The 66,965-nt window shown below is 28.3% G+C and overlaps 1 protein-coding gene and 1 long non-coding RNA gene across 3 annotated transcripts in view; both read left to right on the top strand.

The window, feature by feature from the left end:
* The window catches only part of LOC111618575 (zinc finger protein 83-like), a gene marked incomplete at its 5' end in the record, with an annotated part of 46,072 nt that extends 29,515 nt beyond the window's left edge, over positions 1-16,557 (top strand). The window contains one exon of the mRNA XM_023360131.1: positions 16,128-16,557. Coding sequence (XP_023215899.1) covers positions 16,128-16,438 — 311 coding nt within the window. The remainder of the gene's footprint in view (positions 1-16,127) is intronic.
* A 32,014-nt stretch (positions 16,558-48,571) lies between these two features.
* On the top strand, positions 48,572-63,347 carry LOC111618574. Of its 2 annotated transcripts, XR_002755592.1 has the most exons (5): positions 48,572-48,914; positions 49,058-49,092; positions 53,879-53,985; positions 60,546-60,749; positions 62,734-63,347. It is a non-coding gene; the product is annotated as an uncharacterized LOC111618574 (long non-coding RNA). The 2 variants fall into 2 exon arrangements; XR_002755591.1 differs by lacking the exon at positions 62,734-63,347 and having other exon boundaries at positions 48,576-48,914; positions 60,546-60,892.
* Positions 63,348-66,965: the final 3,618 nt, after the last annotated feature.

The raw sequence follows: 66,965 nt of genomic DNA, 5'->3' as shown, positions 1-66,965 counted from the left end.
TATGCCCTGTGCTGAAATAAACATACACGACATTCGCTACGCTGTTAACAGAACACACAACTGGAAGACACCTGGTGTAGACAACATTCACAATTTCTGGTATAAAAAGTTTACATCACTGCACCAGGAACTAGCTAAACATCTAACACACATCATCATCATCAATCCACAAGACATGCCAAAATTTCTTACTCGGGGCATTACCTACATGAAACCTAAAAACAACAAAACATTATAACATATTATATTATGAAATATAAGTGAGAGAGTATTATTATTATCATTATCAACTCGTCTTGATTATATATATAATGTATTCGATAACTTTTACTTTTCCGGCTGTTATATATAAGGGTTGTTATAGAGGGAAGGAGTAGCGATTGGTGAAAAAATGATCCTTCCCAAATTTTTACATGTTTGGACTCAGGACAACTTGAAATTTCAAGATATGCAAAAGATTCGAGGTTTTTTTCTATATGTGTGGATGTTAGACCATGTGTGTGGGGCATGATTTCATTCACCCTGTTTGAAGCCTAATAATTTCTGTGGTCAGAGTGGTTAGAATCAGAGTCAGATGGTTTAACACAGGAGTTAGTTATTAAGCGTCAGAGTGGTTAGAATCAGAGTCAGATGGTTTAACACAGGAGTTAATTATTAAGCGTCAAAGTGGTTGAACTAAATTGTTTTCCCATATACGTTCTAACATCTTAGGCGAGAACATCTTAATGGGTTTTACTGTACTATTATAAAATGAAAAAAAAGTTTACTTTGAGGGTAGAGACAAATTTTATTTTTTTTTAAATTTTGTATGCTAATAACAAGTAAAATATTCATTAAGATATATGACACATGACCACTTTTATGTCTTAACTCTGTTGACCTTTAACTTTAAGAACCAAAATTTAATAGTATTAATGCCCCTTTATACGCAAGCAACAGTGTCACATTTTGTTTCTTAAACTTTACCCATTCTGAGATATTGTTTAATAACTCAGAACAGAAAATAAAAAAGTTAAACAAATTAGACACCAACACATACACGCACACAAATTTTTCCTCTGAATTTTTATTGACTTTTTGAGGGGTTCGAGAGGTCTCCAAACATGTAGATTTGCAAAAAAAGCCTGGAGGGTCAAATTTGATATGATTCCAATACTTTTCCATTTTATATAGATAAGAAGTTGGGAAGTAAAAAGGAGTTGGAGTCGGCAGATTTTTTGACGACTCTGACTCCAGCTAAAATACCAAAACTCCACAGCCCTGATTAAATGTTAAAAGAGTAAGTCACAAACAAAAGGTTGCAAGATTACATAAAAAGTAACTCATGCAATATTTTGCCTAATCTAACTACTCTAGTTACAACTACAAAATGTACTTGTTTCCATTGATCTCTGTGGGTGAAAAGTTTTGTGCTTTAAGAGAACAAAAATATTACTGTATAATGTACAATGATGGAATGATTATCAGTGACTGTGTAAGTTTTGTGGATTTGCTGGATGGTGATGTCAATGACTGCTGATGGGTTCCTTGTGACTTCTTTATTTTCTATGATTTTCACACTTGAATGTTTATCACACCTGTCAAAATGTTACAATCTTGTTAGGTGTCTCTCTTGTATTATATCTTTTTTGTGTCTCAGGTATCTCTCTTCTTACTTTTCATGTTTTTGGACTTTTTATAAATGAATTTCATCTGGGGTTTAATCCATATTTGGGAATGAGTTTGATTCTTCCAACTATGATTTGGAAATGCTGAATAGTGTGTCATCTTGGTTGGGATGAGTTTAATGGAATATATCAATGAATGTTCCTGGTTTAGTTTCTTTGGATTTTAGTTATACAAGTTTCATTTTATATAAAAAATAAATAAAATTCAAATTTTAAATCTATGATTTAGTGAATATTTTTGACTTCATATTTATTTGTTGAACATTCAACTATGAAACAGTCAAATTATCTTTTTCAAAGTCCTAGTTTTTATTTTTAAACCATGCAAATATAAGAACTGAAAGACTTCCTTTACTGAAATTTTTAATTTGCATGCACTGTAATTGAGAAAATTTGAAAAAGAAAGTTTTGCATTAAAAGAAGGAATTTTTCTGTGGGTTTTGATTACCAGTTTATTTTAAACATAATTTTTTGTTAAACATGTTAAGTTAATGAGATTTGATTGTAATAAAATTTTGTTGTTTTTTTATGTTATTTAGATTTATCAACCACTTTGCAATAGTAGTAGCATTATAGTTGCTGTTGTCCCTGCTCAAATTTAGACATCATGATCTACATTGATTAGCTTCATTATAACAGCTAATTATTCTATTACTGCAGTAATTCACAGTAATTCATTTAATTTTTTTATATATTGTAAAATTGAGGAATTAATAATATAGACGTGACAAATTTTCAATTTAATTTTTAAAGATCTAAAGACGACTGCTCAAAGCAGTTGAAAATGCTTATAATGTTTTAATTAGTTTAGTAATTATTGTGGATAAAAAAAGATTTAGTTTTACCCTTTATTTATTTTAACCAGTTTATTTGTTATTGTTGGGTTGCAATTTGAAAAAAATGTAGACCTATAAATTTCCACTGTCCTCTGTTTGTCTATCCTTCCTTAATCTCAAGAATGGCATTAGACAGATGAAAGCTGATTAAACAGATTTTGAAAGCTTACGGGCAGGATGCTCCAATTAACTATATATGTACTTCTGATGCAAATCAAAAGTGACATTATTTCAGTTCAAAAATTTACTTCTGAAAGGAGTTAGATATATGACTGGTATGTCTTTGTTGTTAACAGGAAAAGTAAGAATACAGGGGCAAGACACTGTAGTACTAATTTGAGGTAGAGCATATGGTTTAAATTAAATAGATTAAAAATTTCAGCCTGGCATTATGACGACGTCACATTAAATAATTGTTTGTTTATAATTAATTTTTAGCCAGTATTTCAGTTAAAAATCCAGTAAAACTTCCAATGCACCTCTGGCTATCTTTGCAATAAGATTATCTCTGTAAAAGATAAAATTTTTCATGAAGAGAAATAAACTTAAGCACATTCTTTGAAATTAAACCTCTATAACATGTCCAGTTAACTAAAAGAACCCTCTGACTGTAATCACTTTCAATTTATGAGATTGAGGTTTTAACAAGAAGTTCTCTATTGTGTTGTAAGGTACCAATAGTTAAAGATACAACTAAACAATTGTTGGATTTAAAATGGGCTACTTTACCGTCACTATTAATAATTAAACATTGAGTAATTGATACTAGAAGTAGGTGTTTGGCACCATCTCTTATGAAGTTTAATACTTATAATTAAATTAATATTTATCAAATAATTTAGAATATTCTGAAAGAAGAGAATAGGCCCAGAGCAAGACTCAAATCCACAACTGCTGTTTACTGTGCAGATGCATTGACAGTTACACTACCTGAACCTTTGCTTGATCTTTCATTTCTAGGAAACTTTATTAATTGGAACTCATATAGTTCAAAATCCCATTAGTTCATAACTGTCTTTTTGTCCCAACCAGGGATATAGAGATTTACATTTTTGGAGTTTGGTTAGTTTGAAATATGAAGTGAAAATTCTGTTTGAACTTTGATATGCATATGTTAACTTGTTTGTTTAGATCTAAGTGCCTCCATGCTGTAAGAAAGCAATAGAAAACTCTAACTTGGTCAATATGGCTTTGCTTTTACAGTAATAGATTTTTTAGTGTCACCTTACACATGGACTACCCTTTTTTTCTTGTACCTCATAAAATACAGCTGGTTTTTGGGATTTCAAGATTGGGCTAAACATAGCATATTGAGATATTGGTAGGCTGTAGGCTACTAATTTGGGTGACTTACTACTTTTTGGGTCACTTTAAAAATAATTTTGAGTTCTGCTGCTTTACTTTTTATAAGACCTATCTGGCACAGAATGCTATTTTCTGTTTCCGTAATAAATTACATCAATTACATGGCATTTGGCATATTGTACAGAAATATGTAAATCTCAGATAATTCAAAACTCAATAATTTGAAGTCATAATTATTTTATCCCTTGAATTTTGAACTAACTAGGATTTCCTGTAGTGGTAAAGTAGCCCTATTTAAATCTGACAATAATTTGATTTCATCGTTAAAATATTGGGCTTTGAGATGTTTATATAGGTTAAAGACACAGTCAGATAGATAACCAATTAACAAGTATTCTTATTTATTTTTAAATATGATTTTTCAATCTTCTACAAATGATTGAAATCTCTTGGAACAGAAGGTGGTTGCCTTAGGGAGATTTTACTGTGTTATAATACAGTGGAAACTCAGTTATTCAAACTTGATAGGACCAGAAATCTTTCAGATAATTCATAAACTCCTCTGTTTTTGTTTTGGGTACATCAAGCACTGTGCATTTAAAGTTTCATGAACTATATGTAATACAATTACTATAAGTGAAAATAAATTAATATACTCAAAATTTAACAATGTAAATGTTACATTTATATATGATTTAGTTTCACAACACTATAATTGACAGGTGATGTAGTAATTTCCACTTATGTAGAGAGTTTGGTCTCTCTGTGGTATGTACTGTACAACACTAAACAGTATAGTTTTTTGAAAATTATCTGAATTATCTCAATTATCTGAAAAGAATTTTTTTTTAAATTTTCAGATAATTGAGTTTCTATTGTATATTTTTAAGTAAAAAGAATTGAAAATTCAAAGAAAATTTGAAAAATATTTTTAAAAGAAAAATAGCATTTAAATCTTTTTTAAATTCTATTATATTAAATATATTATATTAAATTTCTATTATATTAAATATAAATTAAAGATTTTAAATCTTTAATAAAAAACATACATATATAAGACATTAAAAGTTTTAGGAATTTAGTTTTTAATACTGTAAATGTCTTTTGAGACTAAACTCATCTCATTATCAAATTATAATAAGACACTCAAGTACAAGCATAACACTTTTCCGGCAAAGGAATTGTTATATGACACTTTTTCAACTCAATTTATACAGTAAGTCTGCCTGAGGTCAATGTAGAACTTTTTATCATTTTAAAAAATGGAATGCAACCTTTGTTCTGTAATGCTTTTGGAAATTTAAATCATGGTACATCCAGGTTTTATTTATTTATTTTTTTTATGTCAGCTTGACAATCAAAATTAAAACTGGTTATGTCAAATTACATAGTAAAGTACAACATAAATTATAGTATAATTAGTAAATGTCTGTGTTCCAACCAGTTCGTTGTCATAGAATATCTACCATGCCACGTGATAGTTGATACACATTTCATCTCTAGTGACTTTATACATTTCTAGGATTTTTATTAATCTTATATGTTTTTATTGAAGACTTTTTAAATTAATTTAGTTTCTCCTAGATTTGCTGTTACCCCTAGGGCTATGTGGCATAACAGATTAAAACCATTACTGGTTTGTTGTGAGCAATTTGTAGTTGTGCTCTTTGAGTCTTGTGCTTAGTGATTGATTCATGTATCTATGTAAACTAGTGTATACTTGAATCTATTATTGGAAATGAGAATGCTATCAACTCCCAATGCTCTTTTAACATCAACTTCATCTTTGTCGTTAGGTAATAATTTGTGCACCATTGGGTTATGACAGTAGCTAATGTTTACATTTAAGAATCTGATTATCGTATTATAAATCAACTTAAGCCAACAGTCATAATCTGCTATCAAACTATCTGAATTGAGCTGTTTATTCACTGTTGTATGCTTAGGTGGACCTCCTTAGATTTTACAGTATGTTTGTGTTAAGTGCTGTATCACTTTTTGGAGTAACCATGTGTTGTCACAATGTTTTGTATATGCTCTATTCTTTTCCAGGTATCATTTATGTTGCAACATTGCATTGAGGCTGTTATAATTACTGATGGGCCACCACTTTAAATAGAAAGTAGTCATTGTAACATGCTGGAATAAATAAAGGTTTATAATTGCATTTATAGTATATCCCCATGGTGATATTTCCATCATTGAGTTCTCTGTTAAAGTCTAAAAAATAAACTTGTAAGTCTAAACTTATACTTTTTATCTAACACATTAAGACATTTACATGTCAAAGATTTTAATGTATATTGAAATTGTTAATCTGATATTTTATTATATATATCACAGATCGTGCTGCATAGTGCCAAAATTGCCACTTGGCGATATTTTTATTAAATTGGCAATACTTGGCAATAAAAATATAATATGGGTGATAGCAAGTGGCGATAAAATCCTAGTCTGCTTGTTTCGATATTTGGCTTGAAATTTAATCACAAAATCACACTTCAGGAAAAACAGTAAAATGTCAAGCTTCTGTACAATGGGAGTCCCATGCACCACACCACAATTTTATCACATCACACAGCAAGTTTGGGAAGAAAAGTAGGATGTGACATCGAGATCCAAAAGCAGTTTTGTGCAATGTTGCTCAGTATTTCCAGATTGGTATTTTTAATCAACCAACAGAAGTTTTGGGGAATTTTTTGGGATGACTTTTTTTACTTTGATCTTTTTTCAGTAGACTAAAACAAAAATTTTGACATGACAAAACCTTGAAATACTGTTTAAACATTGTGATCAAATGTGCTATTTGGAATTATCCATTAAAAAATTATTCAAAAATGATTCCTATTGCTAACAAGGGACGGTCAAATGTTTAGGTCTCTGATTCAAATGAAACTTAGTGAGCATGTAGCCCTAAACACAACCAGCTCATTAATAGGACCCACTTCTCAAGTGTTTTCAAAAATTGGATCTCTGAAAGTTTAGTGTTAGTTCATAAATCTTTGAAAGTTTAAATTCCCAGAATGGTGATAGCCAAGTGAATAAGGCACTGGGTAATGGAGCTAGATGATATAGGTTCAGAATTTTAAACATTATAAAACAAGAGAAAAAATTGTGATGTCATTCCTTGTTTAGTGAAAACTAGTCTCTGTAGATTTAACTCTTTTTGTTGTTAAATAAAACTTTTATTTCTTCACGTTTATTTTCACATATTTTACATGATAAGTCTTCACAAGCAAAAAAAGACAATTGATATGAAAATAGGGTAGCAAGTTGCGGTGCTTTATCTTTTCAATTGTTAATATTTTCTCATGTGCTCATATTTGTTACACTTTAAATTTTACAATACACTATATCTAAAATAAATATGAAGAAAATTTTATTTAATAACGTAAGAGTTAAATTTACAGAGGCTTGTTTTCCGTAAACAAGAAATGACGCCACAATTTTTAATCTCTTCTTTTATAAGCTTTAAACATGAGAAATAATAATAATAATATGGTAAAACAATAAAATAATGTTATACAGAAAAACTAAGCTAAAATTTTGAAAGATTGGACCTACATCAACTAACTCTAGTGCTTAGTGTTTTATTCACTCTGCTATTGCCACTCTTGGATATGAAACTTTTTGACTTATAAGCTAAACACTAAATTTTCAGAAGCCGATTTTTTGGAAATGCTTGAAAAGTGGTTCTTATTATTTTGACAAGATGCTGTTTGTGTTTAAGGCTATGTATATGCTCAGGACCGTGCAGTAGATCATCTCAGTATGATGCAAGTCTTCGAAATGCCATCTTTGCCACCCCTTAAATGCTACTTAAACTGCCCCCTTACGGTGCTGCCTGATGCAGCCGCATCTCTGCATCATAGCACGGCACGGTCCTGTATATGCTCACAACATTTTGTTAGAATCAGAGACCCAATGTCTGGCCCTCTCCTTGTAAGTAGTGACAGTTTAACATGTTATTTTTGCTTTCCAGATGGAAAACTGATAAGGTTACAAGCATCTGCATTAAGTAGTTAAAACTGGTGGCAATAAATAATTTGAAGTGGTGAAAAAAGTTTAAAACTGGCAAAATGGTGGTGATATTTTTAAATATTTTTAGAGCAATCCCCTGATATATATATATATATCAGGTCAAACTCAATATATATTGAGTTTGATCTATATTTATTATATTATATTATATTATATTATATTAAAGTGTGGGACGCTGGAGGTATAACAAGGTCATACCTCTTTTTCTCTGCAACAGTTTGGTGAAAACTGTCCACTTGTCAGTGGATGGCTTGTNTTTCAGAATTCAGTGTACAGTACTGATTATTGCTAGTATTTATCAATAAGGAATTTTATAATTAAAAATATTAAAAGAGTATATTCAGATTGTCTTTCAGGAAATGTTACATATACATACCACTTTATCTTACATATTAGTTGTACAGTCATTTTTGATGTAATTTTGTGCTTTTATTTTTTTTAATATATTAGATTGCCATTTAATTCTTCCTATCTTTTTTTTTTTTTTATTCTAAACTTAAGCATACTGGTACAATCATGATGCAAGGAGAAATCATACAACTTATCCATTAAGATAAAACATAAAAATACACATAATGTATAAATAAAAATAAAATACAAAGGTAAATTTTAAACTTAAATTTAAAAGTGGGAGAACTATCCAAAGAAAAAATTGTAAGTAAAAAAACTAGACTATATTTTATCTAGAAAGCAAAAAAGAAAGAATCAGATTAGTGTCTTATCCACAAATTGGATAGACTCCCAAATAACCAAAGCTAACTTCTGGTTAAATAACCTGCAACCACATACCCAGGATGCAATTAACATAAAATCACCAGCCACTTTATACTATGAACCTAAAATAAAAGTAAATCACATTACCACAAAGCAAACATCATAATATAAACAAATTAACCTTTTTAATAAAAATAAATACCTTGAAAAAAGAATCAGAATCACAGATTACTTTCACAAAACTATTAAATGAAAAGGAAGTAACACCAAAATCTCACATAATTTTGAGGAAAAAAAAAACAAATTGCTATCACGTGATATGCATCCAATAATGAATCAACTGTACCACCATGCAAATGTCCCTTCTGTAATTACATAAAAAACTCAATGAGTTACATCTAACTTGTATTAATACTGCCATAACATTACAAGAGAGATTATTGTTATAAACAAAGCAGCCAAAAAAAAGATTTATTCAAATTTTTATACCACCAGCAATAGATGCTTGATCATATGCCATTAATATACTAATTACATTACACCTTACTTTCCCAGCACTAGTTTAATCAAAATACACATTAAAGAAAAGAACTGAGTTCTAATGGTAGAACTATAATCACTATTTGTAAATTTAAAAATAACAGTTATAGTTCTATCATTTTTATGCAGTCATTCTGCAAAAATATAGTAATAATTTTTTGTATTGGTTTTAAAAAAGTTGATATTAAGCCAAACGATTGCCTAATTAGATCGAGCTGTATTACCACTACTATAAATAATTAAATTCTAAGTAATTTGAACTAGAGATAGGCATTAGGTGCCATCTCTTATTAAATTTAATAATTATAATTAAATTAATATTTACTAAATAATTTAGAATATTCTGGAAGAAAAGAATCAGCCCAGAGTGGGACTTGAAATCTGCAACTTCCACTTACTTTGAGGATATGTTGCCAATTACACTACCCAGACCTCTGTCTGATCCTTTGCTTCCAGACATATTTAATTTTGGATATAACCATCAGACTGAGGATAACTCCTATGTCCGCAGCCTATAATTACGACTAGGACACTCAGCTAGTTATTGCTTTATCCTGGCATAGTGTGTTTGTTTGTGTGTGTATATATATATATAAGATATATATATATATATATATAGAACATTGAGCTTTAAGATGTTTAAAGATAGATATATATATATATCTTTAAACATCTTAAAGCTCAATGTTTTTTTAATAATAAGCCAAATAATTGCTGTAATGAATTGGGTACTTTACTGCTACTATATTAATAATTAAATTTTAAGTAATTTGGTACTGTAGGTAAGCATTAGGCACCATCTCTTATTAAATTTAATAGTATTATCACATTATCAGATTTAGAAAATTATACATTATCAGATATAGATTACATTATCAAATTCAGAAAATTTAGTAGAATAAACTGACAAAGTAAAGGGCAGTACAGTATAGTTTTTTTATTTTAGACAAACCTGAATCTGAAAATAATTTTATTATTTCTCTTTAATTGTGAACTATTTAATGGAATCTACTCAGTTGAATTTTAATACTTAATTTTTTAATAAAGACAGAATTATTTATTTCATTTGGTTTATTTATTTATGAAATTTCTCATAATAATAAAGAACCATGTATTTATCCTATCAAATACATTTGCCTATGTTTATAATTATATTACAGAATAATTTTTACTTTACTATCATGAAATGCACAATATGTAATGAAATAAAAAAGAATTATTCTGTAAAATGGTCACCAGAATACAAGTAATTACTATATTTATTATAATAAACAGCATGCTGTTCATAACATTTTCATTTCACATCTACACTGTTTATTAGAAGGCATATTCATATTGGATTTATTCAAATAATAGTCACAACTATTATTAAAACAATCAAATTTTTGTTCTAACTATTATTCAGGGGCAGCTATTATTTTATGGTATCAAAATTACATCTTGTGCAGTACTGATTATTGCTAGTATTTATCAATAAGGAATTTTATAATTAAAAATATTAAAAGAGTATATTCAGATTGTCTTTCAGGAAATGTTACATATACATACCACTTTATCTTACATATTAGTTGTACAGTCATTTTTGATGTAATTTTGTGCTTTTATTTTTTTTAATATATTAGATTGCCATTTAATTCTTCCTATCTTTTTTTTTTTTTTATTCTAAACTTAAGCATACTGGTACAATCATGATGCAAGGAGAAATCATACAACTTATCCATTAAGATAAAACATAAAAATACACATAATGTATAAATAAAAATAAAATACAAAGGTAAATTTTAAACTTAAATTTAAAAGTGGGAGAACTATCCAAAGAAAAAATTGTAAGTAAAAAAACTAGACTATATTTTATCTAGAAAGCAAAAAAGAAAGAATCAGATTAGTGTCTTATCCACAAATTGGATAGACTCCCAAATAACCAAAGCTAACTTCTGGTTAAATAACCTGCAACCACATACCCAGGATGCAATTAACATAAAATCACCAGCCACTTTATACTATGAACCTAAAATAAAAGTAAATCACATTACCACAAAGCAAACATCATAATATAAACAAATTAACCTTTTTAATAAAAATAAATACCTTGAAAAAAGAATCAGAATCACAGATTACTTTCACAAAACTATTAAATGAAAAGGAAGTAACACCAAAATCTCACATAATTTTGAGGAAAAAAAAAACAAATTGCTATCACGTGATATGCATCCAATAATGAATCAACTGTACCACCATGCAAATGTCCCTTCTGTAATTACATAAAAAACTCAATGAGTTACATCTAACTTGTATTAATACTGCCATAACATTACAAGAGAGATTATTGTTATAAACAAAGCAGCCAAAAAAAAGATTTATTCAAATTTTTATACCACCAGCAATAGATGCTTGATCATATGCCATTAATATACTAATTACATTACACCTTACTTTCCCAGCACTAGTTTAATCAAAATACACATTAAAGAAAAGAACTGAGTTCTAATGGTAGAACTATAATCACTATTTGTAAATTTAAAAATAACAGTTATAGTTCTATCATTTTTATGCAGTCATTCTGCAAAAATATAGTAATAATTTTTTGTATTGGTTTTAAAAAAGTTGATATTAAGCCAAACGATTGCCTAATGAATCAAGCTACTTTACTGCTAGTATTAACAATTAAATTTTAAGTAATTTGCTACTAGAGGTAGGCATTAGGTGCCATCTCTTATTAAATTTAATAATTATAATTAAATTAATATTTACTAAATAATTTAGAATATTCTGGAAGAAAAGAATCAGCCCAGAGTGGGACTTGAAATCTGCAACTTCCACTTACTTTGAGGATATGTTGCCAATTACACTACCCAGACCTCTGTCTGATCCTTTGCTTCCAGACATATTTAATTTTGGATATAACCATCAGACTGAGGATAACTCCTATGTCCGCAGCCTATAATTACGACTAGGACACTCAGCTAGTTATTGCTTTATCCTGGCATAGTGTGTTTGTTTGTGTGTGTATATATATATATATATATCTTTATAGAACATTGAGCTTTAAGATGTTTAAAGATAGATATATATATATATCTTTAAACATCTTAAAGCTCAATGTTTTTTTAATAATAAGCCAAATAATTGCTGTAATGAATTGGGTACTTTACTGCTACTATATTAATAATTAAATTTTAAGTAATTTGGTACTGTAGGTAAGCATTAGGCACCATCTCTTATTAAATTTAATAGTATTATCACATTATCAGATTTAGAAAATTATACATTATCAGATATAGATTACATTATCAAATTCAGAAAATTTAGTAGAATAAACTGACAAAGTAAAGGGCAGTACAGTATAGTTTTTTTATTTTAGACAAACCTGAATCTGAAAATAATTTTATTATTTCTCTTTAATTGTGAACTATTTAATGGAATCTACTCAGTTGAATTTTAATACTTAATTTTTTAATAAAGACAGAATTATTTATTTCATTTGGTTTATTTATTTATGAAATTTCTCATAATAATAAAGAACCATGTATTTATCCTATCAAATACATTTGCCTATGTTTATAATTATATTACAGAATAATTTTTACTTTACTATCATGAAATGCACAATATGTAATGAAATAAAAAAGAATTATTCTGTAAAATGGTCACCAGAATACAAGTAATTACTATATTTATTATAATAAACAGCATGCTGTTCATAACATTTTCATTTCACATCTACACTGTTTATTAGAAGGCATATTCATATTGGATTTATTCAAATAATAGTCACAACTATTATTAAAACAATCAAATTTTTGTTCTAACTATTATTCAGGGGCAGCTATTATTTTATGGTATCAAAATTACATCTTGTGTGCTGTGTTGGTAAATGTTAACTTAATTTTATAATTTTGTGCTAATTAATGTTCATTCTAAAAATATATACAGTAATCTTGTATAGTTCTGGTAAATTTGTTTTTTTATAATTAAATAAGTTTAATTAGTTCTGTGATAATTAGATATTATCTTCATGGATCTCTCATACAAAGGAAAGCTTCTTTTTAAAGGAGAGCCATCTTTATTATTTTAAATAGAAATCCATTTTAGGTGTGCTCCTCATCAATCTGTTCTAGAAAACATTACATTGATATGTACTGTACATAAAGTAAATAAATATATAAAAAAACATAATACAGTAATTCTTAAAAAATCTAACCTTGTTAGAATTACTGTATTATGTTTTTATACTGATAGAGTTACTTACTATGTACTATAAATTACTTATTTTATTATTTTTACTATTTATAAAATTATTTTCTTTAGTTTTCCCTTGTATGATAGATTTGTGAAGGTAATATCTAATTATCATAGAACTAATGAAACTCTAGATCAGAAGTTAATACAACAACTATATAGAGTTTTTAATTTTTTAATTAAACAAATGCATATATGTTCGTAATACCTAAGACTATTATTCAAGGATCACTATTATTTTTATTTTTTGGGAGTTATGACTATTATGCAAGGGTGACAATTAAGGGAATAAATCAGGTAACTTTTATTTGCTTCATTATTATTTGAACAAGGCAACAGTCAAAACACTTAAATTTTATTTCAACATATGATGATAAATACGTTTCAATAGATCTATAGAAATTACAGTAGCAATGACAGTTCTAAATAGAATGTGCAATTTTTCAGTTTGCAGTTGGCCTTATCTTCCTCCAATACATATCACATTTATTATTACAGGACAGTGTCTACATTTTTTTTCATCTTTCAATTGCACTATTTATTAGAATAAGTAATATAAGATATAAGCACAGAAAATATTGTTTAGTGTCTTATGTAATTTATATTCTAATTTGTAAAACTGTACATATTAATTACTCTTTACTTCTAAGCATATCTAATAAATTTGTAATGAATTGATGATATAGCATGTTATTTAAGAAGGACTGAACAATAATTTTAAATAATATATTGTATTTATTAAAATATTTTTATTTATATAACACAGAAATTATATTTTCTCATTGATCTTTAACAAAGTTGTTTTAATCATAGTAATTGCACATTTAATAATACACTAAAAATATTAATTCTGAGAAAGACAGAAGTATTCTCAATAAATAAAGTTTTCTCAATCAAAATAGAATACAGATTTAAAATTTTCTTTAAAATATCACATTAGGTTAGACTACACTTAGAAATAAAACTTTAAACAAAATAAGTTAAACACAAAAATAAATAGTTTTAATAATAATTATTTAAAATAGTTTCATCTATGTTTAAGATATTTTGTTTAAATGTCATGTTTGACTTGTAAGTAATGAATTATGCATGGTATTTGAGTAAAATTTTAAATCTGTATTCTGTTTAGAGTGAAGAAGCCATAAATTGTAAGAGAGGTGAAAATACTCTCAATCAATTTTATTTTTTTAATGTATTATTAGATTGTGTATAGTTTGTTACAATTAAAAGATTTGTTTACATTTAACCTTAGTAATTGAGCTATGTATATATTTTAATATTTATGTGTCTTATATCAATATTAATGAATATTTCAGGATCAAGTCAAAATGTGAAGAGAAAATCACCGCAATGCCCAATCTGTGGGAAAGGATTTTGTGGTCAACAAGCTCTTACAAGACATATGAATTGTCATCGAATTCAAAAAGTCAATTATCATTGTAATATCTGTGGCCGGACTTATACCCGCATAACAAGTCTGTATCGGCACAAAATGATTCATGAGGGATCTTATAATTACGGTTGCAATTTATGTTCAAAAAAATTTAATCGTTCTGCATCTCTGCAACGGCATATACAAGTGAAACATTCAGATTTATATCTGTAAATCAAAATTGAAAATTAAACTCTTTATATATCATATTTTTAAATATATCATATTATAGTTTTAAATAAAGTTATTAATATTGTAGTCTGTGTTAATTCTTTAATTAAGAGAAAAATGGTAATTCATTATTATTATGTTGGGTTTAGTGAGATATACTCGGTTCACACCGGTGGCTGTGTACTATGCCAGACCAGAGTTAAGGCATAGCAACCAAAAACAAAAATTAAATAAATGTGTCAGTGTCTGTATTCAGGAATTATACTGTTATGTTTGTTTCGAGTTTTGTGATGGTGTAGTAAGTACGGATGATAAACTTGTTCATTTCTATTGTCCATTTCATCCATTGACGTTGTTTTCCAGCCTTTGTGGTCTGTGGATACATTGCCACAGAAACACCAAGGCTAGGTTGATTCCTCACATCTGTTGAGGGCATTGCAGTAGCCATGCTTGGACCGGTGCTGCTTTTGCCACCGGTAACCAAGGGAGACTGTGGCCTATTTTTCGAACATGAGCCTCTGCCTAACCCACGAACGCAGATCTTGTTAATCCAGGCAACGTCTGAGCTGGTATCATACTTAGATCTGGTTACTACCATGATAAATATCTCCACAGAATGTGGGTATGGTCATTCTTAGCTTCATTTCTCCCCATAGACCTTACTGGCAGGGGTGTCCCTCCAGGAGCTTGTGCTCCAGCCTGCATTGCCCTATGGATCAGTAAAATTACTGGGCTCTCCTACCACGACCGGGTGGTGACCACGGGAGAGTTATTATTATTATTATATTTATGTAAATGAATTTTAATTTAACCACAAGCCAGTATTATAGCATTTTATAAAATGTTTAAATTAAAAACTTTAAATAATCACAATATAAATAAAATTATTTCTTATAACATTTTCTCAAAATTAATAATTTTAATATTGTTTAGTATTTTACAAATTAAAAAAAAAACAGGCTAAAATTAATCTCTAAATTAAAGTATCTTAATTTTTTAAGGTGAATTACTAAAACATTTCATTTATTAAATAAATTTATTAATGTTGGTTATTTGGCTCTTAAATTTATGTTTTAAAATATAAATATCATTTAAAGTTTATTAATTAAGTTTTTAAAATAATACATTATGACACTTAATTTAATTATAAGGCTAATATTATATACTTTCTTTGTATTTTAGGTTCAGATAACTTCCTTGCTACACCTTATAAACAGAAAGAAAAATCAACACAATGTCCTGAATGTGGAAAAGTTTTATGCACTCAACAGGTACTTACAAGACATATGAATTGTCATCGGACTGTTAAAGAAAAATATTGTTGTAATATATGTGGTCGAACTTACACCTGGATAACCAGTCTTCACCATCATATGAAAGTACATGAAGGACCACTCCCTCATTCCTGTCATCTTTGTTCAAGAAGTTTTGCCTATGTCTCTCATTTAAAACAACATTTAGAAAAATATCATTATTCACTCACTCCTCAATAAAACTGATTGTTCATAATTAGATTGAGTTTTATGCAATTTTAAGTTTAATGTGTTTTTTTATTCAAAAATCAGATCATTACTTGAAATTGATTTTTTTTCATCTCATAGTTAAGTGAACACAACAATATTNAGAATTTCTATATATAAAATAATTCACATCATTTTGTACAAACAAGCAAATTTTATATTTTTCAAAAGTGATATTTGAAGTTGGATATTTAAAATTTATGAAATACATTATGTATTTTACATTAGTTTTCTACAGTTTACAATATAAATTGTAGGATTATATAAAACAGCATCAAAGATTAAAACATTTTGCTAAAAAATGCTGATTAGAAAAAGATTAAGTTACTAATTATTCAAGAATGTCTGTCATCATCTGTTTCTATCAAATTTATCTGTAATAATTAGTTTTTAAATTGTTAAATAATTTAATTAAACAAATTCTCATCTTATTTTTGGTAAAATTATTATTTTTATAGTAAAATAACTAAATTGTATTATTATTATACTGTATATGAATATTACTGTTATCATTTCCTTACTTTTATTATTAATATTTTATAAGCATTTTCAATAAATATATTATTATTTAATGATGATTTGTCATTAATGCATTATCTATTATTTACATAAAATACATTTCGCAAAATTCATACATATGTGTTGACTTAGATGACACTAAATGAGTTGATTGTATCTTATTTAAATATTAAACATTTAAAACAAATGTATGAATCAGTAATAATCAAACATTTATTTAAAAAATGTAAAGCATATTATGCTCTTTTTAAGTAATGTTAAAATTATCTAGTTCATAGTTGAGAATTTGTCATTGTATTTCATAATTTTTTCATCTATGTCTTCAGTTATTATCATAGTAAAATTATCTCTCCATCCTTTAATGGATAGATAAGTGTACTGTGGTGGTTTAGTACTTCAACCTTTAATGCTAAAAGCTTTTTTTATAGTTCATTTAAGAAATGAAGCTATCACAATTATATTTTTTTCCTAACTTTTTGTCTATATTTCTTTTTCTTTTATTCATGGGGAATTTGCTTTTCAATATACTTCTATTTTTTTATTCTTCAAACATTAAATATCTGTATACATTCTGTGACATGTCTTATGCATATCCTATTATAATTTGTATTATAATTGGTTTTCATCCAGCTTTTTTATTAGATAACTTTTATATATTTATTTTTATTAATAATTAATGATTTAATCATTATTTAGAAAAGTTTATTTATAAATTAATTTATTTAAAGTTCACAAAACTTTGCACCATATTTACTACTATTTATTAAATTTTATTTAATAAAATATATTTTTACCCCTGAAATAAGCAGTGATTTATTTTATTTATTTGTAAACTTTTCTAAAGCAAAATTTATTAAGAATTTCAAATTGTTAACATTACCATTTGGGTTTATTTCTGTTTTATGATAAGTATTTTCTAATAAAATCTGCAATTGACTTATTTTTTAACATTAATGTGTGAAAATTTTGCATTTATTTACTGTTTCATGTTGTTTATTGTTTTATTTAGGTTAGGAATTGTAAATATAAGTAAAATTGTGTATCAATTGTAATCTTATTTTTAATAATTTTCCATTTAATAAATTTATTTTATTCATTTATATATTTAACTTGGTTTTTTCCTTACTAAATTTTAGGAGTTTGTGAAAAATCTCAAAATTTTACTGTTACTTTTGCATACACTCAAAATAATTTGTTAATTATAAATTTAAAAGAAAACCAGTATATGTTTGTTATAAAATATTATGCATATAGTATGATAGCTAATACAGAACAGGTGGAAAATAACTAGGCATTGAGAAATCACTATAGTTTTTGTAATAATGCAATCATAATAAAATTTGTGTGCACATGTACATTATTTAATGGAATTTTATACTTCCTGCTTTGGTGATGTGGACAATGACCAAGAGAGGCTACATGTGCAGTGGCAAAAAAATATGGCTGATCACTTGTCTGTACAGAAAAGAGTGTAGATTGCTGCACACTGTGAGGTGTGAAAATCAGTAGTTGCTGTGTAGTGATGATGGTGTATAGCAAAAGGACATCATGCCACAATGTGTCTGGAAACAAACAAGAATTGTCATTTGAAGCTAAAATGATCACAGGTTCATTTGTGGATGTACAGAGAAGTGGCTGTCCATCCACATCACAATCTGAGGAAAATGTCATTGGTGAATGATGTTGATGCCTACACTGAATTTTAAGGTATGCATTTATATTTCCATTTAATAAGATATATGCCAATTAATTTTCACCATCTTTGCATTAGCAATATAGAAATTATAGTGATTTCTCAATCCCTAGTTACCTTCTACCCTCCTTATATGAAATTTTACTATATTCTTAAATTACAGATTCCTAATAATTAACCACCATCTTATTAAACATTAAAAGTACTAAAAAATAATTGAGAAGTCAAGGGGGTTTATGATTCCAATTAACTAATTATTATTATTTTTTGCATTATTAAATAGAGTATTAGCAAGAGAGTTATGTTATAGGCCTCATAAAAAGATGAATTTCTGAGTTATAAATTTAAAATATTTTAATCATGTTCTTAGCTAATATTTAAAAATGTAAGACAATAGCCAGATGGCTGATTGATTGAGGTGATTAAGGCAACAGCTTATCACACTGGGAGACCCATGATCAAAACCAAGAAATTATATCTAGGAATTGTTTAAGGTGCTGTCCTAGACAAATTGTGCATCATTCTCTCATTAGCTAACCAAATCTGTTAAAAGTACAGAAAAAAAGCACTTTTACTAATCACATGACAAAGTCAAAATGAAAATATATAAGTAAGACAAAAATTTTATAGCATTTCAAACTGTAAAATATCATAATATAACCAATATAATCACACCTTAATCAATATCATCAATATCACATTTTTCAGTAATACTGTATTAGAAACAAACTAAAAACAAAAATCAGTATAAATGTTGGAACACAGTAAACCATTAAATTTCAGTGAGTAGAATCTGAAGCAAACTCATAAACTAGGCTGAAAACTTTTTTCTAATACAGTATTAGTGGAAAATATAAGGAATGTGATATTGATTCATGTAAAATATATTTNGCTTATGAATTTTTTTATAATTTTGTTTCTGTTACTTAAAAATAATATATCTTTGTTTATAGAATTTTATGTAAATATTATTTTCAAATTTATAATAATAAAATTTATAAGTTTTGCTCATATATTGATCTAACTTTCCAGTGTGAATACAAAAGATTGATTATATATATATATATATATTGAGCATATCTGAAATATCTGGTTTATAAAATGTAAAAATATTTCATAAGCTGTATTCAATCAGAACATCTTGAAAATCATCTCATTGTTATCCAGTGGCTCTTTCAGATACTATGGATGAAAAATTATTCTCCTGTAGAAACTAATTTGAGAAGTACAATTCTTGAAACAGTTGCAAAGATGAAAGAAAAACAATGTCGAGAGAAATTTAGAACAAAACTAAATGACATGTTATAATGTCTGTTAGACGGGTTACTTTGGAAGTATTGTAGACAAAGGAGGAAAAGCAGAAAACAGAACCTAGAACAATTCATTTCATTTATTGCATATACCTTATAATGTTGATGCACAGTTGCTCTGTCAATACCTGTTCGTGTTGCCAACTCCTACAGACACCATTGTTTGTTGTCCTGTAAGCATTGGGCAATAACAGCAAAGCAACAATGGCACGAACAGTCAGCATCTGGTACGAGGCATATCAGAAATTGCTACTCTTTCATGTTCAAAAGCTACTACCCAACTTGCAACAGTTCTGTATAGGAGAGCATGCTCGTCAACAGCTTCTACAAACTGTGCATGGCATTCCCTCATGTTTTACCCATTAAGCACTGCAATTTTTACGTATACATGCTGTTTCAGTCAATCACATCCATACTGAATGACAGTCAAAAACGAACTTTGTGTTCTGCTTCTGTTGATGCTTCTGACTTTGTGTTCTGCTTCTGTTGATGTTTTGGAACAACCATCTAGCAGTGCCATTGTGCAAAAATACATCTTTATGTCATAGCTGTACATTGGAAAATATGGATTGCAGCNGTATTAGAAACAAACTAAAAACAAAAATCAGTATAAATGTTGGAACACAGTAAACCATTAAATTTCAGTGAGTAGAATCTGAAGCAAACTCATAAACTAGGCTGAAAACTTTTTTCTAATACAGTATTAGTGGAAAATATAAGGAATGTGATATTGATTCATGTAAAATATATTTTTAATTACAAATTATTTAAAGAATTCATCATTTAAATGAATGTTTATCTTTCAAATATACATAATTTCAGAAATATCTATAATTTTTTTATTTTGAGATTTTGGTTTGAAAAGCCTGTTTGGACAAGAAAGAAGAATTTCAGAATTTTTTAAATTTTATTTTAATATTGTTTCAAGTGTAATAAGTTTCTATGTAATTTAGTAATGTTTCATTTATAAAAGAATAACTTATCAGCTATATATATTATTTAAGATAAATTGTATTATTATTTTTTCAAATTAGATAATTTGTAATTTATCTTAATAAAATAGTAAGTGACATATGTATATATATTTATAAGTTATGGCAACAATTTTTGTGCAGGCAAATGCATTGTTACACAAACATTTCAAAATACACATATGAAAGGGCACAATGTACTCTACCAATAATGTCTGTTAGACGGGTTACTTTGGAAGTATTGTAGACAAAGGAGGAAAAGCAGAAAACAGAACCTAGAACAATTCATTTCATTTATTGCATATACCTTATAATGTTGATGCACAGTTGCTCTGTCAATACCTGTTCGTGTTGCCAACTCCTACAGACACCATTGTTTGTTGTCCTGTAAGCATTGGGCAATAACAGCAAAGCAACAATGGCACGAACAGTCAGCATCTGGTACGAGGCATATCAGAAATTGCTACTCTTTCATGTTCAAAAGCTACTACCCAACTTGCAACAGTTCTGTATAGGAGAGCATGCTCGTCAACAGCTTCTACAAACTGTGCATGGCATTCCCTCATGTTTTACCCATTAAGCACTGCAATTTTTACGTATACATGCTGTTTCAGTCAATCACATCCATACTGAATGACAGTCAAAAACGAACTTTGTGTTCTGCTTCTGTTGATGCTTCTGACTTTGTGTTCTGCTTCTGTTGATGTTTTGGAACAACCATCTAGCAGTGCCATTGTGCAAAAATACATCTTTATGTCATAGCTGTACATTGGAAAATATGGATTGCAGCATGGAATTCTGCAGAAAAAAATGTTGCCATGACTTAGTGACTCATGTATATATTCATTGACGATTTCTTCTTATGTGCAGCCAGTTATCTATTTTATTAAGATAAATTACAAAATTGTCTCAATTGTAAAAATAATAACACAATTTATCTTAAGTGAATCAATTTTAAATCTTATGCTAAATAAATATCTTAATTTTTAATATGATATTAAACTAATGATTTACATTATTATTTATAAAAGGTAAGATATCTTAATATGTCATTTCTTTCATTTTTATTCTTTATATTTTAATTTATAAGTTATAAACTGATATTTAAAAGCTTTCAAGAAATTCTTAGTAAGTTTATAAAGGCTTCAGATGATACTACATCAAAATTAATCAATCAAAAGAATTGGAAAGTTCTTAAGAACTAAACAATTAAAGACAGAAGTTTCTATTACTTTTATTAATTAGTAGGGTAAATTTACACATTCTTTTTTAAGCAATATATAACTTTTGAATAAAAAAGATTGTTTTTTATTAAAAATTATTTATTTTATTAAATAACTTCTCTCAGAAGATAGATCAGAAAATGTTTGTGATGGTTTTACAAAAGCTTTACCAACAACCATACTGCAAATAGTGTAATTATACAAAATTATGCAAGGAACAAAGTTTAAAATGTATATAAATATCTTAAAATTTTGGATTAGATAAACAAACAAACGTGGAAAGTCTTCTAGATTCTTACTAAAATTTAGTTTAATATTAATCTTACATTAAATATTTTGATTGGATCTTACTAAAGAAAATGTAAATGAAAAGTAAAAGAATCTTTTTATAAATATCTTAATTATGTCATAATTGTGTATAATTATCAATATATTGCTGTAATTTGGATGAAAAATTGATAATACATTATTGTGTTTTAATTTAAAAACTAAGTTTTAAAATTAGAACAGTTACTTCACTTTTTCTAAATTGCTACAGATAATTATATGTAAAATTATATTAAAGACAGTTTTAAAATAAACTTAAAACAGTTTATATCAAACAAAGTAATTAATTATTATGTACTATCATAAAAATTTTAAATTGATTAAATCAAATTTAAATCTCTCCANTTTTTCAGTAATACTGTATTAGAAACAAACTAAAAACAAAAATCAGTATAAATGTTGGAACACAGTAAACCATTAAATTTCAGTGAGTAGAATCTGAAGCAAACTCATAAACTAGGCTGAAAACTTTTTTCTAATACAGTATTAGTGGAAAATATAAGGAATGTGATATTGATTCATGTAAAATATATTTTTAATTACAAATTATTTAAAGAATTCATCATTTAAATGAATGTTTATCTTTCAAATATACATAATTTCAGAAATATCTATAATTTTTTTATTTTGAGATTTTGGTTTGAAAAGCCTGTTTGGACAAGAAAGAAGAATTTCAGAATTTTTTAAATTTTATTTTAATATTGTTTCAAGTGTAATAAGTTTCTATGTAATTTAGTAATGTTTCATTTATAAAAGAATAACTTATCAGCTATATATATTATTTAAGATAAATTGTATTATTATTTTTTCAAATTAGATAATTTGTAATTTATCTTAATAAAATAGTAAGTGACATATGTATATATATTTATAAGTTATGGCAACAATTTTTGTGCAGGCAAATGCATTGTTACACAAACATTTCAAAATACACATATGAAAGGGCACAATGTACTCTACCAATAATGTCTGTTAGACGGGTTACTTTGGAAGTATTGTAGACAAAGGAGGAAAAGCAGAAAACAGAACCTAGAACAATTCATTTCATTTATTGCATATACCTTATAATGTTGATGCACAGTTGCTCTGTCAATACCTGTTCGTGTTGCCAACTCCTACAGACACCATTGTTTGTTGTCCTGTAAGCATTGGGCAATAACAGCAAAGCAACAATGGCACGAACAGTCAGCATCTGGTACGAGGCATATCAGAAATTGCTACTCTTTCATGTTCAAAAGCTACTACCCAACTTGCAACAGTTCTGTATAGGAGAGCATGCTCGTCAACAGCTTCTACAAACTGTGCATGGCATTCCCTCATGTTTTACCCATTAAGCACTGCAATTTTTACGTATACATGCTGTTTCAGTCAATCACATCCATACTGAATGACAGTCAAAAACGAACTTTGTGTTCTGCTTCTGTTGATGCTTCTGACTTTGTGTTCTGCTTCTGTTGATGTTTTGGAACAACCATCTAGCAGTGCCATTGTGCAAAAATACATCTTTATGTCATAGCTGTACATTGGAAAATATGGATTGCAGCATGGAATTCTGCAGAAAAAAATGTTGCCATGACTTAGTGACTCATGTATATATTCATTGACGATTTCTTCTTATGTGCAGCCAGTTATCTATTTTATTAAGATAAATTACAAAATTGTCTCAATTGTAAAAATAATAACACAATTTATCTTAAGTGAATCAATTTTAAATCTTATGCTAAATAAATATCTTAATTTTTAATATGATATTAAACTAATGATTTACATTATTATTTATAAAAGGTAAGATATCTTAATATGTCATTTCTTTCATTTTTATTCTTTATATTTTAATTTATAAGTTATAAACTGATATTTAAAAGCTTTCAAGAAATTCTTAGTAAGTTTATAAAGGCTTCAGATGATACTACATCAAAATTAATCAATCAAAAGAATTGGAAAGTTCTTAAGAACTAAACAATTAAAGACAGAAGTTTCTATTACTTTTATTAATTAGTAGGGTAAATTTACACATTCTTTTTTAAGCAATATATAACTTTTGAATAAAAAAGATTGTTTTTTATTAAAAATTATTTATTTTATTAAATAACTTCTCTCAGAAGATAGATCAGAAAATGTTTGTGATGGTTTTACAAAAGCTTTACCAACAACCATACTGCAAATAGTGTAATTATACAAAATTATGCAAGGAACAAAGTTTAAAATGTATATAAATATCTTAAAATTTTGGATTAGATAAACAAACAAACGTGGAAAGTCTTCTAGATTCTTACTAAAATTTAGTTTAATATTAATCTTACATTAAATATTTTGATTGGATCTTACTAAAGAAAATGTAAATGAAAAGTAAAAGAATCTTTTTATAAATATCTTAATTATGTCATAATTGTGTATAATTATCAATATATTGCTGTAATTTGGATGAAAAATTGATAATACATTATTGTGTTTTAATTTAAAAACTAAGTTTTAAAATTAGAACAGTTACTTCACTTTTTCTAAATTGCTACAGATAATTATATGTAAAATTATATTAAAGACAGTTTTAAAATAAACTTAAAACAGTTTATATCAAACAAAGTAATTAATTATTATGTACTATCATAAAAATTTTAAATCTGATTTTTGAATATTTTTCTAGCAACTTCATATATAATTTTGTATTTTACATTTATTGAAATCTTTATACATTATTTACAATACAGTGCTAAAATTTCTAAAATAAAACAGAAATTATAAATAACGCTATAATTAAGATTTTTATGTAAGTATTAATTTTTAAAATATAGTTGAAAATTAATTTATTTAAAATTTAAATTGTTCCTTTAGTGTTTTCTATCATGAACATTGATTTATAATGATTCATAAAAATTTGATCTTCAAAAAACTTTTTCAGTAGATTAAATATTTATGACAACTTTTTTGCAAAATTGAAATATTCAGCATTAATTTATTTGAAAATGAAAATTTTATTAATATAGCTAGATTATTCAAATTTTATAATTTACCGTTTCTCAGAATAATCTTTCATATTTTTTATTTTGCACATTTTATTCAAATTATAGGTATAAATGATTTATAAATCTAAATTTCTTTAAATTATAAAATCTTAAAATTGTTTAGAAATATTTAATAGAACTCTTGATGTAAAATTAAATACAGTCGACCCCCTATAACATTATTGATAATTCCGTTTTATAAGAATTCTGTGTTGTACAAGTCACTTAGATTTTACAAATACGTGAGCCGCTCACAGCCCGGCACACATATTTGTAAAATCTAAGTGACTTGTCAAATCAAAATTTTATCATTTTGACAAAGTTATTTTATTTCAATACCAGCTTATATTTTCAATAGAGCATGCACATATATATAAACTGTAATAATATCTAAAAGAAACTGAAAAATAATTTAAAATTTTTACATCATTGCATTGTATTTTTGAGAATTTCCATATAATTTGCTGAATCAGTGAGAATAACTGAAAGAGACTGTATTTTTTTTTTTTTGATAAAATCAAATTTCTCTCAGAAAAATTTAGTCAAAAAGTAAAATTCTTGCCATTTTATTTTACGTAAATTTCATTTCTTTTTTTTTAAAACAATATATTGTTTCCACACAATACAAAACTTGCATTTTTTAAATTTTAATTTATTTTTTCATATATTAAAGTATTTATTTAAAATTAAATCACATATTTTATTTTAATATAGAATCTGCATAAATTTTATTGATTATATTATAAGTATAGAATTTATTTGCTTATGAATTTTTTTATAATTTTGTTTCTGTTACTTAAAAATAATATATCTTTGTTTATAGAATTTTATGTAAATATTATTTTCAAATTTATAATAATAAAATTTATAAGTTTTGCTCATATATTGATCTAACTTTCCAGTGTGAATACAAAAGATTGATTATATATATATATATATATTGAGCATATCTGAAATATCTGGTTTATAAAATGTAAAAATATTTCATAAGCTGTATTCAATCAGAACATCTTGAAAATCATCTCATTGTTATCCAGTGGCTCTTTCAGATACTATGGATGAAAAATTATTCTCCTGTAGAAACTAATTTGAGAAGTACAATTCTTGAAACAGTTGCAAAGATGAAAGAAAAACAATGTCGAGAGAAATTTAGAACAAAACTAAATAACATGTTTAAAATGTACATTATAATGTAATGAAATGAAATTTAAAGTATTTAACTTTTTATAAATAAGTTTTAAAAATTTTTTATACAATAACTTGTTTTAATTATAAATGTAGGGAGATTGATTTTTTAAAATTACATGTAAGTTTCTTTTTAAATAAGAAATAATTAATTTTAATAATTTTATTTCATATTTATTTATTTAACTATATTAATTTTTATCAACTGAATAGTGTTTAATATATTTTTAATAAATAATGTCCAGTTTGGATAATTTTAGAAATTTTCTAATTGTTTTGAAAAATTAAGTTATATTTTTAAAAAAAATTAACTTTAAAATTACTTTTTATTTTCCAGAGACAATATTTGAAAATACAACACAAAAGCAAAGAAGAACTCAGTGTCCTGTATGCAGGAAAGTATTTGCTACAAGACAGACACTGAATTGGCACTTAAATACCCATCGCACTGTTAAAGAACAGTTTCAATGTAGAATCTGTGGTAGGTCATTTAAAAGAATTACAAGTCTTTATCCACATATGAAAATTCATGAAGGAGCACTTCCATATGCTTGTCATCTTTGTCCTCAGAAATTTGGTTATTTGTGTAGACTAAAAAGACACTACAAGAATAAGCATTCAGATGTGTCATTTTAAATACTATTTTGATAAATGGTAAATTTTTAAAAAATGATGTACTGTACATCATTGGTAATAAGTTATTATTAATTTACATTTAATTAATTTATTGGCAGTATTTGCCTTATTAACAGTTCCGTCCTAAAAATGTATTTTTATTTGAAATATTAGTTCAAAACTTCTGATATTCACTAATGGAAATGTGTAGATGGGTATCTGATATCTGTTATTTTTAAAAATAAATTATGGTAATAAATGAACTGCTTCAATACTTCTGAAATTAAATATATAAAATATGAAATTTATAACATTTTACATTCAAAATTCATATTGCAAATATTTTATAATGAAATTTTAAGTATGGAGAATGGAAAAAAGTTTATTTGAAAAACAATTACCAGTAAACTGAAAAATATTTGCAGGAATAAATGTATAGTTTATATAATATTAATAAATAAACTGTAATTACCTTTATTATAATTTATTACAAATAAGAGAACTAATAATTACTTTTAACTTTTTTTTAATATTTATAAGTTATGAGGTAGATGAAATTTATTTTTAGAATTTTTACAAAAAATTAACTTTTCAAACACAAAAGATTTATGAGAAAAGTTAGGATTATGATTAGATATTATGAAAACTAAATCTGATTCTTGCTTTTATACTCTGTCTCAACTAAGTTGATAGTGAAGTAAATGACATAGTGACATGAAATCAACATCACAAAACTACCCTGATAGGTGAATTATTGAAGAACACCAATATACTTGCACACACTATAGTTCCATCATAAAATTTATTTACAGGCATCCTTACATTGTATAATTATTAACAATAAGCCATATGATAATACTTTGTTTATTTTTAAAATATTAATGTATGAAAACTAAAAAGCAAGTGTACAGTAAAGATCAAACCACTATTATGATATATGTCAGTGTTGATGTTACTAGCAGGTTAGTTAAGTCAGAGTATAAGTTGTTTCATTTTAATTCTTTAGTTCAAGAAATGAATTCATAATTAAAAATTATGTTAAGTACTTATAATTACAGCAGCCAAATTTAGTGATGATTTTATTAATTATATATAATTAACATATCAAAATAGCAAAGAATTGAACCTTAAAAGAAATTCCAGGATAATCTGTTGCAAATTCTAACGTTTTCGATCTTCAAAGGAATTCTTCTTTAGGATTCTTTAAATTGGAATGAGGAAATGGAATGTTTTTAAGAATTATTTAAAAAATGTATAAACGAGAATCTTTTAACTAATTCTCTTAAAAAATTTTTAAAATAATTTAAATTGATTAAATCAAATTTAAATCTCTCCAAAATAATTTTTTTAAATTTGACTTTGCCTGCGGCATACCTNAGGAAATGGAATGTTTTTAAGAATTATTTAAAAAATGTATAAACGAGAATCTTTTAACTAATTCTCTTAAAAAATTTTTAAAATAATTTAAATTGATTAAATCAAATTTAAATCTCTCCAAAATAATTTTTTTAAATTTGACTTTGCCTGCGGCATACCTGGCTAGGGTGGTGTGGTATTTTTCTTTACTGATATCATACTTGTATTCAGTCAGCCTTACTTTGAGAGATCGTGTGGTGGCTCCGATGTACTCAAGATTACGCTAGAATCTATTGTCTCTCAGCATAATCTTATAAAAGCCAGGAACCCTAAGCATGTCGGTGTTGTCCTTTTCTTTTCTGAGGATGTTATAGATAGTGGGAATATGCCTATATGCTAATTTATCATCTCTGTGATGGGCAATTTCTTTATATAAGCTTTTTATATTGTTGTTATAACATAGTTTTAGATTATAACCACAACATGAAAAGCTGAATCCTGAAGATGATCTCCTTTGAAGATTGAAAACGTTAGAATTTGCAATAGATTATCCTGGAATTTCTTTTAAGGTTCAATTCATTGTTATTTTGTAAGATATATTCCAGGCTTGCAGAGTTTGAGCTATAATTAACATATTTTATATATGTATGAAATATTCTGGCATGTGCTAAGCATTTTATTTTATAAGCAAATCAGAAATGCATTTTGTATTGATTTAGAATAATTTGAAAAAATTTGAATTTGTATTTTTAAAATATTTTTGCATAGAATACATTCTAAAATTTTATTGATATTTAATTCATTATATGTAGTATCACTACTTAAATATTTAGTAACTGTTTTTAGATTGGTTATTATTAATCTTCACAAAGATTATAAATATAAAAAATTTAAGAGAATCATTTGATATGAAATATTTCTTTCATATAAAAACATCTGTTAAATATTGATATATTAGAATTTATATTTTCAGTTATAATTTTTAACATTAGTAAATTGAAATGTATAAAATACAAATAATAATCAAAATTTAAATGCAGTCAAATCTTTTTAATTTTAACACCACAATGAATCTGAAGAAGTTTTGAATTATCAAAAATCCATATTATCTTCTTTTTTTTAATTAAGCTCATTTTCTGATAGTTTCTATTGATAATATTGACAGTATTCCATTTTCTTTTTTTTTTTTTTTTGCAATATTACATTTTCTCTTTATTTTCATTTCCACTTTTTTAATCACACATTAATTTTTTAAGCTAAAGAAAATTTGTGTACATTTTATGTTTAGACATCATAAAACATAGCTAAATACCTCCACTGTTAGAAACAAATGTCACTAAAGGCATGATAACAATTTACTCCATGAGTGTATAGAACATATATCTTTGGGAATTTCCTGATATATATATATATATATATATATATCACATTTATATTTACATATTCAAAAAAAATTTTTAATAAGTTTCTTTCAGATTTTTTAATCAAATATTTTTCAATACAGTAATACCTTGACTTACGCTACCCCGACTTACATGAACCCGGAGTTACGCAATTTTCAAATTTCGTTGATTCGTCTTTTCTTTGAGTGCCACGCAACCCTTGATTACCCACTCCCCCCCACACTATTGTTCAGCTTACATGTTTGGATGTGTCGTGTGGAATCGACACGTAGCTACAATTTATTTTGTGTTATATATTTCTGTGTTTGTTATATCTATGGAGACTTGAGAGACTCTTTATATCATCCAAACGAAGTAGAACTAATTTTTCTGCATCAAACAAGAAAAGAAAAACTTTATNAATTTGAATTAATCAAGTTTAAATTAATTAGATTTGACTGTACTAGTAACATTAATTGATTAAATTAGTGAAACTAATAATAATATAAGTATTGATAATTAATTTTATATGAGAGAATTAATTAAATTTTTTTTCTAATTTGTTGAATTGTTTAAGAATGTTATGACTAATATTAGATTCTTTAATATTTTTAGTTAGCTTTTGAAGATGGAACTAAACATATCAAAATCGACATTAAACTAAACGTATTAACAGTGAAATATTACTAAAATTTAAGGAAATGCTTTCATCTCATTTAACAAACCACCTTTAATTTCAAAGAAATTAAATAATAGAAATTTTAAAATAGAATACTATAAAATTAAACTTACAGCAATGAATTTGAATCATGTTTCAAAATTTTGTAAGGGTTCAATTTCATTGCATTGTACTTTAAATTTTTTCTTTATAACCTGAAAATGACTTGTTAAATGAAATGAAAATATTTCTTGAAAATATAGTAATTTTTTCACTGTTGAGGTATTTAGTTTGATGTTTTACTTTGTTTTTAGGTGAAATTAAAATTTTCAAAGCATTATCAATGATTAAAAGATTTTTGATTTCAAAATAAACTTAATTTATTCAGTATTTTATAACACTTGAAATTTTTAATATAATGACTAAAATATTCCTACAGCACTATAATTATTTTGTGTTTGATATTAAGTATAGTAATTAAAGCTAATAGGTAACACAAAAAGGTTTTTTTCAAATTTAACAATAGACCTGATTTATTGGAGCTTAGTTTGTAAAAATTTTTCTTTAATTTAAGGAGAAAGATTTTTTTATATCAATCAGATCTATTCAAGCAGTATTTAAAAGTTGTTAAAGCTAATTGTTATTATTTATTAAATATTAGCATGAGTAATACATTTTTTTTTCCATACTGTTGAAATTAGGAATATTAACATAAATTTTATAACAAAAGTGTGCAGTCAGAATAATGTATTATGCACTGTGGAATTTTTTCCAATAATTTCTTAAGATTAATGTTATAAATTATAAAATTTTGTTATATATATATTTACATACATAAAAATCATATAATCCTCAAGTCCTCTTGAATAATAGCCAGAATGTGGATCTCAGGTACCTCTTTTCATATAAATTGCACATTAGAAAAAGAATTTATAAAAAAATATAATAATTTGTATTTTCCAAAATATACATTTATAAATAGAGGATTGTTAATTTGTTTCTAAATTCGAAATGCTATTGATAAATAACCAATCCTTTGCCAAATAAATTTAAACATATCATTGAAAACCATAATTAATAACTATAATGATAAAATATTATTTTTTTAAACAATTTTGATTTTGTATATACACAGTAGAATAGTATATAAAACATATTGTATATTATAAGATAAAGACATTCATTTATTGAATGTTGGCATTTTTTTTATTCTATATTTTCTATATACATATACATATATATATTAGATCTGATTTTTGTAACAAATTTCAAACTTTATTTATCATGAAACATGTAAAGAAAAAGAAAAACTATAAACAGAAATTTATACAACTTATTATTTTCATCTAAGAAAAATATTAATTGATAAACACTGAAGAGCTTTCAGGAAGCAAATTTTAAAATAAATATTTATTTTTTTTAATCCGTACATCATATTATTAAACAAAAAGTAGATGAAATAATCACCAAAAGTAACAAATCTATTGTTTATGTCAATGATTATTATTGATATTTTTACAGTTCATGAGATGATATAAAACAATTCATTCACTGTTGATGGTTATAGGCATATTATCTGAATAGAATTTGAGAATGTAGAATTTCACATTAAGATTATTTTTATTTAAAACTCAGAAATATCTTATTTCAAACATTTAAGACAAAAAATAAAATAAAAAATCTTGCAAAATATTATTTTTGTTTAGATTTAAACAATACACTACGAAAAGCATTTGCAATTTTTTCTTAGATGTTTTTCTATTGTAATTGATCATCTTTTTTGTATTTCATACTCAAGTTTCCTGACCATCAGCTTTGAAAGGATTACGTCAAATTCTAAATCTAGATAAATATGATATTCTAAATAACAAACATTCTATAATTTTATAAAAACCTAAGTCTGAATTGATTTTCTGACAAAAAGTATAAACAAATGCAAAAAAATAAAGATTAAAGTGATTATTTTGTCTGCTTTATCCAGCATGATTCCAATTAATCTGTTGTAAACTGAAAAACATAATTTTCAAGTAATAAACACATTTAAAATTTTTAGTAAATAATATTTTAAGTATTTAATACTAAAACTTAAAATCTCAGGAAATCCTGTTATAAAATTTTGACTTTTGTAAGATATATTTTTTATCTTGTGTTAATGTTGTGAAAGACTACCTTGTACCTAAAGTTTGAGTTTATTATTTTACTTTATTATTTTGAATTTATAATTTTGTTATTTTATTGTAATGTATGTATAAACTATGGTTGTGATTCAGTATTATCTGTGTGTTCAGTATCCCATTATAAAATGGCTAAACTTTATAGAAACATTGAATGTAAACNAATTTGAATTAATCAAGTTTAAATTAATTAGATTTGACTGTACTAGTAACATTAATTGATTAAATTAGTGAAACTAATAATAATATAAGTATTGATAATTAATTTTATATGAGAGAATTAATTAAATTTTTTTTCTAATTTGTTGAATTGTTTAAGAATGTTATGACTAATATTAGATTCTTTAATATTTTTAGTTAGCTTTTGAAGATGGAACTAAACATATCAAAATCGACATTAAACTAAACGTATTAACAGTGAAATATTACTAAAATTTAAGGAAATGCTTTCATCTCATTTAACAAACCACCTTTAATTTCAAAGAAATTAAATAATAGAAATTTTAAAATAGAATACTATAAAATTAAACTTACAGCAATGAATTTGAATCATGTTTCAAAATTTTGTAAGGGTTCAATTTCATTGCATTGTACTTTAAATTTTTTCTTTATAACCTGAAAATGACTTGTTAAATGAAATGAAAATATTTCTTGAAAATATAGTAATTTTTTCACTGTTGAGGTATTTAGTTTGATGTTTTACTTTGTTTTTAGGTGAAATTAAAATTTTCAAAGCATTATCAATGATTAAAAGATTTTTGATTTCAAAATAAACTTAATTTATTCAGTATTTTATAACACTTGAAATTTTTAATATAATGACTAAAATATTCCTACAGCACTATAATTATTTTGTGTTTGATATTAAGTATAGTAATTAAAGCTAATAGGTAACACAAAAAGGTTTTTTTCAAATTTAACAATAGACCTGATTTATTGGAGCTTAGTTTGTAAAAATTTTTCTTTAATTTAAGGAGAAAGATTTTTTTATATCAATCAGATCTATTCAAGCAGTATTTAAAAGTTGTTAAAGCTAATTGTTATTATTTATTAAATATTAGCATGAGTAATACATTTTTTTTTCCATACTGTTGAAATTAGGAATATTAACATAAATTTTATAACAAAAGTGTGCAGTCAGAATAATGTATTATGCACTGTGGAATTTTTTCCAATAATTTCTTAAGATTAATGTTATAAATTATAAAATTTTGTTATATATATATTTACATACATAAAAATCATATAATCCTCAAGTCCTCTTGAATAATAGCCAGAATGTGGATCTCAGGTACCTCTTTTCATATAAATTGCACATTAGAAAAAGAATTTATAAAAAAATATAATAATTTGTATTTTCCAAAATATACATTTATAAATAGAGGATTGTTAATTTGTTTCTAAATTCGAAATGCTATTGATAAATAACCAATCCTTTGCCAAATAAATTTAAACATATCATTGAAAACCATAATTAATAACTATAATGATAAAATATTATTTTTTTAAACAATTTTGATTTTGTATATACACAGTAGAATAGTATATAAAACATATTGTATATTATAAGATAAAGACATTCATTTATTGAATGTTGGCATTTTTTTTATTCTATATTTTCTATATACATATACATATATATATTAGATCTGATTTTTGTAACAAATTTCAAACTTTATTTATCATGAAACATGTAAAGAAAAAGAAAAACTATAAACAGAAATTTATACAACTTATTATTTTCATCTAAGAAAAATATTAATTGATAAACACTGAAGAGCTTTCAGGAAGCAAATTTTAAAATAAATATTTATTTTTTTTAATCCGTACATCATATTATTAAACAAAAAGTAGATGAAATAATCACCAAAAGTAACAAATCTATTGTTTATGTCAATGATTATTATTGATATTTTTACAGTTCATGAGATGATATAAAACAATTCATTCACTGTTGATGGTTATAGGCATATTATCTGAATAGAATTTGAGAATGTAGAATTTCACATTAAGATTATTTTTATTTAAAACTCAGAAATATCTTATTTCAAACATTTAAGACAAAAAATAAAATAAAAAATCTTGCAAAATATTATTTTTGTTTAGATTTAAACAATACACTACGAAAAGCATTTGCAATTTTTTCTTAGATGTTTTTCTATTGTAATTGATCATCTTTTTTGTATTTCATACTCAAGTTTCCTGACCATCAGCTTTGAAAGGATTACGTCAAATTCTAAATCTAGATAAATATGATATTCTAAATAACAAACATTCTATAATTTTATAAAAACCTAAGTCTGAATTGATTTTCTGACAAAAAGTATAAACAAATGCAAAAAAATAAAGATTAAAGTGATTATTTTGTCTGCTTTATCCAGCATGATTCCAATTAATCTGTTGTAAACTGAAAAACATAATTTTCAAGTAATAAACACATTTAAAATTTTTAGTAAATAATATTTTAAGTATTTAATACTAAAACTTAAAATCTCAGGAAATCCTGTTATAAAATTTTGACTTTTGTAAGATATATTTTTTATCTTGTGTTAATGTTGTGAAAGACTACCTTGTACCTAAAGTTTGAGTTTATTATTTTACTTTATTATTTTGAATTTATAATTTTGTTATTTTATTGTAATGTATGTATAAACTATGGTTGTGATTCAGTATTATCTGTGTGTTCAGTATCCCATTATAAAATGGCTAAACTTTATAGAAACATTGAATGTAAACATAGTAATATTAGTACAATTGAAATTTTATCATAAAATTCATTGTATATAACATTTAATGTTTTTTAAAAAAATATTTGACAACCTCAGATTTTTGTAATCCTAGCATAATATAGCAAGCATACTCTTGAGTGTAGTGAAAGTTTGTTTACCAATAAAATTAATCATATTGATTAAAATATTGTGTCATTTGAACTTAATTATTAATTTTTTTGTTATAATTATTTAATTTAAAGGTAAGTTACCAGCTATTTAATATATATGATAGTTGATTAATTAAAAGATGATTGTGTTAACAAATATATCAAAAATTTTATTAAGAATGAATAATAAATATGTAATTTACATGAGACTTTTATACTTTTATTAAAGGAACTAATAGCATTATTGATTTAAAAATATCTCAAATCTATATATATAAAAATGAATGTATGTCTGTGTGTCTGTCCTATGTCCTTCATGCATAACCACACCGTTTATCCGATTGCCGTGAAACTTTGGGAAGTTGTTTAATATACTCCAGCGAAGGTTTTTGGCATAGTACGATTGCCATGAAACTTTGGAAAGTTTTTTAATTCACTCCCGCAAAGTACATTTATCCTACGATAGATGGCGCGCGTTTACACGAGCATTCGAGCAGTGTGTTCGATCGATTTCAAATTGTGAAGACCATTTCCCCCTTTCAAAAAATATCTCTATATATGCATTTGTTATTTACGATATTTGTAATAATTTTTGTTTAATCACTTTATTTCAACTTTTTTTTGCTAATTACGTATTCGCTCGAACTTCGTTAAAACCTTAACTGTACCCCGAACAACAACCGAAGTTGTAGGAAGAAATTCGCGTATTTTACCGATCTAGGTATCCCCCCTTTTCCAAATTTTAATATCGACTCAAAATAATTTAAAAAGACAAATTACAATAAAACGGTTTATTATCCAACTATCAGAAATTTCACAACATGCCAAGGAAGAGAGGAAGGAGCAATTAAATAATTAAAATTATAAAGGATTAAAAAATATATATAAAAATGGGGAATATCGCACTTCTGACAATCGCTGCGAGTGTGTGGGCTAAATTTGGAGAATCCGTGCTTCTCGCATGGACAACTGTATGTGGCCGGCTCACGCGTCGGAAAACCTTCCGATTTATTCGTGTACGCACCAGACGGAAAAACAAAAAATATCGTGTATCCACAAGCACTCCAATAAATAAATAGAATTGAAACAACACTTTGAAATATTTTCCCGATGAAAATGAATAATAATAATAAGTTTCAATAAAAATGATAAAATGAAAATTTAATTTTATCATAACGAGTTTGCTTGAATTTCGTTTCTTCTGAGATCGCAGCAATGTGCGACGGGTAAGCTAGTCTCTTATAAAATTAAGCATGAGATTAAAATCTAGAAAATATTTTTTATATGTTGAATATAAAATTTTTATGTGGATTTTAAAGAATTAAACCTATTGGCTTTTTTCTCAGTAACACATCACACAAAGAGCATTTGTTGATAGATTTTATTGGAGAAATGCATTTTGGGTCTTAATAATTATCCCCTCTTCAGTCCGTAGACTTTACAAAGACAAGGATTACATGATAGATAATAATACATATAATATTTCTAAAAATTTTTTATAACTTGCATGGTTGATTGTTGGTTACAAAATTGACATTAACAGTAAAGAAGATATTAGGTAATTGATTGGATAAAATCTGTTTATAAGGGTTGCTGTATAAAGTAAAATAGAGGGGGATAAGTAAAACAGTTATAAAGTAAATAAAGTTTAAGACGATTGTGTTATAAAATAGTATAGATTGTTATTACCTATAGATGAGTTATTCAGATTATATATATTTAAGTAGTGTTCAGAAATATTGAAAGTATTATATTAAAAGTTTTGGCCAAAGATTTTAAAATATAAAAAATGTGTTTTGAAAATATAATGAAAAATAATTTTAAGAAATGTCTCTCTCTATACTCTTCAGATAGAAGTTTGAAAGTTGCATTTAATTTTCAAGATTTGCAAATCTCATAAATAGATTTTTTTTCTGTTGTGCATCAGAAATCCTCATCATAGCTTTAAAAAATTACACTATAGAAATTTATAATTTTAGTTTAAAATTTATAAAAGTAATGATTGCATTTTTCATTAGCCTAATATTGCTATTTCATATATTTTGATTACCTAATAAAAGACTAATCTCATAAAAGTAAACAGGGAGGCAAAGTCTTTGCTGGGAAATAACAGACCATTCCCTACATTCCTCTTAACTACTAATCGCATCAGTACTGTCCCCACAGCACAAAACTTTTGTCCTTGTAATAGTGATGTATGTGTTATCAGGATTAGAAGAGTGAGAACAAAAGGGTGATTTTCTCACACTCGTACCTGTGTAATGCAAGGGAGTAAAAAATCTAACAAAGAACGAAACAAGATAATATCCTCATTCAGCTACCTACAGAGCAATGGAATTCTCAGATAAGTGGACAAAGGCAAAGCTTTGTCTGCAGCCAAGGCCATTTCTCCAATATAGAACAGGGATTGTTAAGAGTTGACTAAAACCAATGATAGGCCCTTTGATTTCTCTCTTGATGCTTTGTGGCAGTAATTAGATGAATAAATGTCAAGAGGAATATTCAAGACTAGGGCAATTGAAAGTTTAATGATAGTACAAGGAAATTGTAAACAACTTTCAAACACAGGAATAATCCTAATAAATACAAAACTATTTATCCTATATACTAAAATGGAAGAAGTTAAATTATCAAGATTGGTCTATCCCAAAGAGAAAGAAAAGGTGTCTGTGACAGAGGCTGGAAGTCTGAGAGGAACTTAAGAGCCAAAGCCATCTGACAACCAAATGTCCAAGTGGTTAAGGTAGCAGTGTACCACTCTGGAGGACCTGGATCAAATCCAGATGAATTGAAAAACTCCAGGAATTTTTCGAGATAGTCAATTTGGTTATGTCATGCAAAGTCCTGTCTCTCACCACCTGGCCCCCCACAGTAGGCCTAGTTGAACACATAATAAGCTTGCTAAAAAAAGGCTCTATTAGGGCATAAAGAATTTTAAAAAGAATCAGTGATTCAGTTTTCAAACACCTTCCTACACCTGGCCAGTCACAACTGGTGTTTAACAAAGTGGAAGAGATTAGCCACATAGGGAGCTAGGCTGCCTTTATAAAACAGGATGTGAAGAACAATGTTGTCACATGACAGAAAGAACAGAGAAGCTATCCAACCGTAAAGTTTCTTGGCCACTTTACAGAAATAGAACACACGTGCTGCCGCTTCTGGCATATCACATATCAGATAGTTTACACACACAACATAGCTCCATTGGACCAGAGCTTGATAGAGTGTGCATTGTGCAGTCCATTACAGTTTAAAATTAGTGGTGGCGTTAAATTTTTTATTTATCTATTTTTCTCTGAACTCGTTCATAGATATCTAATTAGAGCTGTGATTTCTCATCCTTAGTTGATCCATTTTCTCTCAGATGTAATTTGGGGTGCAGACACCATATCCTTGATTGGCACAGCAGGATAAATTGATTCTTTTAAGTTATCCCTTGAACCTTCTCTCTCTTGGTAACTTATTGGTAACAGAATTGGATGTTGAAGTGGAAGAACAGCCACACCCTTTTTTTTGTAATTTAACACAAACATAATTCGTCACACAAAACCTTTTGAAACTCCAATAATACATGTTTACAAAACAGCAAATGTTTTCGACCCTATCAGGGTCTTCTTCAGGCTACAGTTATGAGGAAATTCAAATACGTGCGAAATGGAACGAGAGACTGAACAAATGTGATTCAAACTTTAGAACAGCAATGTTAATATTTAAAAAATAGAACATTATGCCCATGCAGCTCTTGTTCCATTTTGCACGTATTTGAATTTCCTCATAACCGTAGCCTGAAGAAGACCCTGATAGGGTCGAAAACATTTGCTGTTTTTTAAACATGTATTACTGGAGTTTCAAAAGGTTTTGTGTGATGAATTATACTTCCTCCAGTATTTGCTAAGAAGTTCATTTGTAACATAAACATGTTTGTCTTTGCCAGGAATTAGCTCCTTCACTGCTACAACAGACTAGTCAATTCTTTTTATGTTTTTGGTCTCAAGAAGAATGATATTACCAACCTTGATATCATCATGTGATCCTTTTTTCTGTAACAACTGTTCTAAGTATTTTCAATGAAGATGTCTACATAGATACTTTTGCAATCAAGCATGAGAGACAATGTAATTGGTGTAGGGTTTCTGGGATTATTAGAATCTCTAATGTCATGTCTACTGTTCAGAAAGGTCAGTCAATACAAATTTGATACGAAGAGATGTCTTCCCCAGCATCTTGCATAAAATATTTTTGACTAAACCAATTAAGCACTCCTTATTAAAAGCAATTTTTAATAACTGAACTAAACATATCTTATTATTAATATTTATCACTAGTGTGAACTTTTTAAAAAATTCTTTGTCGTTTAAATCGGTACATTTAAAATATGAAAAGACATTTGAGGAAGTTCCTATTGCTTGCCTTGTTTCACACATTTCAAATGATTTTTAATGTTTGAATGCCCACCATGAGTTACTGAAAATTCTGAAAAGCACAGTTTATACTGGTATTTCACTTCGTCAATACGATCACAGACTTTTTTCAACTATCAGTAAACACATGGTTTCTTTTTGGCATTTTAGAGATTAAATGAATTCAGCATTCTTTTATTCGGCAGTGCGCTGAGCAGTTACTGCCGGAAATGACGTTTTCGCTGCTGACGGTTGAAAACATTTTTGCTGGAGAAAGAGCTATGTCAAAATGGCTGATATAAAAATGATTTTCTTTCTGCTTTATTTACGCGCAAATTAGAAGAAAAGCCATTAAGTTCGATGTTCTAAGAAAACAAGGAAATAATGATTTATTTATGGCCTTAGCGATGACTGATTCCCAACAACGAAGAAAGAGTGCAAAAATCGTTGGTTACGTTCACAATATCGTACCGCAGTATTCGAATGAAATCTTTAAAAGCCATTTTCGTATGTCACGATTAAAATTCTGCTCATTTAAAACAGCAAAAAACTGATTATTATTTGGTAATGGAAAAAGATACTTTCTCATGGAGGCGTCCATCTTGTAAGCACTATTTTTAGCGTGATCGAGAGGTGCTGCTAGTGTGCTGAAAGCGCACCTTAAGCGCTCTGACAGTAGGCTTAATAATTGAAACATGTGCTAAAAGCGCTGCAAGCGCGCTGAATAAAAGAATGTGCGGATACTGTACGAAATAATTGCAAATGCCGATCAGCAATTTGAACTCGACTAACAAGTAAGATATGACATGCACAGCAATGACGTGGCTAATGTAAGTTTCTTTCTTTCTTTCTTCTCTAATATGGAGATTTTGGTTGGATCGCCTTTTCTCCGATGTACAGTACTCTTGTTCGTTATTAGACGAAGCGATGTGTACGAGCTATGTAGCGTTCGAGGGCCTCCACGTGCTGTCTAGGTGAGCGGTCAGTTCTTGCCCAATATATGGGTGTTAAATTCTGGATGATTGCGAGATCTATCTTCAGAGTACGGCCGAGTTCTTGTCGGGCTTCCTATACCTTAGGCACATCAGCCAATAATGTCTGGATGTCTTCTGAGCGCCACAATGGTGAAGTTCGTAGGTTTCTAGAATATAGGAATCCATTTAGAGGGGCAGTGTTTGTTCTAAGGCGGGCCAAGCGTGGATGCATAAAAATGCAAGAATTGTTTTGTTGGCCTTGCCTACTATTTTCAAATAAAATTAGTGTGGAATAAGAATAGCTTTGACGATTTAAATAATTTTAGTAAAGTTGGCAAAAAACACGAAAATCGTAAATCTCCATCGATTCTTTCGTAAAATTGAAGCAATTTGGAAGTCAAAATAGAATAGAATTTAACATTAGTACACAATTTAAAATAAATATTGAAAATTATAACAAGATAGTTACGACTAATAGATATATTTTAATTAGTAGATGTTATCGAAGCGAGAATTGGCATTTAGAGGGCGTATAGAATCTATTAAATCTAATATAACAGAGTTAATTATATTGAATTTGCTTATTTATTAAGTGCGTTAGATAATCTATTAATTAAAAATACATTTACAGAAGTCTACGGTTTTTACTGGTTTATCGAACAAACGAATACGAATGGACCTAGACTATCGCTGACTGATTGCCCCCTGGAAGTCGACTTCTTACAGAAACACAGCTTTCCTATCATCTAATGTCACGGCACGCCACTGACATATACTATATAACCGAGGAAGAACCCCGTTCCGTAGAAATAGTTCTGCATTCGAATCAATAAAACAGTTTTAGTTCCAGAAGCGAAATTGGATTTCCCATCTCTAGTTTCCACTAATGCTTCTCCAGTTATTAATAGCTTCATTGTTCAACAAAACTGAAAGTATATATATGATGACCGACAAAATCACTTACTTTCTATGAATGCAGAAGCATTAAAGTTTCTTCATTACAGTTTATCACTCTTTCATTGTGATTATTAATACATAATATTTTCTTGAGATCATTTATTAGTTATTTTTGATTCGGAAAGTAATAAATAATAATATTTTTAAATATCCGCGCTTTTAAATGTTACTGTATTTTCATTGTATTTTGTGTTTTGCGTTTTTTTTCAGTTTTTTACCCAAATTAAAATGGCATTATTCGGCCGAATAATGTCATTTTAATTTGGGTTTTGATACTCGTACCCGATAATTGAAGAAGTATCGGGTACGAGTATCGAATATGTGTGTTTTGTATTGATGACGGTATTTATAAAAATGTTACTTAATGTTAGGATTTAATCCCTTGGGTAATAAAATGATTCATTTTTTCTGAAGTAGTGAATACAGCATAGTGAATCGTGCTGCTTATGTCACTGTTTTCTACGTTATGTAATGCAATTAATAAAATAATGTAACGTTTAGTACCCCATGCTGTGTAGGCTATTATTCTTTAGTACACTTAAGGAGGTTGATCGAGGATATGCGTTATGTAATGTTGAAGGCAGCGTTACCAAACGTTACAAGGGACAATTGAAAAGTATAAAAATAACGTTACGTAATTTATAGATGATTATTCGTTTCGTTTGATGTATTTTATTCTGAAAATATTTGTTGCAAAAGTACAACACATAGAAGCAAACATAAGATATATCCCCGTGTAAAGGGTATATCTTCTGTTCTTAAGACTTAAAAGTCTCTTAAGATAGAGGTTTATAAAATTTAAACTCCCTTCTTTAAACGGTATTTTTGTAAGGCCGGGACTACACCCCCGGACGGAATCCGGCTGTCGAGCTAAAATCAATATATCGGTGACTTATTACGTAAATAGGACCGGTGAAACCAAAGAACGGAGTGCGAGACGATTTAATTGTCGCATTCCAGACCTAATTGACAGACCCGCGATCGTCAATCGTGAGAACGAGCGAGGGATCGTCCGTCGGGGAAACTTTGAACGGTCACCTTACAGAGAGTTCAAAGCGGGACCTACTGACACTCCTGTGAAGGGGGCGGCGGCTGGGACAGCTGCCTCCTCTCCGGGACAGAAAAACAGACATTAGATAAAATTTATGGGTCCGTCATCCGGGAAGGGGGCTTGACCCGACTCCGGAGGGGAATGGCCCGGACGGGGATATTCGGCGACCCCGCGGTCCGAATCGCGTCCCTGGCAACAGACCAGGGACCAATAGAATCACAGGGGACCAGCATTCGGACCAACCAAAACCTCGGGATTTCGGGAAGAAAAAGATTATAAAAGCCCGAGATCCCAAGGACACGGGGGAAGCTGTGAGGTGGTGATCGAGAGCGTCAATCCTAGTGCACGGTCTGCAGATACTCTGACGACAAAAGAGAAATCCAAAAGCTTTCGACGAAGGACAGACTCGGAAGACGAAAGACCCCGAACGCAGGAAATATCAGGTTTCCAACTTTCCGACGACTCTTTCTCCCCTCCCGGACTTTCCTCATCCGATTTGCAGGAGAACTTCACTGGAAACCAGGAAAACACTCGCTGGTGGGAGCGTACTTCCAGGATCATTGGAAGCTGCAGGACGGTTATAGTTCACTCTTAGTTCACCCTTTTGGCCTGATTTGTAAGCACGATGTCTTTGTTCAAATAAACGCGTAGAATTTCGTAACTTCGGTCTCTGTGTGAGTCTCTTTGCGTCCTGCAAACCACTACCCCATACGGAAAAAGGCTTTCTCGCGTCATCATGACGACATTCGCTGGAAAAGCGAGCGTGTTCACCTTTAACTGAAAGGTCAACACCTCCTCACCTCGCAGACCCACAAGTGGTGCCCACAGTGATGTCTACAACACTTCAAACCCCACATTTTTATAAAACTCATTTGCAACAAATTCAATTAATTTTACAATTTTTTTCATATTGCAGACCTATAAATTCCCACTGTCGTCCGTCCTTAATTTCGAGAACGGAGTTAAATGAAAGATGAGACCAGATACTGAAACCTTTGGGGGCAGGAGGCCCCGATTAACTATATACTAACTTCCCATGCAAACCGGAAGTCACGTTATTTCAATTCAAAAATTTTCCCTGAAAGACGTTAGATAACCGGCACGACTCTATTGTTAAAGGAAAAGTATGATGTACAGGAACAAGAGCTACTAAAAAATTGAGAACACTGTGACAAAAAATTGCAGCCAGGCATTGTGACATTGTCACAATAAATAATTGCTCGTTCTCGTTTTAAAATTTGACTCCTTTTTGGCATTTCCTCGAAAAATTGGTTACTTCATTTAAAAAAGTTACCTGGAAAATTCGAATACAGTTCATTGTACACGTTCTCTGACGGAAAAATTGTGACAGCGACAATACTGCATTATAGTAACCATAAGGAAGCGAAAAACGAGGCTGTTCCCGGAAATAGGGGGACGGATGGTCACAGTGCCGGCCCGAGACAAGTCTTAGGATGGAGCGAGATCCTATTATGGCGCCCCTTGGTTTCCCCTAATTTATACCCTTTAATTTTCTTTACCACTAAGGCGCCCCCTAGGACTTAGCGCCTGTAGCGGCTGCTCCGTTCGCCCTATGGTAGGGCCGGCTCTGAATGGTCACCCTATCTAAGCAACAGAGCCGGTACATTTACTTATACAATGTTGCTACATAGCCAACAAATGAAATACTGTAATAATTTTCAAAAATTTAGCACATTTGTCAGATTTAAATGTAAGTGATTACGATTTAACTAATAACGGTTGGGAATCGCTGCTCTAGAATCATCAAATTTTAAGGAACTTTCCAATGTCAAACACTTTTAAAGCAATTCTGCTGAAGTAATTTTTTGTAATTCATATACTGTATAATTAAAAGAAAACCAAACTTTTCATTAATATGTTTGAATTTTTCATCTACAGATGTAATCAATAACTGAAAAATAAAAATCTACCTTTAATTGCTTTTTTAGTCATATTTCTGAGAATACGTAAATTAAATTAAAATACTAGAGAGGTTGCAGCCGAAGTTTTCATCTCAAACGTGAACGTCGAACGTTTAGCGCCGCCATCTTGTAAGCCTAGAAGTTTGCCAATGGTGTTTGGAACGTCACTGGAATCATGCTCGACGTCCAAACGCCATTCTCAAACATCTAGGCTTACAAGATGGAGGCGCTAAACGTTCGACGTTCACGTTTTAGAGATGAAAACTTAGGCCGCAACCTCTCTACTATATATACAACCAACCCTCGGATTTCGAACAATTCGGTTTACGAACAAAATTTTGAAGGCCGGATGGCCGAGCGGCCAAGGTGGCAGCTATGGGGGACCCGGGTTCGAATCCGAAACGGTCGTAAAATCCCCAGGAATTTTTCGGAGGGTCCGTTCGGATATGTCGGGCCCCGTCCCTCACCACCCGGCAGCCCCATTGTGGCCCTGGCCAAACCCATAATGGGCCTGTTTTAAGAAGCCCTCTTACTGCCCACAGGGCAGAAAGAGTTAAAAGAAAACTAATAACTACGCGATCAGTTGAAAAGTACGGACATTTCATTTTTTATAAGTATGGTATGAACACGGACAGAGCCTTTAAAGTACGGACGTATAGTAACCCTAGCATACCGACGGCCGAATGGCCGAGCGGTCAAGGTGGCAGCCTACCGCTCTGGGGGACCCGGAATCGAATCCGAACGGGTCAAGGAATCCCCAGGAATTTTTCACGAGTGATCCATTCGGATATGTCGGGCCCCGTCCCTCACCACCCGGTCGCCCCGAACCCACAACGGGCCTGCTATAAGAGGCCCTCTTAGTGCCCACAGGGCGGAAAGAGTATTAAAAAAACCCTGGCATACGAAGCCAAGAAAGGTCACCTTTAGGCTAAGAATTAATGTTAAGGAAAAATTTTTGTAAATATTGTCATCGGTTTTTTTTTGTATTAATCGCGATAATTTTTGTAATTCTCATACCAACGAACGGCTTGTTCTTAAATTAACAACCCCTAGAGTTGTAATTCCTCTGTATCTACATTATTATTACGCGTAATAAATTCAAATTCATTTTTCCATATACTTTTTTCTGGGTGCTCTCGTCGGTTAACGAAATCCTTTCATAATGTCACTTTGAAAAACTAGATTTATATATTTTTAAACATCAAAACGTAATAACTGATATGCTAAAGTTTGAAGAACCGTCCACATGAGTTGACAAGTCAACCCGGTCTTGGGTTCGTGCCCGCCACCACGCTGGTACACGCTACGACCAGAGAGCAGACATCAACAAACGGCCCTCCAGCCAATTTGCTGATGTCTGCTCCAGGTGCCATGGTGGCAGCAGCCACATTCCCAAAACATAGCCATAATGACTTAACTCGAAGGCCAAGCTAGGCCTGAGCATGCGGACTATAGGCCTCGGCAGGGCGCCGAATGCTTCCCAGGCCCTAGAGCCCAGGAATTAGTCAGCTTACAGGTACACAAACCCTGAACCTGGACCTTAGCCAAAAGACCAAGAACAGCAGAATCGAACATTTATGACCGTGACATTTTCAGTACATTCCTAATCAATTCCAACTAATCTCATTACGGATCGGACTCGCATGCAGTGGCGTAGCGTGGGTGTCAGCCGCACGGGGTCGAGGAAAATTTCGCATCCTATTTAAGTATCTCAATTTAAAAGACTAAAATTCAGTTTCGTCGCAGAATAAGTAATGAAAAATTTCGTGCTAGTGTTGCCACCTTATTAAAATCGCTGACCCGGACGGCAGATGAGGTTTGTTCTAATAGAAGTTCCTGACGCATGCGTAAGTCATTTTGCAATGCAAAGAATAATGTGCAGTGCATGCTGGTTCTAAATCAGTTACAGTTAGCGACAAGGGAGACTTGGATAGGAGTGATGCAAGTGACCTAGCTGTATTGGATATTGGAGGTGTATATATATATACGAATAAATCGTACAAGCAAAAAAAAAAGGTCAACTAGTTGCGCAGGATATCGCCGGACGCGAGTCGATTCCCGGACTATCCAGATGGATGGTAACACTATTCCGTACTCATTTCAACCGATCCGCGTCGTAGGTGGACGAAAATATGAAATAAAATGGTTCAAATTCTTACAAGATATTATTATTATTTATTGTGAAATTTTGCCGCCCTCTAAAACGTAATTTTGCCGCCCCCTAAGAAGTGCCGCCCGGGGCGGGCCGCCCCTGCCGCCCCCACTACCAGTGCTGTGCGATGTCTATAATTTTAACATCGATGTCAAACATCGATGTTTGCCTAAGCATCGATGCTAAATTTCGATGTCGCATTTCACATCGATGTTTGATCGATGCCCATTGGAACATCGATGTTCAATCAAGATAAATTCAAACAATTTAAAAAAAAAAAACAAAACCAGGTTTGTTCGAACAGAAGCTCCTGACGCAATGTCATTTTACAATGCGAAGAATAACGTGCATGCCGGTTCTAAATCAGTTACAGTTAGGGACTAGGGACTTGCGTAGGAGTAACGTAAGTACTGTAACGTAAATTAAGAAAGAACAGGTACAGATAACTTAGCTCTATTTGATACGTGTACGATCGTAAATGCAAGAAAAAGTCGACAGGGTTTTTTTTTACTATTTCCGCCCTGTGGGCATTAAGAGGGCCTTTTATAGCAGACCCATTATGGGTTCGGCCAGACCCACAATAGGGCGACCGGGTGGTGAGGGACCGGGCCCGACATATCCGAACAGACCACCCCCGAAAAATTCCTGGGGATTCCTTGACCCGTCCGGATTCGATCCCGGGTCCCCCAGAGCGGTAGGCTGCCGCCTTGACCGTTCGGCCATCCAGCCTCAAAGTCGACAGGTTGCGCGCCACAAGTCGGCGTAAACAGACTAACATGGCAGAGTTGCGGATGAGTTTCAATGAGTGAGTTCATTCACTGTTAAAATAGTGTAAATTTGTAAACATATTTGCAAGAACTTTGTTTCATCGCAATTTCACAATTTCTACGAAATTCCCGGACTGTCCGGGTGAAAACCGAACAGGTGGTAACACTAGGAACAAAGAATGAACTGCATGCATCGATGAATCAAAATTCGCATATTGCTAACATCGATTCAGGACGATGTTACAAAAACATCGAAAGGTCGATGCATCGACGAACAAAAACATCGATGTGTCGATGTCACATCGATGCATCGCACAGCACTACCCACTACGCTACGCTACTGCTCGCATGAGTTTGAATTTAGTTCGCTGATGCGAAATAAGTAACGAACGCTTCAAAAAGTAAATTTGAATCTGAAAGTCTCAAATAATATATACAACGTGGATCAAACATAATTAAATATCGTTTTACAATATATAAATAACAATAATATGAAAAGATGATCGACGAGAGTTCCATCAGTTACGTCATTGATTTTGTAATACCGCCATTGTTTTAAAATAGAAAATCTCTACCTTAAGGAAAATATTGTTACCAATCAATATATATTTATTTATTTCAATCACAGATAATAAAATAATATGAAGTTATTTCTATACATAAAAATATTTTAAATTTTAACAACGACAGTGCGAGTGAAAGTATTGACAGGTGTCGTGTGTTGGCTCTCAAATGTTAACATGTTTTGTAAGTTATCGTTGTAAGTGTTTATTCGTGAAAGATATGAATGGCAGAAATATGTTGCGTGTTTATAGGAGATATTTTGGAAATTAATCGAGCGTTGTCACTGTAAATGTTATCTATTTATAGTTATGTTTTCTGATGGTTTAAGTAAGATTAAATTGATTCTTATGTATTTAATACAATATAAAGGTAACATAATTAACAAGTATTTTCCATTTAAATAATTTTACTTAAATCAGTATTGAAAGAGTAAAGCATCTGTAAAACTCAGTAATTTTGCTGCCATATGAATTTTTAAAATATGTTTTGATTTTTACATTTGTCATTTACAGATATCATCTAAGCATGAAATAGTTATTGTTGAGATGTGAGTAAAACTAATCATAAATATATTTTGATTTTCAGAAATTGTATACTTTTATCATAATAAATAAATAATTCCTAGATTAATGAAGATTATAGATTGTTTCCTAAAATACAGATAATCTATTCATATAATTTTAATTTTTAGATACTTTTTATATATATTTGTTTTTTAATTAAAATACTTTAAATATTACAAAATATCTGAAGATGTTTTAATATTAAGAAACAAAAGTATTTAAAATGCTTATAAGTGAACTGATTCACATCAAATAAGTAGTAATATATAAAATTTATTAATAGTTTTAAATACTAACATTTCTGTTAGTATTTAAAAGTAAATATCTTGCATTTCATTACACATTTAATATTTCAACTTTACAAATACACCACTACAATACCTTGATCCAGTCCAGCAATCTTCATCTAATTTTAGAGTAATAATTGCTTGCATTTCTACTTTACCTAAATACTATACATTTTATATTTATATTGTTTAAAANAAATTCGTTACTTTCTAGCAAAGAATCTGAGTACTTTGCGATACTTCTACTGAACGTCTCATACATTTTTTTCATATTTTATATGTTTTATATATTATATTATATATTATATATAATATATGTATATTTAGGTAGAAGTGCATCTAGGTAGCTTTAATGGCAGTGGTTCCAAGACTATGGTGTTTAATTATTTAGCCCATGTGACTATGCTGGCTTTGAGTAGCCCACTTGACTGTTCGTGGAGTACTTGATGTTATATACTTTTAGGGGTGTGGGGGTTGCCCCCATTCGGGCACTGAGGGGCACATCCACATGTGAAGCATGTAGAATAGGCAATAGACTGTAAGTATTAAAAACTGACCTTCATGCCATAGGGCTACTTAAGTGCACTTTTACCTATATTCATTTCTTTAATGTATATTTGTAATATATATTTTGTACAGAATTTTTTAAAAATAGAAATATTAAGCAAATAAATTACCTAAATTTAATTTATTCTTTATATATTTTTTAATATTTATATACATATTTCCATCAATTGTTAAAAATAAGATGCAGTTTTCACAAGTTCTAAAAATACAGTTGACTCTCATAAAGTTGAATTTTATTTTCACCTAATTTAACTCCCATAAGCTCAATGTTTTTTATATACTTACAAGTCAAAATAGTTTTGAGGATGTTTTGATTAATCAAAATTTAGGAATCCAGTAAATATATCGTGTGCTTTCTGTTGCAATTCAAGGGATTTTAGAATCCCATTAAGACAAACTTGAAATAGAATCAAACATTTAATTATGTACAGTACATTGGAAAAAATATACAAAGTAACTTGACATGTCAGTGTCTTTGAAGCCACAAAAGAAAAATATAAAAAATATACAGGTATTTTATGCATAAAGGGATGACTATATTCTTAAACACAAATTAAATGTTACAGATACTAATTTTCTTTAAATCTCCTAAAAGATACATATGTGAAACAAGATGTTTTCAATTGCCTTGAAAACATCTTGTTTCACAATATTGTCCAGCTGAAAATAATTGAGTTTCAACATCAAGCTTATGTGACAAACTTCTTTTACCAATATTAAATATTTTGCAATTTATGTATTTGTAAATGTAAGAAATAAAAACATAACATATTTAAGTCTACTACATTGTTTGTATTATGATTTATTTACAGTAATGATAAATATTCCTAACTTAAAAATTTTTTCTATTCCTTCCAGTTTAAATTATTGAAAGTCAACTGTGTTAATCTCATTTTAAACAGATATTACACTAAAAGTTAAAAAAATTAAAAGTTAAAATCATATTCCTCAGAAAAAATAATTACTAAAATCATCATTAAACACCTTTGGCTGCTTTTCATCCCATTTTACCACAGAGCTTTCAGCTTGTGACATTTTGGCTAGTACTGTATTGCAGAAGCCTTTTTCAGGCTATATTGATGTTAAATCTATTAAAAAAGAGATGTTGCAGAAACAAGTAATTGATTGTAATGGAAAGAATATGTTAGAAAATGACAATTGATAAACTTAGTCCTGTGAATGTACTCTGTACTGATGAGGATCGAAAGATTGAAATGCATATACAGTCGACCCCCCTATAATTACGATTCCTATAAAACTACGAAAAAATATACGTATTTTGGAAATGTTGAGTCGGATTAGTGTAGAATCGATTAATTTTATGGAAGAAAACCTTTCAATCAGCCGTATTCCGTAAACTTGACACGTGTCGGGCTGTGATTGGAACGACTTGTAAGAAATCGGATTCCTAATAAATTGGAACGTATCTATATCTTATAGGGGGGTCGACTGTACAAGAAAAATAAAGAAAATAACAAACAGTATTTTAAAGTATTTTTTAACATCAGTTTATTGTTTTTAACATTTCACCTCAGATTAGCAAAAGAGATAGCTAAGATCCTATTGAAGTTTTATCAAATTTTATATACTTTTAATATAATTTTAATTATATTGATGTTCTTTGTCTAACTCCCAAGTTTCTTTTGGTAACTCAATAGAATTCTTCTTAATTCCTAATTGCATGTTTCTATGGGTATTTTGTATGTACTTGCTTTTTCCTCTTTCTTTAACTTATCTTTGTCATTCCTCAATATACTTTAAATATTTGAAACTATTTTGAACATTATTTTAGTGCTTTTATGTTCTGCCATTTTTTTTCAAATGTTCCTATTCTTATTAAATGTAAACTTTATGATTGTATTGAGTCTTTGCACTGCTTCCTTCTGAAAACATCAGTGTATAGCAAATAAATGTGTCTCAGTAGCCAAAGGTGTTTAGTGATGATTTTAATAATTAAAAAATTAAATTCATATAATATTATAATCATTTAATAATTCTATTTTAAAAAAGTCTTACTGTATATATTTGTGATGGAATTTTATTTAGTTATGTTTAAACTGAAATTAATTGCATATTAATATTTTATGATTAACAAAAAGTGTATTAAGTTATGTAATATTTTGTATTGTCATCAATGTTCTCCCCATGAAAAACTTTATATGATTGACCTGCAATGTTAGCTGACTGCTGCTGCAAATTTTCTTACAAATCTCAGTTATTGACAACAAAACATTATAAACAATACCATAATGCATGTTAGTCCATAGTCCAGTTTTGCTGTAAAAAGTAAATAAATAAAAATATTTTTTAACTGATCAGCAGAAATATTTAATTGGTTTATTTGACTACCTAAAGCAAGCTTAGAGAGAACTATGATTATGTGTTAACATAAAATGTCAAAAATTGTTTTTAAAGATGTTTATTTTTACAATTTATTAAATTACATAATGTATGTATTATCTATATATATAAAAATGGACGTGTGTGTCCCTATATTTCACTTTTTAGCCAAAACTACACATCGCACATGAATGGTGTTTGTATGTGGTAGTAGCCCCAAGTCTCCATTCCTGCACTATGGTGGTTGCGTCTCGATAGCTATAAGGGTGCGGGAGATATGGGGTTGAAAGTGGTTGACTTCGAAGATGTGTAACAATGGAAGTGTTAACAATAGAAGTGTTAACAGTGGAAGTGTTAAGAATGGAAATGTTAACAATGGAAGTGTTGAGTAACAAAGGAAGTGTTAATATAAAGCGGCATGCAAGATTTACTGGTGGTTTTTTGCGTTTTTGCGGGTCCTTGCAGATAGATTCTAGATTACTTAGAAAAACAGTCTTTTATATATAATAAAACTATATTACATACAAATAAAAACCCAGCGAAGCGGATCCTTGCAGCTAGTATTTAATAAAACCAAGAGCCTAATTACAAGTATTTTCTAGTGTTTTGACTCATAACCAGGCTATTTACATAGCAGAAATTTCAAATATTACAAGGTAGAATTTTAGAAAGTTTTAAACATAAAACATAAACTCATTGTCTTTTAAGAATGCCAAACTGGTGAACAGACAAACCACATTGGTTAATGTCATATAGGTCTACTAAATAAATCTATCAAAACAAAATTTTTTAAAACCAAACAAAATAAATTATTACAGATGTTAAAATTAATCTTAATAATTTTTATTTTTTGTAAGTGATGTTTTAACCTAAACTTTAATATTTGTCAGTATTTCTATGATAAGTCTATGCTTAAGATATGCAATTTCATTTCTGTAGCTATAAAACAATCATTTCAATATTTTTCTTTTTTATAACTCATTTTGTTGCTACCTATAAGGCATTGTTTCTTAACCTTTTTCTCATCATGAACTGATAAAATCATGGATAATTTTACACAGATAGAAATTATATGTGACTATGAATCATTCTTATATATGCTTATCTAGAGTTTCTGTATGTAACAAAAGTATGTACAGTACAGTAGCTCTAGATTACTAATCAAATGTGCCTGTAATCAAATGTGCCAGAGTCAGTACAATCAAATATTTTTCAGCAGACAGGCTAAATTTTTTTGCAAACCATCACCAATCTATGGACCAATAGTTAGGAAATACTTCTCTAAGGCATCTAAGCTGTGTGCCTTTATTAACAGATGGTTCATCTGCTCTTGAGTTTGGCATTCTTAAAAGATTTTAGAATAAATTTAGATTTAAAACTTTTTAAAGTTCTAATTTATAATTTTATACTATAAATAAACACTTCTGATAATGAGTTAAGGACTTAAAAATATATATAATTTGTAATTAATTAGGTTCTGTAATAAAGCAAAATTTCCTTGGTTTTAAAATTGGAGATTAGTCTTAAGTACTCAATAAATTTTAGTGTATTTTTTATGTTATGTTTGTCATTCTAGGATCTACAATGAACTGAAAAACCAGTGATTGTAACAAGATTCAATCTAGGGATGCTTTTGTGATGTTCTAGAGACATAAGCACTGTGCTACTGATTCCTTTATTACAGTAATGTATTGCATGTTTTTGCTTTTTATTTGTGTTCAAAACATATTGTTATAGACACTTAAAATTGTATAAAATTATTTTTTATTGAGTAATGAGAAATTTCCCTTTCTTATCTCATTCCTGCAGTTTGTCAGTATTATAACTACACAAAACTTTCACAATCTCTAAGACTACATATTTTGTTTATAAAGTTGTACTTTATTTTGCACCTCATTTGTAGGATTTGATATCTAAAATATTAATCTGAATGACTTATTTTTATGAATAAACTTTAACTTTCTTGGTAAATCATTTTTATAATTTTTGTTGATTATGTTTTTGTTCTGTAATATGTAAAGAGATGAACATAAACAAAGTTATGAACTTGGAGTTTCCTTTAAACTTTTTCTTCATTCAGAATAAATAAAAACAATAAACTCTCATTTATTGACCAATATTTGCTTAACAACCAGCTGTAGGAACGAAACTTGGTCATTAAGTGAGGAGTTGCTATAGTGTAACATTAAAATCCATAAATTTCACAACAGGTTGGTGTGTTACCATCTGTTAAAAAGTTTACTAATTAAACAAACCTATAATTTTAATTAAATTAGAATTGTTTGGAAAAGAACTTAGAGTAGCTCCCATGTACTGTACACTACCTAGCAGGTATGTTATTAATTTCAATTTCTTTTTATTTCTATATTCATTAACTTTTTATTTCACAATCTTTTGACATTATGAAAATATTCTTACAATATGTATACATCAATATTCATTGTTACTGTACTTTATTTTTGCAGTTTAAACAGTTTTATATAATACTATTTTTTAAGCTTCATAATGATTTATTACTTAAAATCATAGCTTATATGATGTCATAACACTTCATTATCAAAGTAAATCAAATACTGAAAATAAAATGGAATATATAAAACTTTGAAAAGCCAATTGTCAAAAAAGCCAAAATTAAGTTATGACTTCAATATTTAATTATAATATGGTTTATAAATTACTTTATTAATTGGAACAATTTGATAATTTTTGATACTACAGATAGATGGAATTTTCATCTATTAATGATTGTAACAATTATATAAATTTTTATAATTAAATTAATTTGGAAAATTTGAAAAAGAATAACAGAGCAGTACTCAAATTCACAATTCTTATGTATCTATGTATATTACCAATTATACCATCTAAACAACAAGAAAATTAAATTATTTTCAAATTACTGTAAGTTATTTTAGTATCTTTTGGAGTCTACACTCAAAATAAATAGTCTCTGATAAGTATAGCAATAAATAAATACTAAAGTTATATAATTATAATTCAGAATTTAAATTGTCTGGAAGGGATTCATGTTTAAATACAGTCAACCCCCCCTATAACACGGGTTCCTATAGTCTGGATTCCTATATGACAGCGAAAAAATTGCGACGGTATCCGTACAAACATGGTAAAAAACTCCTATAATTCGGTAAAACGTCATCGGGCAGCTGAACTACTTTCCGCCGTCCAGCGCCACGCTACAGAGAGTTTAGGCGGGTAAATTGAGTTTACTATTGTCTGTACAGTATGTAAATTAGGTACCGTAAGTCTAATACAGCACTAATTTTATACATTTCTTGTGAAAGAAACATTTCTTATTCAACGGCCATAAAAATTATTTATATTAATGATGTCTCCAAAGTTCAACGAAGTTTTCGCAGAAAAATAACTTATCAGAAATCGCGGCCGCCATTCTATGCGCTGCTCCGCGACGAAAACAAGCTTAAGCAATGGCGATGTCGAACGGTGCACACTCGGTAAGTAATCCTACAATTTTTTGTTTATAGCATCGTTTATATGGATTATTCCCAAAAAAATGTACGTATTTTGTAAATGTTGAGTCGAATTAGTCTAGGAATCGATTAATTTTATGGAAGAAAACCTTTCAAACAGCCGTAGTCCATAAACTTCACACGTGTCGGGCTGTGATTGGCAAGGTCTCCTAAAACATCAATTTCATAAAAAACGGAACGTATCTACCGTGTTATAGGGGGGTCAACTGTAGTATCATTTACTGGTAATTTAAATGGTATATATGAACTTTGCAACACATTTTTCTACGTGAAGAAATTATGGATTTAAGCTTTGGTCTTCCTTTTTTATTTTTTTCAGATTTACTAAATTAATATAAATATAAAAATTTGTCTAATTATGAAATTCACTAACAGATGCAACATCATTTTATCTATAGCTTCAAATTATTTTTTTAAATATCAAACTAATCTGTTAATCAATTTATAAATAAAAATAAATCCTAACTAATAATTGTAATTTATTACTTAATGTTTCATATGAACTTAAATAGGTGTTTCAAAAAATGAAAATACATGAAACTTTGCACCAAGTTACGAATTATCAGGATTAAAATGCTATTTTCAGATAATCAATATATTATTTATTTTAATTAATTAAAATGCCTCAATGTCCTTTTCTTATTAAATTATAAATTTTCGTCTATAAACAAGCATTCACTATTTTCAGGACTTATTATACTGGCTTTTTTTAATATTTAATATACCTTACAGGTATATTAAATATTAAAAAAAAAAATGGTTTTCTGTGAAATTCTGTATTGTCTGTTAAGCCAGTATAATAAGACCTGAAAATAGTGAATGCTTGTTTATAGACGAAAATTTATAATTTATTATTTATTTATGTAGAAATGCTTTGTCATTTGCATGGCCATCTTCAACTAATCACAAATTCAAATAAATTACACAAGATCTAACTTTGAATTTTAATTTCAAACTTCTGTAAAATAAATAATTTGATTACTTGAAAATAGCAATTTAAAAATGTTTATTTGTATGTTTAGCTAATTCTTTCTTAAACACATTTAAATTTATTTGAAATAATCAGCAATATTTGATTAAACTACATTACTAAATATCATTTTATTTAGACTTTAATATAAATAAAAATAATACTTAGTAAAAACAAATTTGAAGCGTTATCTTAATATTTTTAAATTATAAAATGATATTTTTTTGAATCAGTATATAATCTATCTTCAGAAGATAATCAATACTTTAAACTCTTTAAAAGTATCTAAAATAGATTATATACTGAGTCAAAAAGCATTATTAATTAAATCAAATACTTGAAAAGTAAAGGATGTGAATGAATTTTTGTTTTTCTTCAATAAAAATAGAAGATATTTTTGATATAAAATATATTTATTTACTTGTTAAAATTATTTAACCACATTAACATATTTCTTATGCTAAATTCTTTCATGTGGTTAAAGGACTTGTAATGTCTTGAAAGAGCTTGATATTTATTTTTTACTTTTAATTATAATTTATAAAAGAAAAAGTTATTAACAATCTACAGACAGATTACACATATGATTATCTTGAAAGCTTCAGAACATTTTAACTTGTGCAGAAGAATTAGAATAAAATATGTTATATGTGAGTGTTAATAATGCATGTTTTATGAACAAAAATATCATACACTTATGGATTTTATATCTTTTATTCTACACAGTTATGAAATAGGAGCAAGTTTTCAGAATAATTAATTTACAAATTAACTGATATTTGAAAGAATAAATTCTTTTTACTTTTTGTTTGATTATTTTGTAGCAAAACAATAGCTTATTTTTGCATATTCATAACATGTTTTTATTTTGACATAATATATACATTATAGATATAATGAATTTTATCATCTTGAAATTGTTTCATATCTTCAAAAATAATTTATCTATTGTCAGGAAATGTTAAATTACTGTTTCAAAAAAATTTGTCCAAGTTATGTGAAATCTGAGTTATTAGAGGTTTACTGTATGTATTAAAAACAGTCAGGGTTGTTTACTTTATTTGCTTGAGATTGCTGTTTACATTTTACTGAGTTATATTTGTCAGTTTTGTTTTTGTTTTTAATTGTGATTTATATTATTGTTGTTATTGTTTTTCTAATAAATATAATAATATATCATCATAAATTTATATTTTCTTAACTGGAAAAAATTTTCAGTTTTTTCTAGAATATAGAAATTAATTAACTCATTCAAAGCTATGTTATTTTAATTATTGGCTTAAAACAATAAGAAATTATATGTTATTGATTTGAATACAATTTAAGTAAAATCTTATATTCAAATCAATAAATTGCACAATCAATGTATGATTTTTATAATTTTTTATTTGAAAAGTTAATTTTTAATTTATTTATTAAAAGTTATTTATATAATATGAAATGCTTTTTAAAATTCTTGTTAATTTTAACTCACTATGACGTTTTTAGTTTTCTGTTTAACATTAATGATATAGATGAAGTTAAAATAACCTAATTTTTAGTGAGAATTTTACATTCTCACTAAAAATTATTTCAGGTTCACTAATAATAATCTAGAACAGTGATGTCCAAACTTTTCAATTGGCCAGACAAATTGTGCATAAGTTGTATGTAGGTAAGCCACAAAATTTCTGTATATTCCAGATGTATATCCCTCTTTCTATCATTTGTAAGTGATGTGTCAAATATGTTTGCAGGTTAGATTAATGTGTACCACAGGCCAGATTTGACCTAGAAACCATAGTTTGGGAACCACTGATTTAGAATATTTTTGAATATCTAAATGGCTAATATGTAAATAGTTATATAAAATATTTAAATATAGATATTTGATATTTTACAATAATTCAGAAATTTAGTTATCATATATTTCAGCAGATAAGACAACCTTCAGATAAAATGAGGTATAAATTTTCATCAAAGTTTTATAGTTTTAGCATATATTTGTCCTATAAGACGACCCCAAACTATCAATGGCCTATGAATTTAGTTTAAATCAGTGATCGTCATCTGGATAATAATACTGTATAGCATATACAGAATTATGTTCTATTCGTAATTTTTTGAATGAACAACTTTTATTTTCTTGCATCTGGCATAACTGCCTTGCAATTGTTGCAAACATTTGCACTGATTCGGGCATTCTGGTAATTACCTTGACTATTCACAAAAACATCATATGGGCAATTCTATTTTGTGGACATACCCTACTCTCTACTAGTAAATAATTACAGTTTGTTCATTTTTTTATAATGGTTTTAATTTATATAAATTTCAATCTGATTTTTTTTTTGTATCTGTCCTATAAGATGACCCCGGATTTTTGGGTTCTTTTTTTATGATTCAACTGTCGTCTTATCTGCGGAAATATATGGTATATAAAGGAAATAACTTTTTGACAAAGTTGCATACAACAAATATATGAATGATGGAAACAAGTAATGGAGTAAAGAAGCATCTGATTACTTCCTTCTTTGAAGATGGCATTTTTTCCTAAATTTTTTTAAATGCCTAAAGTAAGAATGCACTCAATAAATGAAACTAGTGTTATTTAATGAAAAATTAAACACCTTCTCTCGCTGAGAAATGTTTATTTAATAAAACACTAACGTTTTCAGCCTTGTGGAATAACGTTCGAACATTCCATCGTTAAAGTTTTAAAATACGTTCAAACTCATTACACCTGAGGATGGCCTATTCCATGAGGCTGAAAACGTTAGTGTTTTATTAAATAAACATTCTCAGCAATAGAAGGTGTTTAATGTTTCATTAAGTGTTTTAAAAATGCTCAGTTTGATATTTAGTTGCTTGTCTTATTATTGAAAAGTGACCAAGATCAAAGTTAACATTACACAATTTAATTATTTAGAAAAATAGAAATGCAAATAATTCATAAGAGATCTTTTCTGACTTATGTTGTTAGTTTCTAAGAAATAGGAAGTAATATATTGTTAAAATAATTTAAGGGGAAAAAATATGAGAATGGCAAAACTGAACTAAGATCTAGTGGAGAGAAGATTCAATATTGTAACATGTTGAAAAAAATCTTTAGATTACATAATTTTGAATAGAATGTAATGAAAAGGGATCTACAAAAATAAAATTACTATCATTTTTACTCTGATATATCTGTCTCTATAAAGAATGTTTTAAAAAATTTATTAATTAAATGAAGTTTATCATACTACTATAATAATGAATTATTAATGCTTAAAATCTTTATCTCTACATATTGATATTATATGTATTATAGAATTTTGTATAATTATCTTCAATTTATATAAATATTGAAGATAAATTTAATTCTAAAGTGACTTATGAACATATTTGAAAATAATGTGCACAAACACTGAACATTTTTTTCAGCAAATTAATTTTCCAATGAAATGGCATTAATTATAAGAATTGAAATTCCTATCATATTTTTGTTATAAAGTTTATTGAGAAGAGCTTTCAGAAAATAATTTATGAATTAAAATAAACTAATACATAATTTTTGAATAAATGTTTTATTGATATATGTGGTGTATATATTTTGTTTATGAACAAAATCATGTAACATTTAATGTGTAGCCAAGAAATCAAAAGTTTTAATTAAAGGAACTAAATATTTAAATTAAAGCTAAAATTTGTTTGTTTTTCAAATTTCTATAAAATTGTTATTTTAGTTTACAATTACTACTATTTCACTCTTGCAATTATTAAGAAATATTTGAATATTTTAGGAGATGGAACTATAAAGAAAATTCAGAAGAAGAAACGATATTCACCAATATGTCCAGTGTGTCTAAAACTGTTTTGTACTCAACAAGCCCTCAATATACATATGAACAGTCATCGTGCTGTCAAATTAAAATATCGATGTGACATCTGTGATAGAACTTACACCTGCCTAACTAGTCTTTCTCGACATAAGAAGATTCACGAAGGTTCTTATCGACATGCCTGTCATCTGTGTTCAAAAAAATTCATTTATTTGTCTGCTTTACAAACACATTTAAAAACAAATCATACATAATTGAATATCACATATATTGAAAAATTTTAATATTTATTCAATTTAAACTTGTAATTACAAAATTGTTGATTTTAAATAAATAGAGAGTTAAATTTCTCTGTTTTATTAATTGTATGAACGCACAAACTTGCATATTTTTTTAATGTTCTAGTTTTTAATTTTTTTTCTTTAATTTCATTATTAATTTTTAAAAATTTAAATGAACTATCAGATTTGAAAATTTAGTATGGTGAATAATAATTTTTCATTCAATATATATCTATGTTTTATTAATGTTTGTTTTCTTTGTAAGCAAAAATTTAGTCAGTCTTTTACCTAATATTAAATATCTATAACAATTTTAGTTGTAAGTTATTTTAAATCTTAATTATAAATTGTAATTGATTATAATTTAGATATTGTTAATGAATAGTTAGAGATTGTTGTTTTAGCTTTAAAGATATATTCATTTAATGTTTATATCTGTTGTTATATATATTATTAAAATAATATTATATATAAGAAACATTGATGTAAATTAAGAATTTCATAAATAAAGTAGAAGTGTTTTTAAATTCAAAGAATTTGGCTTTAGAAACTATACAGAACTTTGATGTGGATCGATTATTTCTTAATTTTTCATGTAGAATGAAAATATTCAGTTTTAAATTTTCATGTAGTAGGAATTCTTCTGTATAGATAGTGAATTCTGATATTGAGAGTTTCTCCTAATTTTTAAAATGTTTCATATCTGAAATATTTAAAAATTTATATATATATATGTTTAGAAGTAAAGGAATAGCTACTTTTTATATTTTCAAAATAAAATTCAAATTTGTTTTTCATTATATATCACTTTTATATAATTTAAAATTTAGGAATTTTGAAAAAACGATAAAAAAATATTATTTTCATAAGTAATAATTTTTACAATTTATTATTATTCATATTTTAAACAGTAGTTTAAAGGCTAAATTTTGTAATTTATTATTTATTTTATATATACTGTATATATATACACACATACATCCTTCAGTCAGTAAGTTCTGAGACAGAGGTTGTAAGAAATTATTGATTGGAGGAAAAGAGAATTGCATAATACCACCTTTACCATCTTCTAAATACTCTCCTTCTGCAGCTTTCAGATGTGAAATGTTTTATACAAAATGTTGACATATTCTGAAATGATTTTGTGACACTGTTTGACAAAAGCAACCAGAGTTGTGGTCTTCAAAAAATTTGTAACTGCATCATGTTAATAAGTCAGCACATTGATCCATTCTGGTCATGGAGTAATTGTCTGGGAATAATGTGTTCTTGTCTTCTGACACCATACTCTCCAGACCTAGTGCTTGAAAACTTCTATTTTTTCTCCAGGATGAAGAAAGGACTGAAAGGTGGACATTTCACATTATCTTTCAAGGGTTCAAGCAGCCACAATGCTAGCTCTCAAAATGGTTGCAAAAAATGAGTTTGCTGACTGCTTCCAGCAGTGGCACAAACATTGGCAGAAGTGCATCTATATAGAAGAGAAGTACTTCGAAGATGATATTGTGTAACTTTCTTTGTCCAATAACTAATGTCTTAAATTAAATCCAATTAACTAATGTCTTACAACCTTACTCTCAGAAGTTATTGACTGAAGGAAGTATATAAAAGACATTTTAAATGTAAATAGATTTTAAAATAAATAAATAAGCTTAACAGTCTAAGCATCTATGATGATTATAAATTCTGAATGAAAAATGAAATTTCATACAATTTTAGTTAAGAAAACTTTTAGTACTTTATAATATATTGGAAATAGTATATTTTATATCACCATAACAATGATAGTGTATAAATGATGATATTTAATGAGCATCATCATATGATAAAAATATATAAAATGTAATAATAAATAAATGTTTTTATAGGTTCAATTGGAACATTTAAATCAATTGATAAAGCCAAGAAGAAATCAACTCAGTGTCATATATGTAGGAAAGTATTTTCTACTCAAAGTAACTTGACAACTCATCTTAGCTGTCATCGTGCTGTGAAAGACAAACATAGATGCAAAATTTGTGGACAAGCATATACCTGGTTAACGAATCTTTATCGTCATATGAAAATTCATGAAGAATTTTATCATCATGTTTGTTATCTGTGTTCAGAAAAATTTATATCCTTAGTCGCTTTAAGAAGACATCAAGCAAGAAAACATCCTGGTGTTCCCACGTGAAAGTTTCATAGGAAACCAGTTTTAATTTTAAACAATGTAATTTATAAAATTCTTGTACAGTATTATAAACTTTTATAAAGAACTTTCAAATTCTTGCAGTATGTATATATTGTAAAAAAAATTCAAAGATCTCAATATTTTTTCTATTTTTTAGAACGTCAAATAATCAGATCTGTATATAACAGACAGCTTTTAAGATATTAATAATCATGAATATGATTCATGAAAAAATAGTTTCTACTATTTTTATGATTTAAAACTTTTATATTTAATTGTAGTTGTATTTTTTCACAATAAATCGGAATTTTTCAGCAATGTACGACTATTATTATTATTATTATATATATATATATAAATTTAATTTTTTAGTAGTAGTAATGAAAATTCTGGGTCTCATAATTATTTCGAAGATATGCATTACACATTAAATGTGTCATGTTTCATTTTAGTGTATTTTCAGAGAGCTTGTTAAAAAACGAAGTTTAATCCAATTTTCCAACATACAATATTTACATAATTTTTAATGATGATAGTATTGATTATGATTTCAAGTCGAGGCAGCTAGACGATGACGTCTGTGGACAGAAGGGTCTACGTAGGGAGTAATAGGGCTTAAGCCCTGGGCCCACAAAAAATTAAATTATCATAAATTTTTAATACTTTTTGGCCAAAGTATACCTAGGTAACCCCAATGGCGGCGCTTCCGATTGTTCGTGGTCCCGACGGAGGAGTCCGTCGGGACCACGAGGGGAGCCGCTGAGTGTCTGACGTCACTAGTTATTGATTCACGTAGTTCTTGAACAAAAAATAAAAAAGGAAATGTCTACTGAAACTATAGTTAACCTAACCTAACCGAAGCGCCGTCACTGGGGATAATTACCTAGGTATACTTTAACCTACTTTTTCATTAACAATGAGCACATAGTAAACGTGGGAAAAAAGATGTCTTTTTATCTAAATTATAAAATTTACTTATATTTACGTAAAATATTGACAATTTTCTTCTGATGAAATGTTTTTTGATATAATTAATTTTTTCATTATGGATAATACTGTAAATAATACATTAGTTACAATTGCTGATGTTCCTTTATTACCCTTTCTGTACTATTTATGTATTAATTAAACATAGTTTCCTAGATTATAGCATCATAATGTGTATAAAAAGTGAAAATTGTGATAATTTGTAAACGCAGATACTCTCACAAAAAGCATACTGTACACTCTTTTATATTTCACATCAGTTATTCACAAGTGAATTTTCCTAAATAAACCTATTTAATTCATAATTTATTTGACAGAAAGAAATGTTTAACTCGTATTTCACATATCTAATATTCGTGTCATGATATTACTTCAAATAGCTGAAAAATATAGATTTCTAATATCGACATATATGAATATTTTTATCAGTAGCGTGCCGTGACATTTGATGATAGGGAAGCTGATTTCCAGGGGCAATCAGTTAATTCTTTCTTTAAATGTATTTTTAATAGATTATTTATCTGACGTACTTAATAAATAAACAAGTTCAATATAATTACCTTTGTTATTAGATCCAATATATTCCATATGCCCTCTAAATGCCAATTCTCGCTTTGATAAAAACATATAACATCTATTTATTTAGATATAATATATCTATTAACCGTAACTATCTCGTCATAATTTTCAATATTTACTTTATATTATTTATTAATGTTAAATTCTATTCCGCTTCAATTTCCAAATTGCTTCAAATACGAAAGAATCGATGAATTTTCGTGTCTTTCGCCAGCTAAATTGTCAAAGCCATTCTTATTCCACACACTAATTTCATTAGAAAATAGTAGGCAAAGCCAACGAAACAATTTTTGCATTTTTATGCATTTACAGAGCCATTTTATCGTGAAAATGTCGAACAAATTTTTTTATTGAAGCGTTTATATTTAACTTAGGCATTGGCCTTTCTCTTTTAACTCCTTAAGTCTCGAGCAATTTTTGATATTAATGTAATTAAACATAAAAAATACTTAAAACTGAAAAAAACGAAAGAAATGCGTTAATTTTGAAGAAAAAGCTTCAAATTTTATTTTCCTTTGTCTCGTCTTTCTGTGAAATTTGACACTGACCAGTCATTGTTTACACAGCTGGATGACTTTGAGAACAGCTGGTGTCGTATTTCCCGGGACATTCTCAAACGTCTCGGGAGAGAAGGGTTTAAAGTAGGGTGAATACTAACTAGACCTGTATTTTTAAATATTTTTTAAAAATTAAAATTTTTATTGAGATTTCCGAGCCCCCCGACTTAAAATGCCAAAATATGAAATGTCTTTGCGTGAAAAATGTAATGAAATGTAATTCAAAATGTCATTCAAGCCTATCATGTTGCAACAAGTAGGTTAATTTTAATTTCTTATTTTTCATATGAAAATTTTGTTTCCTTTAATAAGAAAGGCATAAATTTTGTTTGGTACAACTTTCATTTTTCTTTACATATTTTGAATCATTTTTTAATGGCACTCTCATTATTTTTTCAGAATAACATTTGTATTTTTGAGGAATGCACGTCATTTATATAATAACCTTATCAGGACCTTTTTTTCATACTTTGCCTAAATAGCATTTGTCATTCTATAGAATGCCTAGGTATTATATACAATGCCTAGGGAAAGTATGTAATAATTCTCATATTTCATACATTGCCTAAAAACGCCGGACATTATATACAATGCCTAGGTATTCTATAGAATGCCGGCTTTTCATACTTTGCCGGAACATATACAAAAATATAGCATTTAAGAAGAATGTTTGAGTTTGAATTTTAAAAAAATCGTGAATAGTATTTATATTTACGAACTGAAAAAAATCTTTGGTTTTTCCGAAATCTGGGGAATCTATTCTCTAAAGTTTAATCTCAAACAGATATTTAAGATTATACTTTGACTTTAATTATCCATATCTTATTTATCAAAGTTAATAAAATAAAGCAATTAGTCATCCATTAAAAAAGTTTTAACATTAGAATCATGTTTTACAAATCTTGACCTTAAAAACGTCAAAATGACGGCATTAGTGGCTTTAAAAATTTTTAATTATTATAAACGTCAACGCCATGTAAGGAGTTGGGAATCGATAAGTTTTCCGCTCCTGCTCCGATTTCCATCCCTGCTGAAAACGGGCCCTGGTAAATAAATACGAACTTTACGAGCGTCTACTCTTAAGTTTTGCTGCCCGACACAGTGGCACATTATCCTATGGGCAAAAAGCGCAATTACCTGGGGTCTCTACCAACAGGGGACCCAACCTGAGTGGCGTAGAGTGGGGCCGCTGACACCCACTCTACGCCTGGGGCGGAGGAAAATTTCGCCGCCCCTTTATTTATGTATCTCAATTTAAAAGACTAAAATTCAGTTTCGTCCCAGAATAAGTAATGAAAAATTCCGTGCTCATTTCAATCGGTCCGAATCGTAGGTGCGACAAAAATATGAAATGAAATGGTTCAAATTTTTACAAGATGATATTATTTGTTGTGAAATTGTGCCGCCCCTGCCACGCTACTGTGAGATTCGGAATTTTTACCGACTATTTATCGATTTATTATCCTGTTTTTGCTTAAAATCTAATTAAATTTTCCTTTGACCTAAAGTGAAACCTAACGAAAAAAAAACTTTTCGTTTACATTAGACATAAACATCCGTTAAATTCGAAACTAATCCCACATTCCTACGCCAAAGTTGATAGTTAGCATGGTCCCGGGAACAACTCTGACCCATCTACATACCTTTTACCTCACAACAATCAATCACGTGACCATTCTCCCACGCCGAACTTATAAAAACCCCTTCCTTCCCCTTCTCGGGGGAGTCGTACCAGAGCAGGTGCCGGAAGAATACCAATTTCAAATAGTGTCCTTTTTGTCTAGTGAACTTCCCTAAATCCAGG

Source organism: Centruroides sculpturatus, unplaced genomic scaffold, assembly GCF_000671375.1.
Source record: "Centruroides sculpturatus isolate CEXI.00-Female unplaced genomic scaffold, Cexi_2.0 scaffold42, whole genome shotgun sequence".
Taxonomy (NCBI): Eukaryota; Metazoa; Arthropoda; class Arachnida; order Scorpiones; family Buthidae; genus Centruroides; species Centruroides sculpturatus.
The sequence above is the reverse complement of the archived record's forward strand: the minus strand, read 5'-3'. Positions and strand labels throughout refer to the sequence as shown.